The sequence below is a fragment of the Dendrobium catenatum genome, unplaced genomic scaffold, assembly GCF_001605985.2.
Source record: "Dendrobium catenatum unplaced genomic scaffold, ASM160598v2 fragScaff_scaffold_1148, whole genome shotgun sequence".
Classification (NCBI taxonomy): domain Eukaryota; kingdom Viridiplantae; phylum Streptophyta; class Magnoliopsida; order Asparagales; family Orchidaceae; genus Dendrobium; species Dendrobium catenatum.
In genome coordinates, this window is record NW_021319610.1 from 1,015,153 (window position 1) to 1,087,241 (window position 72,089).

The 72,089-nt window shown below is 36.1% G+C and overlaps 1 protein-coding gene across 3 annotated transcripts; it reads left to right on the plus strand.

Moving 5' to 3' along the window:
- Positions 1-7,668: 7,668 nt before the first annotated feature.
- On the plus strand, positions 7,669-53,012 carry LOC110102007 (isocitrate dehydrogenase [NAD] regulatory subunit 1, mitochondrial-like). 3 transcript variants are annotated; one of them, XR_002303765.2, is made up of 5 exons: positions 7,669-8,280; positions 10,501-10,740; positions 13,124-13,202; positions 13,830-14,049; positions 52,491-52,615. XR_002303765.2 is itself a non-coding variant. In XM_020830140.2 (4 exons), exons 1-4 carry the CDS (start codon positions 7,747-7,749, stop codon positions 52,763-52,765), a joined length of 1,128 nt encoding a protein of 375 aa, XP_020685799.1. In that variant the 5' UTR covers positions 7,670-7,746; the 3' UTR covers positions 52,766-53,012. The 3 variants fall into 3 exon arrangements, 1 of the variants encoding a protein (XP_020685799.1); XR_002303766.2 differs by having other exon boundaries at positions 13,830-14,018; positions 52,491-52,610; XM_020830140.2 differs by lacking the exon at positions 13,830-14,049 and having other exon boundaries at positions 7,670-8,280; positions 52,491-53,012.
- Positions 53,013-72,089: the final 19,077 nt, after the last annotated feature.

Genomic DNA, 72,089 nt, shown 5'->3' on the forward strand with positions numbered 1-72,089 from the left:
GCCAATGCACTCTAATTGGAACTTCTCCCTTATGTGCCACTATTCTTGTTGATACCTTTGATAATAGGTTCCTATGGCAAATCCCTAAACCATCCCTCCCTAACTAATCTCTTAAATGTTTCTTCTAATTCATATGTTTTGACCTTGTTGATACCTTTCCCACTCCTATTATGCATTATCCTTTACTCAAATTTGGGATCATTTATGACTTGAGCTTGCCTTTCCCTAAGCTTAACTTTTCATCTCAATTAAACCTTGCTCGGGAGGGGATTTACATACATAGCACAAAAAAACTCTATAATTTATAAATTTAAAACCTAAACTTTACTATTTGCTCACCGAATAGATAAAACTTTAAGAAAATGTTAAAAATAAAACATACACTCACCCTTTCTATTACTTTTATATTATCAGTCCCATCATTCTTAGTTAGGAAGATATTGTCATCATTCATATGTTGTCGATTTCTTCATTCTCCTTCACATGTTGGTGTTCTTTTCATGACGAGATCCCATTGTGATTCCGTCGACACCTCACTAACAAGCTTCAACGATGACTCCTTTATACAAAACTAATCTTAGGATACCTTTGATAGAAATATCCTGATGCTAGTCCTCCACCAACATGTCTAACAAAGTTTTTTTCTCCTTCAGGCATCATGATCACATCAATACCTTAGAAATGAGCTTTTATCATGACTTCTCCTTTGCATGCCACTAGTCTCATAATACATATGACACAAGCTCTTATGGTGAGATTCTGATGAGGTTCTATCACAGCTTCCTTATGTTTGACAAGATAATATTGATTTTGATTAACTACATTAAGAGAGCTATGTAAAATTTATAAAATTTTATATAAATAATTTAACTCTAAGAGCTAGTAGATTAAGTCATATATAGCTAAATGTTGAGCTCATTCATGACTTGTGCTTGGCTTTCCATAACCTTAACTCATTAGCTCAATTAAATTGAGTTCACCAACCTATTGAGCTTAGTTCGACTCTGCTCAGATTGTGCATGGACAACAAATAAAAAACTTAAATTAGATAAAACATTCATTTCATATGCCTTTTTTTCTATTTAAGATGGAGGGAAATTTACATACATAGTACTACAACCCTACAATGTCTATATTTGAAGCATAAACTTAATTATTTACTTACATAACTATTATAACTATATAATAATAATAATAATAATAATAATAATAATAATAACACAAAAAATTACTCTCCTTTTGTCTTTCAAACCACACAACATGTCACCCTTCGCTAGTAAGATCCTAACACTCTTTACATGTTAGCTCTTCACCCTCCTTCACATGCTGTAAATACTTAACTAGTGAAATCACATTATATTCTTGTTGATGCCTTCACCAATGAGCTCCTATTGCATCTTCTTTTCTACAAGCCATCGATTTTATTGTTGTCTTTAACAACAAGCTCCTATAGCTGAAATTTCATTAGGGATGTTAAGCCCTATAGAACTGGCCCAAGCTAACCAAGAGGGGGGGGGGGTGAATTGGTATTTTAAAAATTTTCTTTTCACAAAAAACAAAAATCACATAAACCAAAATCACAACATGAGAAAAATAAATGTATAAATTAAAGTGCGGAAGCAAGAAATAAGAACACATAAATTTATAGTGGTTCGGTCAACTTAACCTACATCCACTCCCCGGAGGCGCCCTCCGAGTATTGCACTACACTCGTGACTCTCCTTTAGCCCCCATAGCTAGGCAGAGAAGCTTTTACAAAGAACCTCCTTTTTGCCACCCTAGCAAGGCAGAGAACCTATCTCCTTTTGCTTCCTTCTGAAGCTGGCAGAGAACCACAACCAGATGCTGACTCCTTACCTCTACCGACCCTTCCACGGATGAGAAACTCTAGACGAAGAAGAAGCAGAGCGATCCTTGAAGCAACCCTTGTGAGTCCTCTCACAAGCTCCCCCTCACAAGATCCTCTCTCTCTCCCTCTCTCTCTTTCTCTCCTCAAGGTCTTCTCAGGTCAAGGCAACAGCAAAATATTGTTCAAAACATTGAACAAGAGCTCTTAAATAGAAGAGCTTCAAAGGAGCCAATAATTGCAAGTTGCCGATAATATTATCCAGGCCGATATGGACATCGGCCTGGCCAATCAGTACAAATCTCAGAAGATCGGCCAGAGCATCGCCCGGAATGTAATATGGATGATTGAAAATTGGCTTGATCGTCCAGGCCGATCTCTCAATAGTCCCGGCCGATCAGTTCAAATCAGAGAAAAATCATCCAGAACATCGCTCTGAATTCGAGCTAGCTGATATTTATCGTCCAGAAGTAACTAAGGTTTTTGAATAGATCGTCCTAGCCGATCCTGCGATCGTCCAGGACGATATGATCATATCAATCATCCTTAATTACTTCCTTGATTTCCTGATCAATTAAGGCATAATTTGTGAATATCGTCCAGGTCGATAAAATATCGTCCTGGTCGATCATTAAAAATATAGAATACCTTAATTGTCTATGGCGACAATTTTTTTCTGTTTTGAGCTTATCAACCTGGCCGATACACGTATCGTCCAGGAAGATCTGTTAATGACGGATGCCTTAATTACGAATCCTTATTTAGATTTTCTATTTTAAGCCTGATCGTCCAGGACGATGTAAATATCGTCCTGGCCGATATGAGTAAAAACAGAAATTCTAAGTCTCTCAAGTGTGTGTGTGTAAGGTTACTTAGCATCAGTCTCTTTGAACATTACAAATAGACTCAATAAGAGAAAAAAAACAAAAGTACAGACTAACTCAATCCCTAAACCTACGCAATCTTGAACTGGCTTTGTTTGTTCGTCCGATCTTCAATTCCTGAAAAGTTAGAGGTAACAGGCAGTCCAAGAGAATCAATAGTATTTGTCAATCATCAAAACATAAGTCATGAAAATAGATTTGCAACAATCTCCCCCTTTTTGATGATGGAAAAACACTACGAAAAGTACGGAATCGACAAGTGTAAAAAAAAATATCATAAGCTTCTCCCCCTTTTGACATATCAAAACTAAATTTTAAAAGTTTTGAAAAGAGGGGATAGCTTGCTTTTTAGTGGGCTCGTTTTATGCCTCTTGAATCTTTGATTGGCTCTTTGAGCATCATTTAATTTTTGATACATATTTGTGTATTTTTTTTTTCTTTTTCAATTTGACGTCATTGGCCTCTTTCCTTTTTAATTCTTGTAAGCTAAAAGCTCTTTAACAAAAACCTTTAAAAAGAACCTTAGTTGTGAGTATATCCTCCAAATATTAGAGAATATGAGCTCTCTCTCTAACATAGGGAAGAATAACCCACAAAACAAAACTAAAAATCATATGATCAGTGCAAAGGCAAGATCTCAAATAACTTGAGAGATATATAAGAACTTTGGATATTATGCACAAGATAGATTTTTTGTAGCAAGATAAAAAGAATCTTAGTTTCAAAAACCATTGGCTAAAATGAGTTAGACTTTTATTTAGAGAAGAAAAATTATACCACTAAACAAGGTCAGAAGGAGGGAAACCATTAACGGTATTCCTTCCTTTAACCATTTAGAAAGGCTAAACATAATCTCTAAAACTCCAAAATTTAAAAAACTTAAAAAATAATCATATAGGAAACCAAACATAAAAAACAAAATGAAAACAAAGCAAACTAGAACAACACAAAGCAAGCACACAATAAAAAATAACACAAGACTAATTTAAAAAAAATTATTTCAAAAAGTTATGAAGCAGCGAGTTTAAGCAATTTTGAGCTGCGAGCCTCCTTATATCTCGTTATCCTATACTCCCACGAGGTCTTTGGTGAGAGCACACCTGCGAAACTCAACAACAGTCAGATTTAGAAACCCAACCTAGTTTGGGTCCCTTCTTAGGAAAGGTAGAATACAATGCAGGTGTGGTATGCTGTGAATCATGTATCTTAGGTCTCCACACCCAATGTGTACTATGGTGAACAGTGCAAGTGTGTGAGTTGTGTCCTAGCATGCCACAAGAAAAATATTTAACTCCAAGAAAAGGATTTCTTAAATGATTTGAGTTATAATGCCTCTTCCTAGGTTTTGGCTTTGGATTCAAAGTGGGAGTCTTCCAATTTTCCTTAAGTGTATCCAATTCATTTCTAATCCTCAAGTTTGTACTTTTTAGAACATTATTCTCAATCATCAAGGTTTTTTTCTTTCTCTTTTGATTTCTTGAAATTAGATTCAAGTGATGTGTGTGAAGCTTTTAATGCATCATGCTCATTAATTAATTCTAAATAATTTTTGTTCAAATCATCAAATTCATCAAAAAGAGCCATGTGATTAGAATCAATTGTTGAATGATCCTTAAGAATGACTTCATACTCTTTTTGCAAATTTACAAGTTCCAACTTTAAGTTATCATGAGTATTCTTAAGTTTTTTGTATGATGCATGGATTTTCTCACAAATTTCAAACAATTCATCATAGGTTGGTTTACATACCTCTTCCTCATCACTTTGCTCAAGATGATCTTCCCCCATTAAGCATAGGTTTGTAGTCTCTTCCTCTGGTTTAGTCTCAGAGGAATCAGTATTAGATTCTGCCTAGAACGCCTTTTGGACTCTCTTCTTGTCCTTCCTAAACTTAGGTTTCTCCTTACCTTTTTTTCCTTTTCTTTGCTCGAGTGATCTTGAAGTGTTGGACAATCAGCTCTCACATGTCCAGGCTTCCTACATTCATAACAAACAACATCAGAAGATCCTTTAGAATATTTATTATCCCTACCTTTTCTCCAATGATGCTTTTGTTTCTTCCTTAAAAAACTTTTGAATTGCCTTGTGATGAAGACAACTTCATCGCTTTCAGACCCGCAAGATTCAAAATCTGAATTGTGCGCCTTCAATGTAACTGTTTTCTCCTTCTTCTTCTCACCTGCATCAAGATTTCTTTGATTCACCCCTTACTCGTAAGCAATGAGTGAGCCAAGTAAGTTATCAATAGAATAAGTGTTCAAATCCTTAGATTCAGTGATTGCAGTGATTTTAGCATCATATGACGAAGGCAAGCATCTCAAAATCTTGTTTACTTTTTTATAGTTTGAAAGTTCTTTTTCTAATGCATGCAGTGAAGTAACTATTTGAGTAAACCTAGTGTACATGTTAGAAACAGATTCATGAGATTTCATACGAAAAAGTTCGTAATCATGCAAGAGAATATTCAAACGGGATTGTTTAACCTCATTATGCCTTCATAGGTGATACACAATTTATCCCAAATTTCTTTACCAGTTTTGCAAGTGGAGACACGCATGTAATCCTTAGATTTTAAAGCATAGAAAAAATAGTTCAAATATTTTGCATTCAATTGAGCTAAATCTCGTTCATCGAAAGTCCATTCAGTAAAAGCAATTTTAGTTTTAACACCATTAATTTTACGAGAAGGTGGAGAATAACCTTCTTTTATAAGCATCTACATGCGGTAATTAGTAGATTGTAAAAACGTTGACATGCGGGTTTTCTAGAAATCAAAAGGTAAGTTGTCAAACAAGGGAGGTCGTGTAATTGAATAACCTTCTGTACTGTTACGATTCCATGGATCAAAATTCAAAAAGTTTTCAAACTCAATTTTTATGAATCCCGCTCTAAAACCACTTGAAAGTACTCAGATGACAATAGAAAGTGCTCTAATATCACTTGAAAGTTCATTAGGGATGTTAAGCCCTATAGAACTGGCCCAAGCTAACCAAGAGGGGGGGGGTGAATTGGAATTTTAAAATTTTTCTTTTCATAAAGAACAAAAAATAACATAAACCAAAATCACACCACGAGAAAAATAAATGCGGAAATTAAAGTGGGGAAGCAAGAACCAAGAATACAGAAATTTATAGTAGTTCGGTCAACTCGACCTACGTCCATTCCCTGGAGGCGCCCTCCGAGTATTGCACTACACTCGTGACTCTCCTTTAGCCCCCACAGCTAGGCTGAGAAGCCTTTACAAAGAACCTCCTTTTCTCCACCCCAGCAAGGCAGAGAACCTATCTCCTTTTGCTTCCTCCTGAAGCTGGCAGAGAACCACAACCAGATGCTGACTCCTTACCTGTACCGACCCTTCCACGGATGAGAAACTCTAGACAAAGAAGAAGCAGAGCGATTCTTGAAGCAACCATTGTGAATCCCCTCACAAGATCCTCTCTCTCTCCCTCTCTCTCTTTCTCTCCTCAAGGTCTTCTCAGGTCAAGGCAGCAGCAAAAGATTGTTCAAAACATTGAACAAGAGCTCTTAAATAGAAGAGCTTCAAAGGAGCTCATTAATTGCAAGTTGCCGACAATATCGTCCAGACCGATCAGTACAAATCTCAAAAGATCGGCCAGAGCATCACCCTGAATGCAATCTAGACGATTGAAAATTGGCTTGATCGTCCAGGCCGATCTCACGATCGTCTCGGCCGATCAGTTCAAATCAGAGGAAAATAGTCTAGAGCATCGCCCTGAATTCGAGCTGGCTGATATTTGTCGTCTAGAAGTAACTAAGGTTTTTGAATAGATCGTCCGTGCTTGAAAAAAAAAAGGATTTTTACATACATACCACTTTATAACATATGTATTACATATTTAACACCTAATTCATAAATATTACATTAATACCACATATTCTCTATTTTTATAACAAAATCACCACTCCTTTAACAGCGGCTTAACTCCGTTTTTTTTTTCATTCCCAACTCTCTCTCCATTTCCTCATCGCCACCACAGGAACAATCGCAAAACCCCAATCCATGGCCGCCACCGTCGTCGCCGTCGCCGCCGCCGCCGCCGTCTCCCTCACCGCACCGCTCCTCCCCTTCTCCTCTTCTTCAACGCTTCAAATACTAGCTAGAAAGATTCCTTCCCCCCTCTCCGCTGCATCTCTGCTTCTCTTTATACACCGTACCAATTCCCTCGGCGCTCGAGCGGAAGCCGATGATGGAAGTGACAACGGAGCTGTAGTCGAACGTCATAACTTCGACTTCGACCTGTTCACGATCGGCGCAGGGAGTGGAGGGGTTCGTGCTTCGCGCTTCGCGGCGAACTATGGTGCCTCTGTTACGATTTGCGAGCTTCCGTTTGTTGCTATATCGTCTGACCCGGCTGGTGGAGTTGGTGGAACGTAAGTTGCTTTGCATTTATTGTTTTTTTTTTCTTCTTTTGGTGGATTGAGAGACGGGTTTGGTTGAAAATTACTTTGTTGGTTTAGTTTGATCTTGCCTGGGATAATGAATTGGTTAATTTTCTTGTATGGAAAAGATTTTGTGTGTGAGATTAAACAAAATTGCTTAAGGGAACCATGAAGACAGAAGAAGAAGACCTTTATTGTGTTTATTGAGATCTAATATAGTCCAGAAAGTAGATGTAGAATTGAAAGGGCTCGCATAGAACCCAGCACAGGCGGAAATGATGTTTGCTCGCATGGAACAGCAGCAAAGCTGGAGAAGCAGCTCAGAGAAGAGAAGGGTATCGCTGAAAGAAAAACGGAGTGAAGCCGCTGTTAACGGAGTGATGATTTTGTTATAAAAATAGAGAATAGGTGGTATTAATGTAATATTTAAGAATTAGATGTTAAATATGTAATACATATGTTATAAAGTGGTATGTATGTAAAAAAAAAAAAACACATTCTATGAGTAATTCAAATATTTTATAAGCTCTTTCTTAAAATTGCCCCTCTTTTTCCGTCGTTGCTCTTATTTCTCAGCAAAAATCAAACTCCAACAAAAACCCTAATCCTTCGTCCATGGCGTGGAGATGTGTTCCCCACCTAGGGCACATTCTCCGAGGTACGTATGTTTCTTCCTCTCGCCTAGGTTCAACCTCCATCGACATCCCGCGATGGGTGACCTACATGCCCCGCCCTGGAGATGGCTCGCCTCGGCCGGTGACTTTGATTCCCGGCGACGGCATCGGTCCACTTGTCACCGGCGCCGTGAAGCAGGTCATGGAGGCGATGCACGCGCCGGTCTATTTCGATACCTACGAAGTACACGGCTACATGACGACGGTACCGGCTGAGGTGATAGAGTCTATTCGGAGGAACAAGGTTTGCATCAAAGGAGGATTGGAGACGCCGGTTGGCGGAGGTGTGAGCTCGCTCAACGTGCAGTTGAGAAAGGAACTCGACCTCTATGCTTCGCTGGTTAACTGCTTTAATCTTCCTGGGTTACCTACGAGACACGAAAACGTTGATATCGTCGTGATCAGGGAGAATACCGAGGGAGAATATTCTGGGCTAGAGCATGAGGTCGTTCCTGGCGTTGTGGAGAGTCTTAAGGTACCCGTTTTATTCAGGCGTATCCTTTTGATTTTTGGGAATCGGCAGTCTGTTAAATATTGAAACTTGTCATTAACTTTTTCAAGAAATTTCTTCTTATTAAGGCCACATAGGCTTCAGAGGATTCCGTGGTTTAGCAATTGTTCGACTAAATTTTGTTTAAACTTCTGGCTTCATAAAGTCTTTCAGATCATAGAAAGGCTTCCCTTAATTAAAAGTCGAAAACATTCAAGCATTGGTCTTTTCTGGTTTTTCTTAGCATGCTTTATCAGAACTACGGAAATAATCGGTGAAGATATTGAATTTTACCAACGGTTAAATAAAAGATGAGAAGTTCTTTGACATTTGAGGACTAGAATAATTTTTGAGAAGTGACTGTTAGCATGATTTATTATTGCTTGTTTTCAGTTTTTGTATATCTGAGTAATAAAGAACATGAAATTGTAGAAATATTGCAGATAATGATATTTAGCCAATTACTAAATATGTTTGGCACAATTTTCTCTACTTTTATTTTGTTTGAGAAATACCCCATTATATGCTCTTTTTTTGGTTGTTCTAGAATGCGGTCTAAAATAAAAATTGTTTGCATTTTGATTTTTCAATGATTAACTGACAAGCTGTTCTTCTAATTACATTTTGTTTGTAGTTACTTTCCTGGAAAATTCTGAGAAATTATTTTAGTTTAAAGTTTACTACTTTCTTGAGAGTCTAATGATATGCTATTTAAGTCTAGTTTTATTTTCTGGGAAATGTATTGATGCATATCTATATAGCTTGTGTGATATCATGTTATTTTTTAAGAAATGCAACTTAAAGAAGGGGAACCATTCATTTTATGGGCAATTTGTTTTGCTGGCATCTTAGACGGAACAATATATTCATAGTATTTGCCAATTTTAAGGATAAATCCATTGATTTGTCGATTATCTAGATCTCAACCCATTATTTTGCCGTTGAAGAGATGTTATGTTGATGGATAAAAGGAGTTGGAAAAAAGAAATAAAGACTACAATGCATGAAACATCCACTAAGCTCCAAAATTCTATATTTGATTGGTTTTGCATCTATGAATTTCTTAGGATTATGCTTTACTAAGATATCTTATTTTCATTTATTAGCATGATTTTACCAAATATCTCTTCAATAAATTTGTGACACTATTCCTCTCATTCATTCTAGACTTCTAGTGTCTAAGTTGAATTTCAAAAGATGCTATTTTTTATTAAAATTGGCTTAGTTGCTTAGTTTAGCATATGGATAAGAAGTCAGCATTTATGACATTAGTAAAGTGGGGATTATCTAATGGAAATATTAATTAGTAAAAATCTTAAAATTTCTCATCCTGCAATAGAGTTTTTACCCAAAAAACAGCATAAACTTAAAACATTAGAATAGTTTACAGCAGTCATTAACGTTGTTTGCTTTCTTAAGGTCTTTAACGTATATGCCAAACATCACCATTATTAGTGTGGTTATATTTTTTCCTTAACGTTCTATATTTTCACTATATTTATTTATTAAACCTATCTCTGGTTGGTTGTATGCACCCTCTAAACTTTGTGTTTTTCTTTTATGTCTTTCTGTTTGGCTAGTTATAAATGCACCACTCTAGTCGAGTTGGGCTTACGTTAAATTTAAAACTTAAACATTCTGAAACATGAAACAGCTTCAACCCTCCAAAAACAATAAAATCCACAATTCTTAATGCATACCTAACAAACTAATGACCATTCAAGAGAAAATTGTTCATGCTGGAACAGATTTAGAACTGCCCATGAGGTTCTCAACTAAGGTTATGAGCAATTTATAGTTTAGATGTGCTGAACCTCCTGATTCAATTTTAAAATATTGAATGCTTTTCATCAATTTTCCTTGTTAATTTTTCAAGAACTTGTTATCACTCCATATTTTATGAATAATAGATTTTAATTATACTTGGTTATTGCTTATAACTTAGTTTTAAAGCTAAGATCTATCCACATAATCACTTCTAAGCTTATGGCCCGATCAAACCAAGAGTCTAAACTGACTCAACAACGTGATTCCAGTTGTTAGGTGAATCAGCTGAAATGTTTTGGGTCATAATGAATAGCTGCATTTCATTATTTTAGATTTTTTTTTTTCAGGAATGCTTAACTTTCTTGAAGTACATTATTTTTTTATTGTTTAGTAATCTGGTCTCTACATGTTCTTATTTCCGTATTAATGGCTTGCCAGGTAATCACAAAGTTTTGTTCGGAGCGCATTGCAAAGTATGCTTTTGAGTATGCATACCTCAACAACAGAAAGAAAGTTACAGCTGTGCACAAAGCTAACATCATGAAGCTTGCAGATGGTCTTTTTCTAGAATCCTGCCGTGAGGTTGCTACAAAGTATCCTGGGATAAAATATAATGAGATTATTGTTGACAATTGCTGCATGCAACTTGTTTCAAAGCCTGAGCAGTTCGATGTAATGGTAATCCATTTTTTGCTTCATCTTATCTCTAACAATTTATTATCACGAACAGATGCATTTGATTATCTTGTGGTCCATCCTTTACGGAAGTGGCTACTTATTTCACAGTGTTGTGACGTGTTTCAGCTGAAGTTCAATTTTATATCAATTTTCATCAAATTTTTTGTCGTTGAGCATGTTGATGCTGAAGTTCTTATACTTAAGTTCTTATTATGTTTTGCTTGTATAAATGATTCTTCAGGTTTATCTAGGAAATGTTTTTAGTTGTTATTGTAAGTACCATCTTAGTTGAAGTAAGTTTGATGTATAAGATATCTTAGGGTTTAGGATTTCTAATGCATATTTTATTTGCGTAGAAAAAAATGTAAAAACATGCAATATTCACATGATGCAAGATATTAATCCAAATTAATTATTCATTACCTTCTATGTGAAATAAAAATATATGCTGAAAACCAATTAAATGAAAGAAATTAAGAATCAAGAAGACTGCAACTGAAATTCATGTAGTTGACCAAAGTCCAGTTTTTAACAAATCCAATTCATCACAATCACATTTTCGGCTCAATAATAAAACTGTAGAAGAGGATACAAAAGAGTAAGAAAGTAAGATTTATAAAAAAAAGCAAGCTTTACAGTTGTACAAGTCGGTAAAATCTTACAGAAAATTTCTATTATCGATTGACCAGGGAATTTAATTCTTAATGTAAAAGTAATTGCACATCCAACTTAGAAATTTTATTCAACCACTGATTCACCTTTTGCACATGCCTCAAATCTTTAATTATAATCACAAGCTATTAGAATTCCTCTTAATTACTCATAAATTATATAAAGGAGTTGCGCCAACAGAAAATCCACTGGAATAGAATTCACAACCCATTCGTAGGACCTTGAACTATGATGCACCGACACTTCTCCTCAAAGAGCCGTGTAGTGTCTGACACGTCTCATACACGACACACATCCGACATGCCTTCGACATGTATCGGACACGTCGAAAACGTGTTTGATTAAAAAAATATTTAATACAAATTGGACACTCGTGTCTTAAATATTTTATAATTTTTTTAAATATAATTTATTGTATTTAAAATTTTTGTTTATTTAAAATGTAGAATTAAATTTCTTATTTCCTATCCACAATACCAAATCAATCACTCGCACTCAATACCGCATTCATTGAATATTCTCATTTTCATTTCTCTTTAGCGTGCTGAAACTTTGGTTTCGCAACAATGTCGATGTCATCTCAACATCGACATCTGACGTCATTAGAACATCAACATTTCAAAACAACATCAAAGATTGACACTATCTTGGCATTGATGTTTGACGCTAGCAATTTCTACACCCACAACTTGACAACTCATCTTTATCCAACGTTGTCTTAACATCGACAACCAACGCCCTCTTAACATTGACGGCATACGCTCTTGACATCGGCGTCCGATACTTACTGAATAACATCGATGCCCGACTCTCGACAACATTGTCCTCTCCTCTCTCGATGCTTAATACATGACATCGACGCTCGACTCATAACATCATAGTATTAATCTTTTTAAGCACAAATTCTAGTTAAATGACTTATAATTTTTAAATTATTTTTGATATTATACTTATTCAATTTTTATACACATTTTAAATATAAAAAATTATAATTTCATGTCCAACCGTGTTAGTGTCATATATTTTCAATAATTGATGTGTCTGTGTCGTGTCATTTCCATGTCTGGGCATCACAGACCGTGGAACAGACTAGTTTTTGGACCTCAATCCAGGAGGAAACTGCATAAAAAATAAGCCGCCCAAACAAAACTATCAAACCTGAGAGAGAAGTCATTGAATAGATGCTACCACAGGACTCTAGCACACTGAGTCGCACAATTTGGGGGAAAAAACATTGGAATGAAGAAATCTGCCAGCTATTTTCAGAGATTTTTTTTTGTGTGAAAATATAATTGAAATCCAAGTTCGGATTCAATTACAATTCAAACTTTTTATGGTAGATAACATTCTATGAATGCGCATGTTTAGACTCCTAAAATTGAAATTATAAATTAAATCAAAACCATGTAAGTCTTAAATAAAACTAAAATTCATATAAAAGTTCCAAGTTTCTCATCGCCTTAACTCAGATATTTTCTGCTTTAAATGATTGCATATTTTGAGATTCACATCTAATTCTCAATAATGGTCTTGATTTGATCCACATTCTATACTTCCCTTCAAAGTCACCTTTGAAGGAGAACTACTGTACAGTTGCACACCTGCATAATAAATTGCCCAGTATATGTTTTCAGCTTCTATGTATATTTGCTTAACTTCGTTCAATAATGCACTGGAATATGTCATTATTTTGATGTTCTCGTTTCTACAGGTGACACCAAATTTATATGGCAATCTTGTGGCAAACACTGCTGCAGGTATTGCTGGTGGAACTGGTGTAATGCCTGGAGGTATCGGCCTAGTGCAATCACTGAATTCTTTCTATTCTTTTTTAATTTCCCGGAAACATTCATTATTACTTCTGTAGATAAATATCAGAGATTTAATATTTTTCATGATTTACTAACTTCTTTAAAAAAAATTATTTTTAATGCTTTGATTAATATGAAGTTATGTAAGTTAAATTATTAAATTTGTGAATTCTGTCTTTTAGTGATATCTGTTCAAAACTGTACTGCTGTGCATACCTGTATGTATGGACTTAATATTTTTGTACTCAAATCAAATACAATTCCTGACATTATTATTTTTTTTTCTAGAGTATACTTTTGGAAGATCTGCAAATTCCCCATTAAAAGCATTTTATGTGCATTGTATTGTTTTCTTACTATTAGTGATGTGGTACATGGTAGAAGTCCTATCACTAGGGCATGGGCAAAAGCACATGAAGCTCAAGCTAGGAAGGATCCATGACAATTAATCATGAGAATCTACATATTTTTTATGTTTTATGAGTTTGTCTTATGTGTTTATGTAATATCATGTATTTTGTATTGTGAGTGTTATGTGGACATCATATTAATTTATTTTGTTTTGTTAGTAATCATTGTATTATTTCTAAGTCATGCTCAATGTAGCAAGGGCCGGTGATGCTAGAGTATGAGTATGCATGGAAGTGATTTAAGTAGTTTTCAAGTGGGCTCCATGCATGGAGCAAGGGTATAATAATTCCTTTGGACTGACATGAAGTGGTTATTAATGTGCTAAACATTTTTGAGTAAATTCCAAAAGGTCTAGAAGGCTTGGTGGCTGGCCATTACAATCAGGTTGGATGATATTCTTGGATTTCCTACTTTTGTGAGTATGTTTTAATTTTATGCACGTTATTTTTACTATAACTTTATGTCATTTTATCTAGTGTACATAATCTTTCATAAAAATTTAAGAATTTCAATTATCTCCCTCTAATTCTATGTCTAATCCTGCCAACTAGACTCAACCAAAAAATTTGTCTTTGTTAGACTAGTCTTGCTCATTTTATTATGACCAAGCAGAACTTCATAATTTTTCACCAAATTCTTTAGATCATTAACCCACATCTCATACTTCAATAACCTTTATATTAATCGGGGTTGTTCTAGTCAAATTTTTGGAGAATAAATCAGCCATACTTTTCAAGTCTTTTTACTATTTTATCTTATATGTATTTTTAGTCACGTATTAAAAAAAAAAACATCACAAAAAATTTCAAAAATTTCAAATTATATCTAGGGAGTTTCATTGACCATTTTCAATTGAAATTATTAAATTTCACCTATTCTACAGAAAACCATGAGTAATTCTCTAATATTGGTCTATTTTGGACAGAATTAACCCGTATCCCTTCCAGAGCACATTTAGACCTCTTAAAACTATCCAATCCTTAGAAAATTTTTCGGAAATAAACTATACAATATTCCCTTCAAATCAAGTCCAAGTTTGCTGGATTTAGATATATGTAGGGGAATAATTAATTGGTAGACATTGAATTTGCATTCTCTAGACATATTATAGAGCTTCTGACATATCTTTAAATTCACCCACCTTGAAGTAACTCCTCTATAAAAATTGATTTTAACTATTCCAATTATATGAGAAGAGTTCCCCCACATCCACAATTGATCATATTAGTGATCTACGACACCATCTAATTCTCTCATCATCATTTTGGTATCAAAGCCTGAGAATGCCTGAAAATGGCTCCTTCTTTAGCAATTGGTGGACATTGTTTGCATTAAAAGATGGACACCAAGGAAGTGAGAAGTTTGGAGAGGCTTTTGCAAATTGTGGATTAAAAATCATCAAGAGGTAATCTCTCGACTCCGCGAAACAGTACTATAAGAATTAGTACTGAACATCCCTCCTGTAATAGTACAGGCTCCCATAGCAATGACATATTTTGGTTCAGGCATGTGCTCATATAATTTGTATAATCTTACTAAAGAAGGAGCCATTTTCATTGTTACTGTTCCGACTGTTAAAATGAGGTCTGCTTGCCTTGGGCTCGATCTTGGCACCAACCCATAACGATCAAAGTTGAAGTACTTTGGGCTTGATAAAATTCATTTTATGATATTCTCTTTTCCATTGATAATTCTTGTAGTAGATTACATGTTTGATGCAATTCTATGAACTAATGCAAGAATATCAGTTAGTTGCCTCCACATATTGGCCTATCCATTAGACAATAAACGTATCAAACTCAATTGACTAGAGTGGATCCAAATCAGTGAGGGAGTGCTCCACTAAATTATCTAAAATCTCATTTTGATTCCTACTAAGATAAGAAAATTATCTTGAACAATTTAGGGTTTTATCATAATTCTAGTTTATTTTTTGTACTAGTTTACTTCTAATTTTTGTTTACAAGTTTGTGAAGGCATTAAAATAATTTTCTAAAATTATTTGCATGAATTTTATTTAAATCAACTAGCTTCTCTTATTTAAAAGAATAAATAAAAAATATATTATAGAAGTCATATTTAACTTTCATTATTGCAGTATGCCACCAAAGTCAACTAGTCAGGATCAAATAGACAATGCCAATAAGAGGATTAATGAGTTCTTCAAATTGATGCAAAATTAAGTAAACTTCAAGAGCTCATTTTGAACTTAAACACAAATTCAAAACTTTCTTTGTTAGGATACAAATTTCTTTATTAGCACCAAACACAATAGAAACTGAAACAATAGGAGAAGACTACATAGAAGATGCTAGGGTGTTACCTACAAACTAGAAGGCAACCTTTTAGGAATCATGAAAACTTGGTTGAACTCTAAAAGAAGGTTAAGGTAGATGCCCTTATCTATGATAGAGTCCATGACCACAACAAATTCCTTGACTGGCTTACCTGGATAGATGAGTTATTTTATCGTTATCAAATGGTTAACTATCGAAGAACCACCTTTTCTAAGATGACGTTTATAGGCTATGTCAAAATTTATTGGACCAATGTCTTAGTGAAGGAGGTAAGGTTATTATTTGGGTTGAGATGAAAGAGATGCTAAGGGTTAAGAACTTGACCTAAAAACCATTACAATAAGTTAAAAGAACAGTTGATGACTCTTAGGCAAAGCAATATGCAAGTGGTGAGCAGATGAACTTATTTGAGGATTTGATTCCTAGGACTAATTGTATAGATTAAGAGTGACAATTAACCAACAAGTTCACTATTGGTTTAAGAAGTGAGTCATATATGAGGTTGAGTTACCGGACCCTTAAATTTTAAAAGATGCTTTTTGCTATGCTTTACTTTAAGAGAAACATAAGAAGATAGCTTCTTCATCTAGAATTAGAGGTCCAAATCATCCCTTCAATCATCCTCTTATTTTATCAAGAGGTCTATTATTAGAACTACACACTCATCTGGTGCCCAACCTAATGGGAGTGCACTTGAATTATAACTAAAGATATAAGGGATTTTTACATACATAACACTTAAAATAATTCAAATTATATATCTAACACCCAAACTATTATATTTACTAATATACCACATAAAATCCTATTTTACATATTTTCTAACACTCCGTTAATGCGAGGGTTTCCTGTCGTGTCTTTCGTCTCCGTTCGTTTGTGTGAGGATCGTCTTCCCCATCCGAAGGAAAAGCCTTCTTCATCAAAGGTGTCATATTCGACCGCTTCACATGCCTGACATCTTCTTAGCTCGGCAAGTATTCAACTCGATGCATGCCCCCATCTCAACGTCTTCCCCGTCCAATTCCTTGATGGGGGTTAGAGGTTTTTTTTGCCGGTTGATCTTGTCTTCATTTTCATTGTCGTTGTTCGCCTTCTCCATGTCATGTCGGATAGTGGGCTTTTGTTTGTTGATCGTGTTCTCATGTCTTCGTTTACTATGATGTGTTTGGAAATTTAGAGATGGACGTAAGCTGTTTGATTGAATACCAAGGCAGCCGTTTTAGGCTGAATCTGAATTGCTTTTGAGTACTAGGCACCATTCGAAAGCTAGATTAACTAATGAGCTCCTTTTCTTTCTTTATTTTGAAGGTGTATTGCTATTGCATCCCAAGTCATAAATCAATTCTATAATGAGTTCGAGTTCCTCAGCAACGCTAATCAGAAAACCCAAGTAATCAAATATATTGTCATTGCAATTTACAATGTACAATATATACTTCACACAAATAGTGTAGTAATGGAAGAAAGTTCTACAGATGCTCCCGAAATAGATCATAAGACGATTTTCATTTTTTTTCGGTGGTGCGATGAACTTGATGAATCGGCGTATGATATGAATTACGAAAGAAGTTCAAATGTTGTCGAAACCAGCATTACTCATGTTGTTTCTGTTAGAGCCGAGCTTTTACAAATAAAAATTACATTGTTGATAGTGCTTATCCTAAATTTGATTGTAGCAATCGTTGTGAACAATGTTTAAAATTGCGTAATCGGGTATTGAGGTGTTTTTTGTTCGTGAGGCGAGGCGTAAGCCTCAAAATTAAAAAATTGCGTACACATAAAATGATAAATTTTGTATTTACTAATGAGTAAATAATATATAAAACATAAAAATGTACAAGACATGAAGTGAAATCAAAATATCCCAATAATAAGACAACATAAAATATAGTCCAACTCAAACTCCATCTTTCCCAAATCACAGTATTCTTTTCATTAACATATAATTCCAAAAACAAATAGCAATGACATATCACTTAAAAACTCATAAGTCATCAGCACTGTCATCACCATGTTTAAAAATGTGCAATTAGGTATTGAGGCATTTTTTTTTTGTAAGGCAAGGTGTAAGCCTCAAGGCATTTTGAGGCGTGAGCCTTACAATAAAAAAATTGTGTCAAGTGCAAAATAAATGTTGAAAGTAAAATTTTATATAATACTCAAATAATATATTAAAAAATGGCGACGGGTTAGAGGTTAAGGAAGTTGAGAGGAAGTTGCTGCGACTAGGGCATACACAAAGTGTGATTTGTTTGCGGCTTTACTTCAGGATTTATGTTAAGTTTTAATATATATCAGGTGAGGCGTAACCCTCACGCCAGTGAGGCGAGGCGCGCCTTAAGGCGAGCCTCAACCAAGTTGAGGCGCAAGCCTCATAAAAAAATTTGAGGCGTAAGCCTCAAGGTGCTTTTCACTGGAATTGCGGAAAGGCGGGCCTCAAGGCGAGCCTCATATTGCGCAATTTTAAACCATGGTTGTGAGTAAATGTAACTGTAAATGCTACTTTGAGTCAATGTAACTTTGAGTCAATCAATGCAACTTTGAGTCAAATGTTACTTTGGTGATAGTGCTTATCATAAATATTATTGTTTTGTTGATGGCTATGTTTGAATAGCAATAGTTATGTGTGTTCTATCTCTTGAAAAATTAGTTTGATTGTAAGCAAGAAACCTAGGAAAATTTGTTTGAATATAAATGTGATTGCTTTGTCATATTTTAGTACTTTGTACTGAATTTTATATTGTCAACATTATATGTACTTCCTATCTTCTGCATTACGACAAAGATTATGCAAGAGCTGTGGTGACATAATGTGGGCTCCAAAAATTCGGCCCCAGCCTCCCCGCCGCGCTTCTTTTTGATTGTGCTTTTATTTGAGTTAGGGGAGTTTTAACGGAATAAGTTCCAGGGTAAATTTTGGAAGGCAGATGGGTTTGTAGATAAGACACTACCTAGAGATTTCGCCCTCATTTTGCCAGGACTTTATGATCTGAGTTCTGGTTTCCTATAGGCGCAAGCCCCTATAGTTAATTACCCCTCCCGATAACGAGAGAGAACTTTCGATTAAGGCTAGTCGTCGATCGGATACGTTGTATCCATAGATGCGTAGTATCAGGCATATAGTAGCAACAATAGACATTGGTATTGGAGAGTTGGGTTTGGAATTGGGAATTTGGGAAGAGTTTGAATGTTTGAAAATTTTGATATTTAGAATAGAAATTTCACCCATCTTTCACTTAAAGCTGATGGTGGGGAGAATGGATGATGGACCCGATCAAGATCCCATGGTTCCGTAGTCCCGGGTCATCGTGGTCCCTGGTCTACTTAGTTAGAGGAAGTAGTCGACCCAACCTGACAGAAGGATCCTTGTCGGCAGCCATGGGTTGCTTCGTCCAAGGGGACCTTGTAGACCTGGGCTGGATTTTTGTCTAGGGGGACAATTTTAAATCCACCTTAGCTTGCAGAGAGCTTTGTGCACTATCAGTCATATCCTATTGATTCATATCTCAGGGATTTGATGCCAATAAGGAACGTATTGGCGCTGGCCATAATCGGTATATGTGGTGCCATTTGGCGGCAAAACCACTCGGTTCAGAGGGTCCCGGGTCGTCATAATCGTTTATCCTGCGGTGTCATTTGGCGGCAAAACCGCCGGTTAGAGGACACGTACCACGTCCTTACTGACAGGAGATTGCTTGAGAATGGATCATAGTGATATATTTTCGACTAGACATTTCGCTCTTTGTGAGCTGAAGTAATTTTCAGATTTGTCCACCTCGACAAATTGTTGCGGAGGGTGGATGGATTTTTGCTTTAAGTGTTAATGAATTAATTTCAGAATTTAAATATCCGGACATTTGGGATGGAATTTGAAAATTTTGGATTTTGGACTTTTGGGAGGCATTTAAAAATGCATGAAATTGACCCCTCCGGTTGAGATCTTCATTCAACACGGCCATCATCCGGGTGTACTTGAGGTCATTTTCATTTGATTGAACCTTGTCGACCCTATCAACTTAACGATAGGGGATCGAGTTTCTCGTAGGCTTTATGCCTTTGTTCATGAATTTTCTTTGTTGAAGGCCTTGAAGGTCAAATATGAATGTACAAAATAAATATTCTGGTCAACTTTCATGACCGTATATTTATCCGATATCTCGAACCCTGTCTACTCCTATTTATCTACTTAGGAGGATCGAGTTTCATAGGATTTATGCATTTGTTTGTGATTTTTCTTGATTGTAGACCTTGAAGGCCTAATATGAATGTATTGAAACAAATACACTGGTTGCCACAACCGTGTATTCGTTTAAAGGTTCGAACCCTGTCGACTTCTCTTGGTCCGTATAGAAGGATCATGTTCGAACTAGAATTCACTTATCGACCCGCGCAGCATCCCTAGGCATCACGTGTGTACCAATAACACGCTCGCCGGGGCCCATGCGGGTGATTTTTATATTGATTTAGACGTACCTCATTATGTACCTATGTGTATTCAAACTATAGTGCATGTGCAGGGGTACTTTGAAATATTTGTAATTGTGTAGATAACTATCGTTTGGATGCACACAACTTTTCATTTGAGAGCTTATACACACCTTCTGTCCGCTAATATGAGTGTTGCGGATCCGGTGGCGTGCATCTTGGTTTTGACTCCCCTTTTCTCATTCACCGGGGAGGGTTTTTCTGAACTTTGGAGTCAATGACTGCTGATTTGAGGAGAACTTTTAGGATCTTCAGTGTAGTAGACTTGTTATTTCCGGTGTTTGTGGGTACCAGAGCTATTTTCTTCTTAAGTGTAGAACTAAAAAGAGACTTTGGAGCATCAGGAAGTTTGGTTCTAATTTGTTCAAACATTTCCTCCCTTCTGTCAGGGGGTGTCCTTTTTCGTACATCGGGTTGTCTTTGTACCCGGTATACTGACAGCACTTTGATCACCACTGTCATAGGTGATGCTTGTACTTGTGCCCACAGTTGTTCGTTGTGCCTAAGACATATCCACTGTTGTTATCCACAAGTGTTCATTTGCAGGGCATCGTTGAATCCACTATAACCTCCTGAAGGTATTTGTAGAAGACCCATTTACATCAGTATCATATCCACCTTTCACCAATCTTAGGTGGGTTTGATGTCTATACTTGTGCCCATAGTGGTCCGTTGTACCTACGACATATCCACTGTTGTTATCCACAAGTATTCGTTTGCAGGGAATCGTTGTATCCACTACGACCTCCTGAAATTATTCGTAGGAGACCCATTGTTGCCTACATTATGCCCATCTGTCACCAATCTCAGGTGGTTTTTGTGTATCTGCCCTTGTTTGTAGGTCCTAGGTTGAATGCATAGGAGCCTTCTACTGTAGATTGCGGGCATTTGTATTTGTTATACATCGTCTTCCTCTACTTGTGAACATTTCATGTTGCATATTCGATTGATGTGACTTGCAAAGGTTCCTTATATTTGTTTGAATCTTCGGTGCGAGCTCAAGTGCTTGTTCAAGTCTGATTCATACTTGGATTTCTCGTTGTCCTCTTGAGTTTGGACTCTATTAAAGTTCAAGTCTTTGGTTTAATTCAGCATTATTTGATTGAGCTTGATTTAATCTTGATGTTGTATTTGAGCTTAGGTTCAAATCAAGTTCATTCGTTCAACTTCATTCGAGTTCAAATAGTCCCCTTCTGGCTTATTGAATTGATGTATGGTTCAGGCTCCTGATGAACCTCTTCTATTTGAGTCCCCTGCAGTTATTTGAGTTCAATTGCATGTTCACTTTTTATTCAAAGTCTTCTGGGGTTTTTGTAAGTTCAACTACATCTGAAAGTTCTCCACCACGAGTCCCCTGTTTGTTCTTGCAAGTTCAAGTTCATATATGTATTGTTTGAATTTGACTCCAGTTTGATTTTATTTCATTTGATTTTGACCCTTAGAAATTATTTAGAATTTTGTTCAGATTTAGGTCCACAAGTTCACTGTTCTTCGTACAAGTCCCCTGCTCATTTAGTTCAATTTCTGTGTATTTTTGTTCGAGTGCAGGTCTTCTATGTTGTTGCCCAAGAAGGTCTTCAAATTGTTCAAGTCTTTGTATATTTCAGTGAAAATTTAGGCAGCACCCTGGCATATCCCTCGTTTGGGGGGAATGTAGGGGAGCTGGGCCTTCCCACCACGCTATTAGAGCGTGTATGGTAGGTGTCCTTAGACACCTCGGCCGTACAAATTTTCATCCAACCACGCTACAAGAGCGTGTATGGGGCCTTCAGCAGTACCCGTACGAGAACACCAATAGCTTTCCCCACCACGCTACTAGAGCGTGTATAGGGCTCACCCACATCGCCATATGCTTCGCACCGGGCTCCCTCCTACCGTGCTACAAGAGCGCATATAGGTGGTTCCCCGGTCCGCTACAAACGTCGAGAATGGGATTTTGGAACATCATACCTTTGCGTAGCAGTGTTGGCGCCGATGTCGAGGTCGAGGACCGTCCCCACCACGCTACAAGAGCGTGTATAGGGCTTATCTGCCTCGTCGTACCTGTCGCACCGGCTTCTCCCCCACCGTGCTACAAGAGCGCGTATAGGGGATCCACCGGCGCGTCAAACGTGTCGAGGACGGGGTTTAAGTTAAAAATGTATACCTTGAAGTTCGGCGGAGGTGGCTCGTGGATCGAGGCAAAGGGTCATTTTCTTCTTCTTTCTTCTTTTTTTTAAATAAATTATAATTAATACTAATTATAATAATAATAATTAAACAGTTATAATTAATAATTAATTAATTGTAATTACAGTTAAATAAAAAAAATCCCCCCTCCCTATTCCTCTGCTCATGGGAACAACCGCAGAAGCGCGCGATACGGGAGAAAGTTACCTTCACAGCGGCGAGCTTCTCCCTATTCTGATCAAATAGGAAGGGAAAGTCATCGGATGAACGGAGTCAAACAACAACCAGGGGGCCGAAGAAGTGCTCGATCGGGAGAAAGTGACCTTCACAACCGGCGAGATCTCGCTTTTGCTTCCGATCGAACAGGAAGGGAAAGCCGTCGGAGGGGCGAGGTCGGACACCAACGAAGGAGCTGGAGAAGCCTCCCAAAGGGAGAAAGTTACTTCACTGCAAGCGAGCTTCGCATTTCCGCTCATGATCAAAATGGCGTAGCTTCCGATTCAGACAGGAGGGAACATCGTTGATCAAGCGAAGTCGCACAATCACGAAGATGTCGGAGAAGCGACGAGCTTCCGTCGTTTCGTCCGATCAAACTATTGTAGCTTCCGAACCAAAGGGAAGGGAAAGTCGTCGAATGCACGAGAGATCGAGAGAGAGCGAGAGTAAAAGAGCCGCAGCTCTCTCGTTTCTCCAATATTTAATCGCGGTAGAGGGATCGTGCGAGGACGTGGGAGAAGGGACGTCGACGTGCCAGCGATGTGCGAGGTATGTCGCTGAAGAGGTACTGCTTTTTTTTTCTTTTTGTTTTAACATTACGGGTCAACACATAACTATGCAAGCTGTAATAGTGATTTAGTTTTAAAAGCCTTGTATTTCAAATCTAAAAGAAATCAAATGCGCAAAGTTGATTGTTACACTAAGTTGCGTTAGGTGACTGTCAAGAAAATTAGTCATTCCAACTTTTAAATGTCTGTCAAGCATTTCTGTCCGAATGCTCATGTAACGTGCAATGCTGAGGCAGTTTTCTAGCAAGTGGCCTACTTCGTCCATATCAACAGGTTATGAAGAGATGTTTTTCTTTCTTCTTGGGTCTACCACGCGTAATGTCTATCTTCTTGTGTGAATGCTCATATAACATGGTAATTTTAATATGCTTTGTGAAAGTCGCCTTAGACCACTTACACAACAACGAGCTCAAGTATGGTAAATTTGGGAAATGATTTTGTTGATCTCCTCAACTTTCATATGCAAATCATTCAGCTTGTAAATGTTTGTGGCTATCCAAACCAAATTCCGTAGCATGTTGCCATCTTTACAACGATTTTTTTTTTTTATAATAATTCTAATGCATACCTTAGCCTTCCCTTAGTCTCCCCTACGTTTTTCCCCAAGCTTGGCTGCCGGAATCCGCCGCCCGAGCCACCCGTTCTCCTCTCCCGCCCGCCTTCTCCTTGATTCGTTCAGTTCGGGCGGAAGAAAAGAAATGGGGACCGAATATAATTCGGTCCCCTTAAGAGAAAGGGATTTCATATCATAATGTCAATTTTACGCTTACTTAAATCATTCATGCTTAAATAAACACTTGGGGTACTTTGGGTATTATGAGACTTCTCTAATTTTTATTTCCTAAATTATGCAAAATTAAATATAAGTTTTATATATCAAATTTCTTATAATTTTGTGTAGAATTTTATAAATTTATTTTCGTCGAAATTCGACAACTTTGAAAAATCCACTTAAATCTCGTTGCGACGCATTGAAAAGTGTGCGAGGTGTAAAACGACATTTCTTGGATTTTACAATTCTTCCCTCCTAAGAAAAAAATTCGTCCTCGATTACACATCTTCTAATTACAATTCCATCAACATCTTCCATTTCATTAACATAAACTTCAACATTAGAACAAAATAAATTAAACATCTGAAATATCTTAGCAAAATAATCTGATCAATCCCAAAACATCTGACATGACATAATAAGATAAACTACTAAATCCAAAACACCAAAACATCAAATTTATCATTACAAGTCACTAAAAATAAACTATAAAGCCATCTCAATTCTCCTTGTCAGCATCTTTAGATTCATTGGGCTCTTGCTGAGTCAAAGTGTGAACTCGCGGTCTGACATTCTGTCTGGATTGACTTTGCACTGTACCTGCAACTGATGGTTCTATCATCTTGGTTTTTCCATAATTCCTCTGTGAAGGTGCTTCAACTGATCTCATTTCTCCTGAAGTTTTTTGAGCCAAAGAAGGACAATATTTTGCTGTGTCTAGACTGATGACACTAATAGCAAGTGTTGGAACCAATCAGACATTCACCTTTATGTAGTTTGCCACACTTAGCACAAGGTTTAGTGACTTTACTTACAGTTGCACTACCGCCTCCACTAGAACTAAACTTGGACTTCTTCCCATTTGATCCCTCAGTCTGATTGCTTTGAATATCGTCTTCAGAACTCTTCCTTTTATGTTGGTCCCTTCTCCTCTGAGTACTTTGCAAGTCACTCTCAATTCTTCTTACCATCTCAACCATGGTAGCATAATCCTCAATGCCAAAAGGGATTAATAGCTGTCTAATGGCATCCTTCAAACCAGATAATAAACGATGGCATTTCTCTTATGCATTGGGTATCATATGTGAGGCATATCTGGAAAGTCTAGTGAACTCGGCCTCATACTGAGTAATTGTTCTATCACCTTGCACCAATCTATTGAATTTATCTTGCATATGTCTTCTAGTAGATATTGGTATATATCAAATTCTAAATACCTTGACAAACTCATCCCAGGTCACTTGGCTATTAGGTCTTCCTCCAAAAGTCTCTTCTAATTTACTTCTCCACCATCTCTCTGCTTTCCCATTAAAAGCATATGCAGCTAAGGTAACACTTCTATCTTGAGGGCATAGCATTCCTTTCAATATTTCCTCAATCCTCATTAACCAGTCCTCCGCCTCTATGGGTCCACCTCCTTTGAATGGAAGCGGCAAAATAATTTCAGGTTTTTTGTCCATTGGAGTACTTCCACTGCCTCCAGCCTGAGTCTGAGTACTCTTTATCATTTGGGTCATAGCTGTCATTATCTGTGCAAAAGATTCCATAGTAGCATTGATGCTACTATTCAAAGGTTCTGTTACAACTGGAATCTCACTCCTAACCTCTCTAGTAGTGCCATTAGCGGCATCGTTCTCAGAATCCATGGCTCTGAGATATAACCGATGAAATAAAATTAGCAGTTTATAACACATACTTTATACCTTAACTAACCTAGAGAATCATCCTATTGATTCTTTCATATTGATAAATATTCCTAAACTTTTGCTCTGATACCATTTTTGTCACGACCCGGCCCGGTGAGCTCGCATAGGCGAGGTGGAAACGGATGGTCGGACGGTAGGTCAAATATCTAATTCCTAAAACTATCACTTTAACATTTGAAAGAGCCTCTAAAACATAAAATTGAAAACACAAATATAAAATCATTGATATTCATAAAATTATCTTTCCTTATGCGCTCCTCTTCTACAATATATATTGCCACCCCTTCTACTCATTTGATTTACAGTAACTACATCTGAAAAATGTTAACAACTAACATTAAACCAGAGCTCAGTAAGTAAAACACAATTCTAAACTACAGTAATCAAGACAAAATGAACAATATGCTAAATGCCAAATTCATTTAAAACATAACATATATTCATTTCTTACAAACATATTATTAAACATATAATATCATAATTCATATCTTTCATTTCCATTTTCATATTCATATTCATATTCATATACTTAACTTTCTCATTTTGTATATATTACAACCGTCACAGGAGCCACCGTCTAGTACCATAAAGATACTCCTTTACCATTTTCTTTTTCAGATCCTTTACAATTTTAACCTGCATAAGTACAACATCCCCAGTTAGTACCATCAGGGGGTGAGCTCCATCATTTCAGCATGCACATACAAGCATTCAATATAACATTCATATCATATCATTTCATTTCATCTTATTTCATATAACATATAAACTCTATCATATAAGACCATAAAATATAACTTGTAATTTGCATGATCAACTGTTTAATAAGAGTAAAGAAGCATGATTGGTCTTTCAAATCATATAACTTGTGAGAAACAATAGACATTACTGTAATTAAAGAATCATGTATACTTACAGAAAATTAGGAATTTGATTTCTCTTTGCTAATCCTCCTTCCTTCGAGGTCACCACGATTATTACCTATAAGAATCAATTTCTCAATTTAAAATCTACAAAAAAATTTGAAACAAAATTTTCTCTTTCTAAACTATTCTAGGTTCTCTCTTTCCCCCGCTCTCTCTCTCTCTCATTTAAAACTTAAAGCATACATATATTCTAAAAATTCATTATTTTGTTTAATTATATATTTTAATCAAAATAATTCTTTACCCTAAACCTAAATTAATTTAAAATAAGTTCTATTTTCGGATTTAAATTAAACTAAAATTATAAAAATTAGTATTTTGAGAAAAATCTCAAAATTTCATCATTAGAATACTCCTTCAACCATTAGAAATAAACATTGTTAAAAGATTTCATAAAAATCAATATTTGGGAAAAACCCTAATTTTCCAAATCTTAAAAGTTTTAAAGAAAATCTCATTTCCTTGCATAAAACATCTCCTAAACCTATCATATCATTTTCTTAAAGAAAATTAATGTTTTCCCTCAAATCCTAGATTCTTCTCATCCAAAAATCTTTGAGAAAAGTGGAGAAATAATAATTCTAATGCATACCTTAGCCTTCCCTTAGTTTCCCCTACGTTTTTCCCCAAGCTTGGCCGCCGGAATCCGCAGCCGGAGCCACCCGTTCTCCTCCCGTCCGCCTACCTGTCCGCCTTCTCCTTGTTTCGTTCGGTTCGGGCGAAATAAAAGAAATGGGGATAAAATAGAATTCGGTCCCCTTAAGAGAAAGGGATTTCATATCATAATGTCAATTTTGCCCGCACTTAAATCATTCATGCTTAAATAAACACTAGGGGTACTTTGGGTATTATGAGACTTCTCTAATTTTTATTTCCTAAATAATCTAAAATTAAATATAAGTTTTATATATAAAATTTCTTAGAATTTTGCGTAGAATTTTATAAAATTATTTTCGTCGAAATCCGAAAACTTTGAAAAATTCACTTAAATCTCATCGCGACGCATCGAAAAGCGTGCGAGCTTTAAAATGACATTTCTTGGGTTTTACAACATACACAACAACGAGCTCAAGTAATGGTAAATTTGGGAAATGATTTTGTTGATCTTCTCAACTTTCATTTGCAAATCATTCAGCTTGTATGTGTTTGCGGCTGTCCAAACCAAATTCCATAGCATGTTTCCATCTTTACAATGATTTTTTTTTATATTATTCCACAGGTGTCTCATACAAACTCTATGCTTGACATCTGGGAAAATAAACTTGATAACTTCACCAAGGCCCTTCTTCATGTCAGAAATGAAGGGTAAATGTTGCGTTTCACAACCTAAGCTTTATGACTAGTTCCTCATGAACAACTCCCACGATTTCTTAGATTCAGCTTCAGCAATAGCATAAACTATTGTGTAGAGACCATTATTGCCATCCAAACAATTTGCAGATAGCAGTACGCCAAGGTACTTAGGCTTACGGTGCCAAGCGTCAACTGCAGTCAAATATCTACATCCAACAATGAATCCTTCAATATAGATTTTGATGCTAACAAAGATTCGCTTAAGAGCATTGTTTTTTCTTTCACACATGTACATAATATGAGAGCCAGGATTCCTGTTTACTAACTCTGACCTAAGAGTAGGCACCCACATATAGTTCTCGCTGATAAAGCCAAACATTATATCTCTTTCTAACTCTCTTGAACCCCAAATTTTGATATAAGACTGACAATCCGTAAGTTATCTCCAAGTTATTACTAATATTCTTTGGTGTGATATCAGGATTTTTCTTCACAATGTCCTTGATTTCATTTGTTACCCAACTAATAGTAGCTCGCTTTTCTCCGACTCTATTAACCCCAGAGCATGAATGAGTTGGATATATTTTTCTAACCTCGAAGGAGTGGACATCAGAACACAATGAGGTATGTTCTCTCCATGGATAACCTCTAGATGCGCAAGTAGCAATTACTCTAGATTTTTCACTAGCCTTTATTTTTATAGCAAAATTTTGTAAAATTGCATCAGACCTAACTGCTTGTTTAAAATTTTGAGAATCCTCAAATCGAGAACCAACACAGAGAGTATTTGCATCATCAGTTTGGGGTATAAAGAAATCGTCGCATAGATCATTAACCTATAATATCAGTTTGACGCATTCAGTTAACTGCTTCTCTATTCCAGATTGATTGTTTTGTGATTGAGACATATCTTCCTCATAATATTTCATTGCAACCACCATCTGAATTATATTCCTTTCATAAGTACTACTAAGCATGTCAACTAAATCTGAATTGGTTGAAACCAACATGTAATGCTTAGGTCATGTTCCATTGACGTGATAGTGTAAGTCGAAAGCTTGACCTCTTAGCCAATGACAAAGTGCTTCAATTCATTCTTTTAGCAACAACAAAGTGATTTTATCTCTCTGAATCTTTAAGGTTTTCTGACTTCCACCCACATACTTCATTTGATTATGAGTCTGCACCTCACTCCAATATCCACCAAATTTGGGGACTATGAAGTAAAATTAACCGATTCCATTTCTGTGTAGGTAAATAATACATGAGTTAGCGAAAAATAGGTAGTAAAAACAGTAAATCAAATTGAGACAACACGGTTTGCGGAGTTCTTTCGAAATGAGGCCGGGATCTTACAAGAGAAAGCGAACGGAAGACAGTCGTGTGAACGGAAGAGAGTTACACCAACGGAAGACACTCATGAATGGAACACAAGAAATCAAAGGAGAATGCCACAGGTTTGGATGGGGAAGATCCTTGCGCGCGAACGACTTGGATAATCCCACCATTGTCGCACATGAACAGGAGACAGAAGATGTGGATTTCTAACGAGGCATTAACGGAGTGTTAAAAAAGATGTAAAAGAGGGTTTTATGTGGTATATTAGTAAATATAATAGTTTGGGTATTAGATTTGTAATTTGAATTGTTTTAAGTCTCATGCATGTAAAAATCCCATGATATAATCAATTGTCATAAGAAAGACCATATGGAGTGGTAGTGCAAGGCCAAGATCATGTTCTTAATGAAGTTGAAGAAGAATTAGAGGAAGAGGGTGGATGATGAGGTGGAGTAATTTCATGATGATAGTCCTCTATCTAATGAGGAACTTAAGCATGTTGGAGACCCTGTAGGTATGATGAGATGTTTATTTGTATCTAGAGATAAAAAATTGTTAAAGGAGAAGTATTCTTACAATAATTTTTAATTGCAGAAGAAAATTTTATAAATTGTTTATTGATGGAGGTAGTGCCATAAATGCGGTATCCACACACATACTTTCAAGAGTTAAGCTAGAACCCCATCCAAAGCCATATATAGAGAGTTGGTTAAATGATACTATTTTATCCATCACAACTAGATGTTTGATAGTTATTATGATAGATGGTTATATAGATAATATTTGGCGTGATGCATTTTAAATAGAGGTAGCCCATGTCATTTTAGGAAGATCCTAATTATTTGATAAAGATGTCATACATTTTTGTTGAGAGAGCACTTATATATTTCAATTTAAGGACAAATTTAAAGCTCTGGCCATTTAACCCATTTTAAAGTGTAAGACAAACTCCACAAATTATTTTTTCCACCCCCTTTTACACCTATATTAGCCATATAAACTGCGCATCAACAAGATAAAATTCTCATGCTTCATTTGAATATGACTAGAGTAACCCTAGGGGTGTCAATATTTGACACGATCCAAAAACACGACATGAACCCGACACGAAAATTTCGGGTTCGGGTCTTGATTTTCGACCCATTTCGAATTTCGAGTTGGGTTCGGGTTAACCTGAAAATGACCCGGAGCCCTGTTAGGTATCTTCACAGCGAGCGAACTCCTGTCGTTTCTCGATTTCTTCCAATCAAAATGTTGTAACTTCTGATCCGACCGGAAGTGAACGTCGTCCAAGGAGCGAAGTTGAGCAGCAACGAAGGAGCCGGCAACTCCTTCACAGCGAACTCATGTGGTTGCTTCCAATCGAAATGTTATAACTTCCGATCCTACCGGAAGTGAACGTTGTCCAAGGAGCGAGGTTGAGCAGCAATGAAGGAGCCGACGACTCCTTCACAGCGAACTCCCGTCGTTGCTTTCGATCAAAATGTTGTAACTTCCGATCCGTATGGAAGTGAATGTCGACCAAGGAGTGATGTCGAATAGGAACGAAGGAGCCAGGCCAGCCAGCGGGCGGTGAGGCTGTGACTCCTTCAAAACGAGTGAACTCCCATCATGCAGTCGTTGCTTCCGATCAAAATGTTCTAACTTTCGATTCGACAGAAAGTGAACGTCGTCCCCAAGGAGTGAAGTCGAACATGAACAAAGGAGTTGGACTGGGCCAGCCGAAGATTCCTTCACTGTGAGCGAACTCCTGTCGTTGCGATCAAAATGTGGTAACTTCTGATCCATGGATCTAGCGAGTTGAACTTCTGTCACAGAGACTAGCGATCAAAGTCGAACAATAACTCAATTTTCAGTTCGGGTCGGGTTCGGGTCCGAAAAAACTATCCGTTTGCAAAAACGGGTTAGGTTCGGGTTGACCCTAATAGTGTCAGGTCAGTTCCGGGTTCGACTCGAACCCGACCCGTGATCCGAAATTGACACCCCTAAGTAACACCATTTATGAAAATAATTTATAGTTGTAATTCAAAGAAACCAATTCTTCTTTTAGTAGCACTGTTTCTAAGACCACTTTAAAATAATCCTTTGAAAAAGTTTATAGATACAATTCTACTAAACAGTTGATCTTGCTAACATCTCCACGCATGCATTTTCTAATTCTGTATTTACATTTGCAGAAGATTTTCAAAGCAATCATGATAATGTAAAGAAACAATTAAAAATTATAAATACAAAATATATTGAATCTAGAAATAAAAATTAAACTTTTAAAGTGTTTAACATTGGAGATTGTGTTAATAGGAATCCTCTCTAAAAGATATACTTTCACTCAATTTTGGAAATTACAAGCTAGGATATATGGGCCATTTAAGATTATTAGAAAAATTGGCACAAATGCATATGTTATTTAATCGCCAAAAGCATGTTTATCAACCCAATTTTTAATATGGAAGATCTTATATCATATAAATGAGTTTGTTAAACTCTAAATGCATATGAAACTTTTGCAATAACACCATACCATTGTTTGCATGAGCTAAATTGACACTCAATTTTTGAAGTGGACTACATCATGACATATGAGGAGGATTAGTTTTGCGATCGTAGTTCCCAAGTGAGGTGTGAGGTGGAGAAACAAATTACCTATTGAGGACACTTGGTTCACTAGAGAGGATTTGTAAAAGCTAGCACTAGACCTGGCTGTTGACTACTTTGACTTAGGAAATGATGAAGCACATGGAAGAAGGTTCTATCACTAGGGCAAGAGAAAAAACACATGAAGATTCAACTATGAAGGATCAATGAGAATTATTCATGAGAATCTATATATTTTTTATATTTTATGAGTTGATCTTATATGTTTATATAATTTCATGTATTTTGTATTGTAAGTGCTATATTGACTTCATCTTATTCTATTTTGCTTTGTTAGTAATCATTGTATTATATCTAAGTCATTCTCAAGGTAGGAAGGGCCGACCATGCTAGAGTATGAGCATGCATGGAGGTGATTTAGGCAGTTTTCAAGTGTGGTTCATGCATAGAGCAAGGGGCCCGACCCGTCCTTTCTCTCCCCTTTTCCTCTTGTTTTAAGTTTGAATGAAGATGTGCGTCTCTTCATTATAATTCAATTGTAGTAGAACTTCTTTTGACTGAAATGAAGTGATTATTATTGTGCTACACATTTTGGAGTGAATTCCAAAAGCCAAAAGGTTTAGTTGCTGGCCATTCTAAGGAGGTTGGATAATCTTTTTGAATTCCCTACTTTGGTGAGTATCTTTTAATTTTATGCATTTGTTTTTAATTCATAAAATTTCACTAAATTCTCCTGATCATTAAGCTAAATCTCATACTTCAATAAACCTAAAATTAATTGGGGTTGTTCTAGTCAAATTTTTGGAGAAGAAATCAGCCTTAGTTCTCAAGTTTATTGACTGTTTTTATCATATGTGTATTTAGTCACGTATAAAATAAATAAAAATAAAAAATAAAACTGCAAAAAATAATCTCAAAAATTTCAGATCACATTTAGAGAGTTTTATTGACCATTTTCAATTGGAATTATTGAATTCTATCTGTTAATCTGTTCTATAGGAAACTACAACTAATTCCTAAACATTGGTCTGTTCTAGACATAACTAACCTATATCTATTATAAAGCACACTTAGAACTCTTAAACCTATCCAATCCTTATCAAACATAACAGAAAAGAACTAGACAAATTATCAAATTAAGCTCAAGTTTCTTGGATTTAGATATCTGTAGAGGGATGATCAATTGGTAGAAGTTGGATTTATATTCTTTTTATAGAATATAGAGTTTGTGACCTACCTCCAAATTTCACCTACCTTCAAAGTAACTCTATAAAAATTAATCTTAACTCTTTCAATCATATGAGAAGAGTTCCTCCCATCCATCAATTGATCACATTAGAAATCTAGGCCCCACCATCCAACATCTCATCAGCAATTAGCATAACTACTTTTTTACTGAGCATGGCTAATTTGATTTTTATATTATTTTGCTAAAGTTGGTTATCTTTATTTGTCTCTCTAAACTCCAATGCATGCTGAGCAATGTTTAAAATTGTGTATTCGGGTATTGAGGCGTTTTTCATTCGTGAGGCGAGGCGTAAGACTCAAGGCGTTTTGAGGCGTAAGGCTCAAAATCAAAAGATTGCGTAAATATAAAATGATAAATTTTTTAAATACTAATGAGTGAATAATATAAAACATAAAAAAGCATAAGATATGAAGTGAAATCAAAATATCTCAATAATAAGACAACATGAAATATAGTTCAACTCAAAGTTCTATCTTTCCCAAATCCTAGTATTCTTTTCATTAACATATAATCCCAATTTCTAAAAATAAATAGCAATGACATATCACATAAGAACTCATAAATCATCAGCACTGTCATCACTAAGGGATTCTTCATTTGAATCATCATTATGATGAACTACTCTCTCCCCTTCCTCGTCTCCTATAGTCCAATGTCGGGCATTTACTTCAAGATTTATATAAGTTTTAATATATATAGCGTGAGGCGTAAGCCTCATGCTAGTGAGGCGAGGTGGGCCTTAAGGCAGGCCTCAACCAAGTTGAGGCGCAAGCCTCATAACAAAAACTCAAGGCGTAAACATCGAGGCGTTTTTTACTGGAATTGCGCAAAGGTGGGCCTCATATTGCGCAATTTTAAACCATGATGCTGAGGACATCCTTAGCAAGTTTTTATGCCATAACATTGACCATTATGTTGTATCTTCATGTTTGTAAGCATCTTTGATACGAATAAAAACTTGGATAGAAATTCTTTTTGATAGCATGCATCCTATGAATAATACAGGGCAAAAATTGGGGAATAGTTGGAGGTTCATTCCATTATTTTTGTAGAATTTAAATAATTCTAGGAAAGCTTTTTATATGAAATATAAAAAAAGAATAAAAGTTCAAAATAGTCCGACTATTAATAAATGTCTATTAATAAATGTCTAATTTTTTGTAGAACTTAAATAATATGAAAAAAGAGTAAAAGCTCAAAATAGTCCGATTATTAATAAATGTCTAATTTTTGTATGATTTGGGGAATAGTTGGAGGTTCATTCCATTATTTTTGTAGAATTTAAATAATTCTGGAAAAGCTTTTTATATGTTATATGAAAAAAGAGTAAAAGCTCAAAATAGTCCTCCGACTATAATGCAATAAAAAATGTGGGAGAGGGCCCCAAAATTTTTATCACAAAAAGACAATAACTTTCCTAAAACTGCTTGCCAAATGTTGAGAAGAAAGATACAGATGGAATGGCACTTGCGGAGAGACGAAAGAGGTTAGAAGCCGAGAAGAAGGGTGGAAAGAACTCGCAAGTCTTCCCAAGAGATAGAAGAAGAAGTGGACAAAACTCGCAAGCTTTTCCAAAAACCCTCAGGTTTCTTTCCAAAAATCACATTTTTTTTCACTTTTTTAAAACAGCTCAATACATCAACTATTTATAAACATGAGAGGGGAATACAAACATCCATAAAACATTAATTAAAAAGCTAAATAGATTTAGGGAAATGAAAAGCCAACAGCCACTTCAACATTTCCCAAAACTGCACAGGAAACAAAGCATCACAAGCCACGGAAAAGCCCCCCCATCAGCCACAGGAAAACAGCCCAGGCGGAACCCGAAGAGGCAGCCGCAAGAACCCAGGAGGCCCGCACGGAATCGAAGCACCAAGGCACGGGAAACGCCACCAAGGCACGGGAAAGGCCACCCAACACGAAAAACCAGTAGCCAACCAGGGAAAAAAAGGAGCCCAAGCACGGAAAACCAAGAGCCATCCACGAGAAACAAATAGACAAGGGGAAGGAGAAGAGACAAAAATTAATGAGCTACTAATAAATTAATAAGTGAACTAAAAACATAGCTCATAATGAGCTAACTCTTAGTTCAAAAATTAATGAGCTAGCAAGCTCAAGGAAATTCAAAATCAAATTTTTTTGGGTTTGATTTGACCCCCCCTTTGTCTACATCAGACTCCCCTTCTTGAGAACTCGTCTCCCAATGAGTTAGCTTTGTTCTGAAGGTGTTGCATCAAGAGACACCAAGGCGTGAGATTGCTCACTTGACACCAAGACTCAAATGACAATATGACTCAAAACAAAACTTACATGATAACTAATATGACATCAAGACACACGACTTATAAACCTAGGACTTCCTAACTTGCTCTGATACCAAATTAATGCAATCAAAAATTTGGGAGAGGGCTCCAAATTTTTGATCACAAAATGACAAGAAAGACAATAACTTTCCTAAAACTGCTTGCCAAATGTTGAGAAGAAAGATATAGACAGAATGGCACTTGCGGAGAGACGAAAGAGGTTAGAAGCCAAGAAGAAGGGTGGAAAGAACTCGCAAGTCTCCCCAAGAGATAAAAGAAGAATAAGTGGACAAAACTCGCAAGCTTTTCCAAAAATTCTCATGTTTCTTTCCAAAAATCACATTTTTTTCACTTTTTTAAAACAACCCAATACATCTACTGTTTATAGGCATGAGAGGGGAATACAAATAGCCATAAAACATTAATTAAAAAGCTAAATAGATTTAGGGAAATGAAAAGCCAACAACCACTTCAACATTTCCCAAAACTGCACAGGAATCAAAGCACCACAAGCCGCAGAAAAGCCCCCCCATCAGCCATGGGAAAACAGCCCAGGCGGAACCTGAAGAGGCAGCCGCAAGAACCCAGGAGGCCCGCACGTAATCAAAGCACCAAGGCACGGGAAACGCCACCAAGGAACGGGAAAGGCCACCCAGCACGAAAAACCAGCAGCCAACCAGGGAAACCAAGGAGCCCAAGCACGGAAAACCAAGAGCCGTCCATGGGAAACAAATAGACAAGGGGAAGTAGAAGAGACAAAAATTAATGAGCTTCTAATAAATTAATAAGTGAACTAAAAACATAGCTCATAATGAGCTAAGTCTTAGCTCAAAAATTAATGAGCTAGCAAGCTCAAGGAAAGTCAAAATCAAATTTTTTTGGGTTTGATTTGACCCCCCCCCCCCTCCTTGTCTACATCAGACTCCCCTTCTTGAGAACTCGTCTCCCGATGAGTTAGCTTTGTGCTGAAGGCGTTGCATCAAGAGACACCAAGGCTTGAGATTGCTCACTTGACACCAAGACTCAAATGACAACATGACTCAAAACCAAACTTACATGATAACTAACATGACATCAAGACACACGACTTATAAACCTAGGACTTCCTAACTTGCTCTGATACCAAATTAATGCAATAAAAAATTTCGGAGAGGGCCCCAAATTTTTTATCACAAAATGACAATAAAGACAATAACTTTCCTAAAACTGCTTGCCAAATGTTGAGAAGAAAGATACAGATGGAATGAAACTTGCGTAGAGACGAAAGAGGTTAGAAGCCGAGAAGAAGGGTGGAAAGAACTCGCAAGTCTCCCCAAGAGATAGAAGAAGAAGTGGACAAAACTCGCAAGCTTTTCCAAAAACCCTCAGGTTTCTTTCAAAAAATCACATTTTTTCACTTTTTTAAAACAACCCAATACATCTACTATTTATAGGCATGAGAGGGGAATACAAACAGCCATAAAACATTAATTAAAAAGCTAAATAGATTTAGGGAAATGAAAAGCCAACAACCACTTCAACATTTCCCAAAACTGCACAGGAAACAAAGCACCACAAGCCGCGGAAAAGCCCCACCATCAGCCACGGGAAAACAGCCCAGGCGGAACCCGAAGAGGCAGCCGCAAGAACCTAGTAGGCCTGCAGGAACCGAAGCACCAAGGCATGGGGAAGGCCACCCAGCAGGGAAAACCAGCAGCCAACCGGGAAAACCAAGGAGCCCAAGCACGGAAAACCAAGAGCCATCCACGGGAAAAGAATAGACAAGGGGAAGGAGATGAGACAAAAATTAATGAGCTACTAATAAATTAATAAGTGAACTAAAAACATAGCTCATAATATGCTAACTCTTTGTTTAAAAATTAATGAGCTAGCAAACTCAAGGGAAGTCAAAACCAATTTTTTTTGGGTTTGATTTGACCCACCCTTTGTCTACATCAGACTATTAATAAATGTCTAATTTGGTCACAAAGTTTTGCATTGCCCCATTTGAGTATCTCGACTATTATAAATTGAGTCAATTTAGTTCCAAACTCTAAAACAAGAGTTAAAGTTAACTCTAAAGTTAAATATGAAGGGTATTTTAGAATTTTTCTCCAAAGTTAACTTTAACTCTTATTTCAAGCTCTGGGATTAAATTAGTTTAATTCTAATAGTCAAGGGACTAAAATGTGGCTATGCAAAATTCTCGGATTAAATTGGACATTTATCAATTATTAAGGGTCTATTTTGAGCTTTTATTCTATGAAAAAATATGGAACAGAAAAATAACCACATAATTAATTACAATAAGACAACCTATAGATGTTTCTTATATGAATTGATGAGGTGGCAACAAGGTTCCCACAAATCCATGAGGTGGTAGTAAGGTAGAGGCCGCTGTGGGTCCAGGAATGCTAGAAGTATGGGACATATTTCACTCTTCTTTAGTTTAATGAATGAATGTTATCTATTTCAAACTGGGCTGATAATTTTGGAAAGACTACTCTGATAATTCTTTGCTACGAATGTTCGTATGTTATTCACATTTGGTTGCGAATGTACTATATATAATACCACTTCCTAACTTCTCCTTTATAAAATATCAATTAACTTTCAATATGCTTTGTGCTATAATTTGGAAGGTATTATGAGTAATATCAATCGTTGACTTGCTATGACATGTCCATTCAGCCTTCAAATATTCCATGATAACTTTTATCCCTAGCGATTCATAGATCTATAGTGCCATAGATATAAATTTAGCTTGTATGCTAACCCTTTAGATATTGTAGAATTCTATATACTATTCTATGACGTGATTCTTTATGATTATATATGAATTGTCTCACAACATTGACAATATAAATTTGTTTGTTTTCATTATCATTATAGTTGGCTATCTTTTATATTATAAATGTTCATACATATTTAATTTTATATTTATTCATAATTTTTTAATATTTTACACTATGCTTAAAATAGTATGATCTATATTGTGTTCTAGTTACTATGTCTTAACAAGACCTTTGTGCTATAGCATGTTATTTGTCATTTACAAGAATGATTTATACCGTTGTAGTGATTTATTTGATTTGTTTGTTATAGTAAAGATTTATCTACATACCACTAATTTTTTTTCCTTTACGTAATTACCCAAATCTCATATCTTGTTTTCTTAAAGTGTTTTCATTTCTCCTTCTGATAGCTTGTTTCTGATTCTTGTTATTTAATTTCATAAAGACTATCTTAGGGATAGAAATAATATGAATGTTTATAAGGAAGGTTTGATGATTATGACAAATAGTTTTGCATGATAGAACAAATATTGAGGATGTTTAATGAAAGTTCTTGTATCTTTGTTGCTAAGACTTTTCAATTGCATGTTCAATTGTTTCCTCGGTGAATTCAGTTACAGGGAGTAATTTGGTTGATTGAACTTTCATGGATCAAGGGATTGTTGCCTCTCTTCTTGCGTAAATCTCTAGTGGCTTAGTAGAAGTTGTTTCAGGTATAGATTTGGTTTGGGTATAAGTATCTGATTCTAGAACATTGTTGTTTGTTGGATGAGTGGCAAGGAAGGGCAATCTTGGAGGAAGAAATCTGTCTTTATTATGTTAGAATGATTTATTTTGGGGAAGGCAACTAGTAATAAAGTAATATTCTTTATTGAAAGTGCATCAACAAATACATAAATGTTTCTAATGGAGGGATACTAGCATTTATATCCTTTTTATTTGGGAGAATATAGTCAATGAAGATGCATTTAATTGCATATAGATCAAGTTTTCCTTTGTTTTGGGGATATTTTATGGAATAATATTTTTTGAGATGTTGAAGTCAGGAAAAACTTTGGTTAGGACTTGTGCAAGTCTCCTGTACCCAATAATCCTTACAGATAATCAATTTATATGTTTGAGTAGCTCTAGAAACAACTTCCCTTTAGAATTTTTTTTTGAAAAAGGAGAGTCCTTATGGTAGCAAATAGGTAGTTATTATTTTAACCACTTGTTTCGTTAGGTTGTGTACATACAACATGGCAAATGTATTTTTTATTTTTTTGGGTAAAGTATGAGGAGAGATAATGATTAAAGTAGTTTTTGAGATTTTCAAATCTAAAATTTTAAATTAAATTTCAAATTCATTTTTGATCAGATTATGAAAGATGAGAAAGATGTTGTTCAAAAACCTTTTGGCTTTTGGTAGAAATATTCCCAACAATTGAGTACAACCATCTATAAAAGTTATCAATCACCGAGTTTCAAAAATGTTAGAGGTAGATGATTGTCCCCATATGTTACTATAAATGAGAGAAAGAAATAAGAGTTATTGTCTTATTTAACAGAAAATTGATATGTTTGTGTTTTTTCAGCTCACAAGCATCACCATTTCTTTAATATTGATTTCTTTCAATAATGAAGGAAAGAAAGTTTTTTAACAAGAAATAATGGGTGATCATGGCATAGGTGTTTAGCTAAATCTTACCTTTATCAGATCTTAGGGTTTTTGAAAGAATTGAAACTTAAAGTTCTTGGATCATTTTTAATCGTTGGATTCCTCAAGGTGGTAAATATAATATTTTTCTTTAGCAAGTCTAATTGTCCTCCTCTTGCCATGTATTTGAAATACACAATATCATAGGCACAACCTAACACTTTACTTAGAATCTTTAGTAAGCTTTTAAATGGATAAAAAATGGTCAATAGTTTTTGCATACGGAGGATATTTTGGAGTGTTAAGAATTTGTTAATAAGAATATCTCATTGGTAGGCCATATTTGTCAATGATCCATTGATGATATTTTTTTTAATTGTTGCTTGGATAATGTGAAATAACTTTTTAAGAGTTGGTCATATGGTTTTATGCTTTTGAGTCAATGATCCATGAACTAGTATCAAGTATCTTTGAGAGCTTACAGGTATGAAAATAGAATGTTATATGAGAAAACTGCGGTAGATGTACCTGTTGTAGGTATTTTTTCTTATAATGCCTAGAAGTTTTTCAGAACTCAAGAGGAGATTCTTTGATGTTACTTCTTGTATGTGTTCTATATGCATGTCTTTTTTTTCTTGTCCTTATTGTGCTGCCTAGTCTTTATTTTTTGTGGTTTGCAACAAAGTTTCCAACATCATTTCTTTATATGCAGTGGCTTTTTGCAATATGCACACCATATAATATTTGTATTGTTCATCTTTGATCAAAGTTGTGAAAACCTGATCATGCAATGAATTGGATGAATGTGAGGATTAAGGCTTAGGGGCTATTTAGTTTGAAGTAAAAAGGTGTAAAGTATTCCAAATGTAGTGTAAAATTTTAGTGTATTTGAAATTTATCATCTAGTTCATTTTGTATGTATTTGGAATTCCTAAAATCTGACGATTTCCAAATACACTGAAGCTTCATTGCCCCCCGCCCCCCGCCTCCCACCCCCCGTTGTTGGCCTGTCACTATCAAAATCAGCCACCGTCAACCACCACCAGGGCTGACATCCGTCTTTGATCGCCGCCACAGCCGGTTGCAGTTGCCCATCACCCACCGCCACCCACCATTATCATTAACAGAAGACAATTGGCCGCTTGCAACCATCGCCGCCCGTCATATAGCCGGCCACCTCTCCCCGTCACCGACAGCCACCACAACTTCTTACTACCTCTACTGGTCATACTTCACACTATATTTATTTTACTTCAATCCAAACCAAAGAAAAAAGTAATTAATTGTATTTCTTTTACATTTATCCAAACAACTCTCAAGTATTTCACATGGATTAAAAAGGCGTTCGAGGCGGACGCCTCGAGGCGCGCCTCGAATCGAGGCAGAGGTTGGGCGAACTGAGACTTAAGTAGGCTTACGCCTTTTTCCACAGAGGCGCACGCCTCAAGGCATGAGGCGTCGAGGCGCATCGAGGCAACGCCTCAAAAGGGAGAAAGTTACCTTCACAGCTAGCAAGCTCCTGTTGTTTCTTTCGATCAAAATGTCGTAACTTACGTTCCGACAGGAAGGGAAAGTCGTCGAAGGAGCGAAGTCGAACAACCACGAAGGAGCCAAAGAAGCGATGCGTGCAATCTCTACACATCCTGTGAAGCAATGAAGCCGAACAACAAGGACGAAAAGAGAAGATGAAAGGCAAACCCTAGATGCGGCTAAGTTATTATTGATTAACTTAGTTAATATGATTTAAAATATTAATAATTAATCAAATTAATTAAATAATTAATAGTATAATTAGTGCATAAATTAATTATCTAATTTAACTTAATTGGCTAATTAGTAATACAATTATTAATTAAATATTAATATAATTATCCTAATTAATATAAATTACATATTATGAAAAGATTTTCCTTTTCAAATATAAACATTAATGATATTCATTCAAGTTCATAATTGACTTAATATTTTGTCATTTTTATCATTATTTATACTTCTACATTAGCTTTTTTTTTTTACCATTTTGAGGCTTAAGCCTCGCCTCACTTAGAGTAAACCGTAAGAAAAGCTATCAAATATCCAATGAAGAGAGGGAGAGAGATCCTCCAATGATGAGGGGGAGGTGCAAGGGCTGGCATGTGAGGGAGGAGTGAGGCACTAGATTTTTGGATCAGTTTTTTTTTTTAGGGTTAATACTTAGTAGGGTTTACTTATTTAGGGGATTTGAAGAATTTTCTACTTACTAAATTTAAAGTTTAAGAAAAAATTAGCTTTGGATCAATGATCAACAATTCTTAATAGGATAGGATCTCCTTGCTTAGGTATGGTGCCAAGTAATTGACCCTATGTTTCTCTTCCCTTAAAAGGCATGCGAACCAACTTTGACCATTTTTTATTGTTATTTTCATTTAATCGATATATTGAATGGTGCTAGGTCTTAAGTCCTGGATGAGAAAAGTGGAAGGTTGCGTTAGGTAGTCGACAACCAGCGTAAAACTTGTTGAATAATCATGACATGAATCCTTTAAAAAATTGTGTTAATACTATGACGTCCCCTAGAAGCGACACATTTCATGGCCTGAATACAACGACAAGTGTGCAAGGACCATTGCATCGGGGCGCCTAGATTCAGTGTTAAGTAGGTAAGGGATCCCACATCAAGGGCAGATGTAGGCAAAGCATGGTTTAAAATTGTGCAATATGAGGCTTGCCTTGAGGCCCGCCTTTGCGCAATTCTAGTAAAAAACGCCTCGATGCTTACGCCTTGAGTTTTTTTTATGAGGCTTGCGCCTCAACTTGGTTGAGGCTCGCCTCGCCTCACTGGCATGAGGCTTACGCCTCACGCTATATATATTAAAACTTATATAAATTTTGAAGTAAATGCCCAACATTGGACTCTATAAGAGAGGAGGTAGGGCAGAGAGCAGTTCATCATAATAATGATTCAAATGAAGAACCCCTTAGTGATGACAGTGCTGATGACTTATGAGTTCTTATGTGATATGTCATTGCTATTTATTTTTGGAAATTTGAATTATATGTTAATGAAAAGAATAATGGGGTTTGGGAAAGATAGAATTTTGAGTTGAATTATATTTCATGTTGTCTTATTAATGGGATATTTTGATTTCACTTCATATCTTATGCTTTTTTTATGTTTTATATTATTCACTCATTAGTATATAAAAAATTTATCATTTTATGTTTACGCAATCTTTTCATTTTGAGGCTTACGCCTCACCTCACGAATGAAAAACGCCTTAATACCCGAATACGCAATTTTAAACATTGAGGCAAAGAAGGTAGTCCATGAAACTAAAATTAGGATATGAACTTCGAATATAGGCTCCCTTATAGGAAAACTAATGGAATTAATATAATTATGATTCTTAGAAAGATAAATATTCTGTGCATTCATGAAACTAAATGAGTTGGAGAGCAGGTTAAGGAGATTGATAGTTTAGGATATAAACTATGGTATTCGGGTAGGAGTCATACTAAAAATGATGTAGGTGTGATTATAGAAAAACGTTTGAATGATAATGTTATAAAAATTAATAGAATTGGAGATAAAATTATAGTTTTAAAGATTGTTGTTGATGCTAAGATTATTAATATTATAAGTGCTTATGTTCCTCAAGTAGGTTTCGATATGAGTTCAAAATTAAAATTTTAAAACGACTTAGAAGAATTAATACAAAAGATATATCTGGAGGGAAGAGTTTTTTATTGGAGGAGATTTAAATGGACATGTTGGTAGAGAGGTAGATGATTTTAAAGGCATTTATGGTGGCAATGGATTTGAAACAAAAAATGATGGTGGTTAGAACATATTAGATTTTTTTTTTAGCTTATGATTTTTTAATAACTAATACCTTATTTAAGAAAAGAGATGAGCATCTTATCACTTATAAAACTGAATATAGTAATACACAGATTGATTATTCTCTTATAAGAAAATTAATTGCAACAATTGTAAAGTTATTCGAGTGAAAATTTATGTACACAATATCGATTATTAGTTTTGGACTTTAAGATAAAAGGGCATGTTGACCTCTGTGTAAGGAACAAAGATAGATAGATAGATAGAGAGAGAGAGAGAGAGAGAGAGAGAGAGGGAGGGAGGGAGGGAGGGAGCTGAATCGACGCCGAAACAATCGCTTCTCCGCAAAATCCTCCGTAAAACTCGTATACAGCCTCGATCGCATCCCAGATCGTGTCTTTAAAACGAAATGGAAATCCCCTCTTTCTCTTTCTCCACGCACAAGCTCCGACCGAGACCCTTCTTTTCGCTGCTCACACGTAGTGTTCCCTAAGCCAAAAGCCGAACTCCACGAGATCATTCACCTGCTTCTACTCAAACCACGACTAAAGCCCCAATCCTACCCAAATCCTTCAGGCGAACTTGCCTTCCCTTTTGCTGATCCGATACTAGGTCACTCTTGTCCGATTCCTCTTGATTTGCCTTATTCAAAGTCGAACCAAACGCACTCCTCTTCCTCCGGCCGATTAGCCTCAAAGCCACCGAACCTGTAGATTGCCAGACCGACCCCTTTCTACAAGCCGCATACCTTACACTAGCAGCTCTTCCCTCTATCCACCCTTAGACATATTGCTGCAAGACCCAACAGAAGCCGACGTCGATTTCCCCTCTTTCGAAGCCTTCCCTCTCTATGCAGATTGACCGACGCCCCATTCATTGAACCCGTCGCCTCTGCCTAGCTGACCGACCCTTTGAGGCTGAATTCCACCTCCTACCCTAGCCGAAGCCAAACCACTCAATTCCCTCTTGTAAGTCACAGACCTCCTTCACTATTCTGAACTTCTCCAACCCAACACCCTCACCTTACCTCTAGGAATACCTTTTTATTTTGTTTTAATTAGTTATTAGTTAGTATTATCATAACTATTGTAATAATAGCTATTATTAGTGTATGTGTATGTGTGTATATATATATATATATATATATAATGCAAAAAATTCAAAAAAATGCAAAAAAAGAGAGGAGAAAGAAAGTTAAAAAAAAAAGATAGTAAAAAAAGCTCGATCCACATGCCAACACGTCATCGTCATATCTGATCCCTACGATGGTATATAAGTTCCAAAATCAAAACCTCGAGAGCCCGTTTTCGGAGTTCGCGACACATCGAAAAATCGCCCATGCACGTCTTTATTTTGCGTGGTGGGATGGGACACCGGTGCCACGCCTACGAGGAGGCGAGTAATCACCTTAAGCTCCATTTTGATGTTCGCGGCGTACCGGAAAACCGCCTATACATGCCTTTATTGCACGTGGTGGGATGCGAACTCAGTGCGACACCTACGGCGAGATGGGGTTACTTATAAGTATCCTCTCGTGGGGGGGGGGAGCCAACTGTGTTTTAAAACAGGTACATTCAAAGATCCCATACAAGCATTTATTGCGCGTGGTGGGAATGAAGACCATGGCCGCGGTGTCTATGGACACCTACCATACACGCCTTCATTGCGTGTGGTGAGAAGGCACATACTCCTGTAGTTTCCTTTAAACGGGGGAGACGTTGGGAGGCTGTTGAAATTTTGTTTGAAACGCATAAGGACTTAGAGAAATTATAGGGGACTTTTGAGCTCAGACTTGAATTAAATGGATCTAAATGAACACAAACTTAAATGAATTTGAATCTAAACAAGTGACAATGAATAACAGAGAATTTTGGACTTGAACTCTAATTTGAGCAAAAACAAAGGACTTTCATTCAAATTGAAAATCAGTCAAACTTCCAAACATTAAAGTTAAGCTTGAATGAACACTTATAGGAGACTTGGACAATTATAAAGGACTTTTATTGAACTTGATTTGAATAGCTTGAACTCAACAAGACTACATGAACTTGAACTCAATCGAACTTGCAAAATTTGGACTTGCACATTGAATTTGAGTTGAACAACATTGAGTGGAACTTAAACATTTGAATTCATGCAAAGACTTGAACCGCAGGGGACCTGAACGAATGGAAGAGGTTCATCAAGAGCCTGAATTATACTCGAACTCAAACAATTTGGACTTGGACTTAATTTGAACTTGAATGATCAATAAAAATTTGAATCAAATAATAAGGACTTTAAATCAAATGACAATGGCTTAAATTTATAAATTGGATAAGAAGTTTAGAGCATGAACTCTGCTTGAACTGGATGAACAATCAATGAAGGAATGGATTTGAATAATCTCTAATGAAGGCTAAGAAGTGACTACTTCAATTGGAGTGAAAATGAAGGATGATATCAAACTTATCATATGCATTGAACCTACTTTGAAGGCAAGTTATTTGCAAGTAGAATTCAACTAGCAAGCCACAAGAAAATGGTGAAAGACTTGATTTTATTATAAAACCATTACTTGGGGATTTTGAGTCATGATGATTGACCTATGATATTGAAGTTAACTCATCCATAAAATGCAAATATCTTATTGACGATAATACTAATGTTTTCAACAAACCCTATACGAACCTCATTTAATGAATGCTATAAATTCCATCCAAGCCATTATGATTAGAAGACAGTGTCTGTAAGGATACTCTCGCAATCAACGTAGAGAAAGAGAGTGATGATGAATACAAATCCCTACTAACAAGAGTAAATAATATGTAGCGAAGTGCAATTATCTACAGGGTTGTAGGCGACTTGTCATACACATTACATGTTATATGCAAGCAACCATCGGTTAATGTGCAGCAGGTATAAGCTCCCACGAGCTTCTTCTGGAGCCCTACCATTAATATTACATACTATCTACGAACAAATGCCAAAGGACTACAACAAATGCCAAAGGACTACAACAAATGCAAGCTCCTACGAGTCATTGTAGAAGATATGTCATGCACTCGACATGTTGTCTATAAGGCAGAAATAGAAGAGAACTACAGCAAATGCAAATCCCTACGAGCTACCATAAGAAACTCGTTATACATCTAATGCATTGCCTGCAACTAGATGCAAGAAGAATTATTGTAGATACGAACACCTGTTGGCGGTGACAGAAGGTTTGACAAAACCACAACTAGCCTACGAGCCATTGAAGGAGGCCCGTTACATATTTGACATGTTATATGTGGGTAAATATGGAAGAATTGTAGTAGATGGCAGTATTTACCAATAAGAGCAGGAGATTCGTTAGTGCATTACAAGCCATCTGTAGAAGGCGACAAGTGGTGCACAACCATCTACTTGCAGAAAATTACAAGCAATGCATGATAGTCTATCTGTACAAAACATGTAGATGACCAATATGATGCCACTCCACCGTATCTGCAACATCAATGCAAGCGGACAGAAGACGTTTACAAATATTTCAAAGTACCCCAACGCATATACCATAATTTGTACACACAAGTACACAAAAGGGGTAAACATAATCAAACACCCGCATGGGTCCCGGCGAGCGTGTTGTAAGAACACGCGTGACGTCTAGGGATGCTGCACGGGTCAATAAATTTGAATATGATCCTCCTAAACAGGCAAATAGGAGTTGACAAGGTTCATCAAATAATTATAAAGTGCTCCGAAAAGCCCGTATGGGCCCTGACGAGCGTGTTATTGGTTCACACGTGACGCCTAGGGATGCTACGCAGGTCAAATGGTTAGTCCAAGTTTGAGCCCGATCCTTCTATGCGGGTAGATGGGAGTTGACACTGCTTGAACCATTAAATAAATATGCGGTCGTGAGGTCGGCCGGGATATTTATTTTATATATTCATATTTGGCCATCAATAATGAAAACTCACCAATAAAGCCATGAAGTCTACGAAACCTGATCCTTTGTCGGCAAACTGAGAGAGTCGACAGGGTTCAATCAACAAAGGAAAGTAAACCCTTTCACCCTGATGATGGCTGTGTTGAATGTAGATCTCAACTGGATGGGTTAATTTCAAATATCTTCAAAATGCCACCCAAATACCTATGAAATTCAAAGCTCCAAAGAATCCAAAAATCATTTCAAAGTCTAGATATTTAAAATTGAAATCCAATCATTAATCACTTAAAACAAAATCCATTCACCCTTTGCAACAGTTTGTCGAGGTTGACAAAATTAAAATTTACTTCAGCCCATATAGAGTTATTGCCTGGTCAAAAATATTACTAGGATTCATTCTCAAATAATCTCCTGCCAGTAAGGACGTCGTACATATTCTCTGACCGGCAGTTTTGCTGCCAAATGGCACCGCAGGATAAATGATTATGACCCGGGGCCCTCTGAACCGATTGATTTTGCCGCCAAATGACACCACAGATACCGATTATGTCCAGAGTCAATATGTTCCTTAGTGGCATCAAATCCTTGAGATATGAATCAATAAGATATAATCGATAAGACATAAAGCCCTCTGTTAGCTAAGGTGGATTCAAATTTGTCTCCTTAGACAAACACCTACCCCCAGGTCTACAAGGTACCTTTGGATGAAGCAACCCATGACTGCTGATAAGGATCCTTTTGTTAGGTTGGGTCAACTACCTCTTATGACTAAGTAGACCAGGGACCACGATGGTCCGGGATGACAGAATCATGGGATCTTGATCGGGTCTGTCATCCATTCCCCTACCATCCGCTTTAAGTGCAAGATGGTGAAATTTTCAATTTTAAATATAAAACCTTCAAATTTCTAAATACCCATGCTGCTACTATATACTAGATAGCACATATTTTCTACTTATCTGATTGACGACTAGCCTTAATCGAAAGTTCTCTCTCATGACCGAGAGGAGTAGTTAACTATAGGGGCTTGTGCCTATCGGAAACCAGAACTCAGATCATAAAGTACTTGCAAAATGAGGGCGAAATCTCTGGGTAGTGTCTTATCTACAAACCCATTTGCCTTCCAAAATTTACCCCAGAACTTAATCCGTTAAAACTCCCCCGAAGAAAAAGTACAGCGGGTGGAGGCCAAGGTCGAATTTTGGAGCCCACAGGATAGAAAATAAAAAATAAAGTAAAACAATTTTTAGGATTAGATATGGGGCATTTAAAGAATATTAACAAAAGTATTTTTGAGAGTAAGATTTTAGATATTAAGATTTTGTTTGTGCATGAAGGTGCTATTGTTATATGGGAAAAAGTGACTAGTGATATTAAGACTATTGCAAAAATGTGCTTAGAGTTTCAAAGGGAAAAACTCCTAATAGTAAAAATAGTTGGTGGTTGAATTCAAATGTGCAAAAAAAGATAAAAAATAAGAAGATTTGTTATAAAAATTGGTTTAGATGTAAAAATTTTGATAATTGGAAAATTTATAAAGATGCTCGTAAGAAATCTAAGATAGTGATTTGCAATGCAAAAGGCTTAGCTTTTAATGATTTCTATAATAGGTTAGATACTAAGGAGGGAGAAAGATGTATGTATAAGTTAGCCAAACAAAGTTATAGGAGTAGTAAGGATTTAATTGAAGTGAAGTGTATTAGGGAAGAAGATCAAAAAGTACTTTTTTAAAAGATGATATTCAACAAAGGTGGATGAGATATTTTGCTAAACGTTTTAATGAAGAATGTGATAATACGATTAACTTTAGTGACTTTAGCATTCTAAATGAAAATAAAGAATTTTGTTTTTATCGGCGTATTAGTAAAAACAAAGTTAGAGAGGCTTTAAAGAAAATGAAGTGTGGAAAAGTTGTTGGACCTGATGATATTCCAATAGAGATGTGGAAATGCTGGGCTTACTAAACTTTTTAATACTGTTTTGAAGACTAAAAATATTTCAGATCAGTGGAGAATGAGTGTGTTAATTCTTATTTTTAAGAATAAAGGTGATGCGCAGGCGTGCGAATTATATAGGAATTAAGTTAATGTGTCATTTAAAACTATAGGAGCGAGTTATGGAGCATAAGTTGTGGCGTCATACTAATGTTTCTCAAAATCAATTTGGATTCATGCTGGGTAGGTCTACTATGGAAGCCATATATTTATTGAGAGCTTTGATGGAGAAATATAGAGATAATAAGGAGGATCTACCTGTGATATTTATTGATTTAGAGAAAGCATATGATAAAGTTCTAAGAGAAGTGTTATGGGGAGTTCTTGAAAAGAAAGGAGTCAATAACGCTTATATTCAAATCATTAAAGATTTGAATGTAGGAGCTATTACTTGTGTTCAAACACAAGGTGATTTGACCAAGTAATTTCCTATTTTGATTGGATTACATCAAGGATCAGCCTAAAGTCCATATCTTTTTGCTTTAGTCATGGATGCTCTCACTATACATTTGCAAGAGGATGTATCTTGGTGTATGTTTTTTGCTGATGATATTCTTCTTGTTGATAAGACTAGAGAGGGAGTTGAAGGTAAACTTGAATTATGGAGGTCAACCTTAGAGTCTAAAGGTTTTCACTTAAGTAGATCTAAAACTGAATATATGGAGTGTAATTTTAGTAGCAATAGACTTAGTGAGGGGATTGCGACTTCGATCAAGTCATTATTAAGAGTACACATTTTAGATATCTTGGATCTATTGTTCATAGTGATGGTGAAATAGATGGGCATATCATCAGCAGAATTAAAGTTGGATGGTTGAAGTGGAGGAATGCATCGGGCTTGTTGTCCGATAGAAAAGTCACTCTCAAACTTAAGGGAAATTCTATAAGATGGTGGTGAGACTTGTAATGTTCTATGGCGGTGAATGTTGGTCATTAAAAGAGAAGCATAATACTAAGTTAAGTGTTGCAAAGAACAGGATGCTTAGGTGAATGACTGGCTTTACCCTTAGAGATAGGATCCGAAATGAGCATATACATTATAAGGTTGGAGTAGCTCCAGTGGAAGATAAGATTAGAGAGAGTCGCCTTAGATGGTTTGGTCACATTAAACGGAGGCCTTCCGGTGACCCGGTTAGGAAAGTTGAGGTATTATATTTGACTTATGTTAAGAAAGGTAGAGGTAGACCTAAAAAGATATGGTTAGAAATATTAGAAATGATCTTTCTTTATTAGATTTAAATGAAAATTTGACTTTTAACAGGACACAATGGCCAAAAAAAGATTCATGTAGCCAACCCCACGTAGTGGGACAAAGGCTTGATTTTGTTGTTATTGTATTTAATGGATATTTTGCAACTCTGTCATTAAATATAGATTGCATCCCTCAGTCCCAAGGTAGCATTAGAGCAATGGAATTGTGTGCAATAGTGCTATTGTATATGGTGAGAAAACTTGTGACATCGATGTATTCATGGGAGTATGAAAAAATAAGAAATTGGAAGTCAAAGGAGCATGAAAAGAATAGAATTTGGAAATACTTCTGTTTAAAAAATTAGGAAGTAAAGAAAGAGAACACCAAGAAAAAAAAATCCTGAAGCTTTGATACATGACGAGAATTGAAGAATAGTTCAGCACAATATTTGTAAGAGAATTGAAGAAAAAAGCTTCAGGACAGGCGAAGTCTGTGACTTTTTAACAATGCTAAATGTAACTTAGCAAGCATGCGTTTTGTTGTGGTTGATATACGTCATAATCGTACTGGAACAAATAAAACTATTATTCTTCTGTATGAAAGTTTCAAGAATTATCCTTAAGCCAATTCTCCGTGTGGGTTTGCCATTTCTTTCTATTTTTCTTAACAATTATGTTTTTCAGTTCAAAAACACTGGAACAAATGATTGCAAGCCAATTGATTGTTGGCATGTCCAGTGTTTTTATCAAAATTTTGATTTGGATATTGAACTTATTTTATTGTCCTTTTCTTTGTGTCATGTTCAGGAATTTTTATTTTATCCAGTGAACGTACGCTCCTCTACGTTCGGTTCTAGGCAAAAAAAGCGCAATACCGAGTACCGAGTACCGAGTTGTACCGAGTTTTTTGAAAAAACTCGGTATTGCGCTGTTTTGGTCTAAAACCGAACGTAGAGGAGCGTACGTTCACTGGATGTAATAAAAGTTCAATAACTAGATGATTAGAATTCTTTTTGAAACAAAAAAAATGCCTTAATGTTCAGAGGTAATTTTTGTGTCATGTCCTTTTCTTTGTGTCATGTCCTTTTCTTTGTGTCATGACACAAAACTTTTATTACATCCAGTAAACGCCTTAATGTTATCATCAAAAAATTACCTCTGAACATGATACAAAGAAAAGGACATGACAAAAAAAACGCCTTAATGTTCAGAGGTAATTTTTTGATGATTAGAATTCCTTTTGAAACAACTAATAACATAATTTTTTTATTCATTTTTTTCACTCAGGCAGGTCTTGTTATCTACTCAATACGAGAAACTATATATATATATATATATCTTAAAGTCTCAATATATATATATATATATATATATATATATCTTAAAGTCACTTCACATGTCATCAAATTGATCTCATCCACGTGATAAAAAGAACTTCCAGCACCTATATATGGCAATATTAGCTTACAAAGCCAATATGTCATACGTCAGTAAAATGTCTCTTCCACTTCAGTCTGTATTACATGTTATTTGGTCATCCAATGTTCTCTTTCCATAAAACAGCAAATGTGACGCTCTTTTGACATGATACCATCATTTTGTTTCAGGTAATGTTGGTCAAGATCATGCAGTTTTCGAGCAAGGCGCATCGGCTGGCAATGTTGGTAATGCGAAATTGGTGGAACAGAAGAAGGCAAATCCTGTTGCTCTTCTTCTCTCATCTGCGATGATGCTGAGACATCTCCAGTTCCCTTCGTTTGCGGATCGACTTGAAACTGCTGTTAAACGAGTGATCGAAGAAGGTAAATACAGAACTAAAGATCTCGGTGGTACTAGCACCACCCAGGAAGTTGTTGATGCAGTAATATCACGACTGGATTGATCCATTACAATCCTATTTGTACATGTTTTTTAATTTTTTTTTAAGACTTAATATTCTCACTTTTTATGTTACTCCATTTAAATTAGTCTAATGTATGCCAATGAAAGGATCCACTTCCTGAACATAAACGTTTTTTTTTTCTGGTCCATTTTTTAACAATAATTGAATTGTGGATCTCAATGTATTTGGGTTGTAATTTCTCAGGATAAATGAGCATGATTTATTTAGTTTGGGAAATCAACCGATAGATTTTCACCTGCTATTCAGCTGGGGAATATGAGTTGCGTTTGCTAGTTAACTTGCTGTTGATTGCCATTTCCTCCTGTAACGCTAAGTTTTATAAAAGTAATTATGTGTTTTATCTATGTAAATGCTACGTATCTTTTTAATAATTCATGATGATTTTAGTTGAAATTAAAAAAAGAAAAATTTCACTGTAGATTTCCTATATAATGTGCGAAATATTCTTTTTTTTTTGTTTGAAAACAATGCAAATAGCAATTTTATTAATAAAGAAAAAAAGACAAACTCAATGATAGTTATTCTATCAAAATCTTCCTTTATTAAAGAGATAAAAGAGGAAGGAATATATTTATAAAAAAAAGTCCCAAAAGAAACTCTCTCTCAAAGGATAGTTGCATAAAATTCTGTAATGTTATTTTCCTCTCTAGAAATATAATGAAATATAATATGCTTAAAATCATATAAAAAGGAAAAATCTAATGAGGTAGAATTAACTAAGCTGGAAATGAGCATTCAACAATTTGTGCAAGAATTTGATAACATTAATGTTATTTCCTTCGATCTAAATGGTGTCAAATTTTGTCATACGTCTTCTAAAACTTTTTCTAGAGAAAGAATCACTATGAATTTTAGTTGAGCAACATCCAAATGATATAATTGTTTTCCAAAACAAATAAAAATCTTCCATTGTCATAACGAATAACTCCAATTCCATCATAATTTGAGCTTAGCAATGAAGCATCTACATTTACTTTAATCCATTTTGAAGGAGATGGATGCCAAAAATTGCAATTCAGCTCATTGAACTAATTAACACCCCAATAATCCAAAATAGGATTTAAATATGACTTGATTGATGTAGATAAAACTTCAACTGATAAAAATGTGGATGATTATGATGGTTTACCATGATTGATAGCTTTTCTATCCTTCCAACAATAATAAACCAAAGAACAATAAATTCTGGCCAAAACCTTATTTTTGATGGAAAAATAATTAAGTTGCTTACACAAACCTAAAACAGATTGAAAGATTGGGATTGGAACTACCCAATTATTTAAAACAAAGAAGTTTTCTTTTAATTTTTTACAAGAAACCGAACTGTGATGAATATTTTCTTCCAAAAGACATCCTCTTGGACATAGATATGAATCTAGTAATCTCCTATGCTTGAGCCAAGTATTCGTTGGAAGAGCAACTTTTTTAAGCCTCCACCAAAAGAAGAAAATTATGAGATGCATATTTAACTTCTTCAGCCATTTGATATCATTTGTAGCAAACAACTTGTATATTTCCTCAAAAGGCTAATGCAGAAATTGATTTTACTAAAAATTGGTGAATTAACTAAATTTCATCTTCAAATTGGTTAGAACAGAACTGAATTTTGTTGATAATATCAATCAAATATTCTCCAAACGATTCATATAAAGTAGTTGAATTCCAATTTCTATTTTCTGATAATAACTTGCAATAGAAATTCTTCAAAGACGTTAATATTAACAAATGTTGGCCATTTACAAATCGGTTTATCTCCAATCCAAATATCATTTAAAATGCTGAAGCAATTTCCTTTTCCAATTCTCCATCTTACTATGAGCTTCAAATGATTTGCTCCATCTAAAAGTATCTTACAAGTAGCCGAATTACCCTTTCGAAATGAAGTCCAAATATTGCTCCCATATTTGGATTTAATTGTTCTGCTTAGAAGGGAATCAAGTTTTTGAATAAACTTCAAAGCAAGCTTTGCTCTTAGAGGTCCTTCCCAAATAGAAGCTGGATGAAAACCAAGGCCACCATTTCTGCTCGGAAGACATAGTTCATTCCAATTAATGTAATGCATTCTTTGTTTTCCATTATCTTTATGCCACAAGAAGTTTTTGCAAATCTTATCAAGATTATGAAGTATTTCTTTAGGAACTAAGGAATGAGTAATAACATATGATGGCAGATAAAGAAGAGAAGAATTGATTAAAGTAACTCTTCCAGTTAGAGATAAAAATTTGCTTCCCCTTGAATTGAGTTTATCAACTCAATGCTTAATTAGATTCTGGAAATCTGAAATAGTTTTTCTTTCTTAACACAAAATGAAGTCCAAGATAATTTAATTCTTGAATACATCTGAAACCACTTTGATTTGAAATATTTCTTTTCTTTCTACTATACATCTTCTTGGAACAAAATGTCATGGATTTGCTAAAGTTAACTTTTTGACCAGTCCATGAATAATACTTTGATAAAATGCTTTTAATAAACTCCAAATAATGAAAGTTAGCTTCGACAAATATTAAGACATCATCTGAAAAGAGTAGATGAGAAATCCTTTCTGCATTGTGAGATATTTTAATACCAAGATTCATGGAATTTTGTTGAAATGCTATGGATAGAAGTTCTGAACAAAGAATGAAAAGAAAAGGAGAGAAGTACAATCTTGCCTAAAAGCACATTCAGCTGAAATCCAGTCAGTAAGATGTCCATTACTCAAAACAGTGAATCTAGGTAAACATACATATTGCATTACACAGTTTATGAATTTGTTTGGAAAATTCATAGTAAGCATAAGATGCTTCAAAGTTTGCCAATTCATACTATCAGATGTTTGCTCCATGTCTACTTTTAAAGTAATAAAACCATTCTTGAAAGTATAGAAATGAAATTTATGAAAAAAATTTTGGGCTAAAAGAAAATGGTTTGAAATTGATCTATCTGGAACATAAGCAACTTGCTCTTCAGAAATTAGAGATTGAATCTATTTAGAATCATATTTGCAACAATCTTATATTTGGCTTGGAAAAGACTAATGGGTCTAAATTTTGATGGCTAATAAGCATTATCAACTTTGGGATTGAGAATAACAAGTTTATCTTTCCAATTAGTAGGCATGTAAAACTGTTCGAGGTAGAATTCCAGTTGAAGAAAGTATTTCTTTATCTTGAGGAGTGGAGCGGAGCGAGCAGAGCAGAGCGGTTTTGACGGAACGTAGGCGATCAGTGGTTCTCCATCGGCCTTGTATGGCCGACGGAGGTCCTTGGTGCATCTCTGTCGTTCTTGATAGAGAGAAGAACTGGTTGAGCGGAGAAGAGTGGAGATAGATCTCGACGCTCTTGGAGATTTTGTCAGATCATTATGATCTTGGAGTATTGGCAATGCTTTGGAGTCCAAAAGATCTCCATCTGCCTGAGGTTCATATAATGTCAGAAAGAAGAGCGGTTCTGACGGAACTTATGCGAACGGTGAAGCTCCGTTGTCCTTGTATGGCCATTGAATTTCATTGGTGCGTCTATGTCGTTCTTGAAGGAAAGAAGAACAGAATGAGAGGTGAAGAGTGGTGAAAGATGTTGGCGCTCTTGGTGATTTTGTCTGATCATTAAAATTTTGGTGTTTTTGTGATGCTTTGGATTTAAGTTGATTTATATTGGCCTAAAGATCTCCTTCCGCTTGTTTTTGTGAAGGTGATCAATTTGAATTTGATTTTGGCGGAACAATTTCTGAGGCGAGATGATTTTGGCTTTTTGTCGATTTTGGCAAAATGATCTTGGAAATACTTAGTAGTTTGAATCGCGAAGGTTTTTTGATGAGGATATTGATCAAGTCCAATTCGGCACCTGTTTTCTTAAAAGTTTTTGGTGAAAGTTCTGAGGCAATCCTAGATGTGATTACTTGTTCTATTTTTGTTTTGGATTGTCCTAGTGGCATTGCTGGGGAAAATTTCTTGTTTATGAATGTTAACTGGAGTTCGGGATTGCTTGGATTTATGGATTTTCTTGATTCCATAAATGGGCCTAATGAATTTGGAGCAGTTGTTTTTTGCTTTGTCAACTTTAGCTGGAACGTCAAAATGGTTTGCCCATGGATCAATCAGGTTGAGGAAGTTGTTGGTTTATATTTTTAATGACAAATTGGTTGTTTGGTCACTTTTTTTTCAGTTGCTCCTTGAAGATCAAATCTTCTTGGTTAAAGATTTGAAGGATTTGAAGTTTTTTGGTTTTGCTCTCGTTAATGTGAAGAGAGTGGTCATGATTATCAGTTCGGTTGTCTTTGGCATTGATGAGGTCGGATATTGGCTTCTTGAGATGGTTGTCGGTATTATGGCTTTAAATTGGAAGATTAATGGTATTGTTCTTTCCAGTATGATGGATATGGGGGTGATTTTTAGTCTGCATGACTTTGCTTATGTAGAGGCTGACTCTGGGACTATTGAGGAGACAGTTGGTGTTTTTGCTTTGTCGTTGCTGATTGGTTCGTTCTTGGTGGATGTTGTTGGTTGTGTTAATGAAACATCAGAGATTTCTACTCTTGATTGGAGATTGTAGAACCCTAAGATTGATGGGGTTTTGGTTGATGATTGGATAGCTGGTTTAGTAGTTGTGTTTGTTTTTCTTAAAACTTGTTATTTTTTGCATGTTTTGCTGATAGGTTTCTTATACATTTTTAAAATCATTATGATGAAATATGTGATTTTTACTAGGTTTCATTTTCCATCTTTTGGGAAAGCTGGGATACTAACCAACCTTATAGGTTGTTTTATTATTTGGTATCTCCATCACTCCAATGGATCTAAAATGGAACTTAGTGAATCACATATCCATTATGATAGTTTTAAAGGGTTGCTTTTGCTTTCTAGTTTGTATTAGGTTTTTCTTCTTTTAATGCAATTAGCATTTCTACAACAAAAAAAAAAGTAGGCATGCCACTTGATTGAAAAAAGTTGTTGAAAATATTCCAAACATCTACTTTGATAAGTTCCCAATAGAATGTAAATAATGCAGGAGAAATACCATCTAAACTAGGAGATTTGTTTATACCCATTTGGAAGATTGCAGTTTTAAGCTCCTATATAGAAAAATTAGCTTCTAGTAATTGATGATAAAGAGTTTAATTTATCCTCATCACAAAGAAATGGCCAATCATTAGGTGAGCATTGCCTATTTCTTAATTTATCACTGAAAAACTGAGAAAATGTATTAGAAATAAAAATTAGATCTTAATATATCAATCCATTAGGCATCTTTGCTTGCATTATCTTGTTTGCATTCCTTCTATTTGAAGCAAAAGTGTGGAAAAAATGAGAGTTGGAATCTCCATGCTCTAACCAATTGGCTTTTGCTCCTTGCTGCCTCTTCTTCTCCTCTAGCATTGGGCGCTACTCCTCATGTACCTCAGGGAAGTTCCTTCTTCTAAATTTCTTATCATTTTCACTATCGTTTGCGTTCTTTTGGTTTTATGGAGCTTCCCAATTTTAGGGATCCTGGATTTTTGAATGGATCATCTTCTCTTTCATTTAAAGATGCTCTTTCTGGTGTGTCGCCTTCTTCCATTTCCTTTCTCGAACTTAAGGCATAGGGGTATGTCTGCTCTGTGGATCTTAAAGGCGGAGATCCAGTCTCTTGCCACTCCTTTTGAATTTGCTATGGTTAGAAAATTTCTTGGCCGAAGGCCATCTCTTGATGCCATTTGGAATTTCTTTTTAAATATAAAACTAAATGGCAATGTTTCTATCACTGCTCTCAATCAGCGGAATGTGTTGATTAAACTCTTTAGCGATTTGGATTATTGTAGGTTTTTTGCTCATAGGTCTTATTTTGTGAGTAATTGCTATATGAAATTGATAAAATTGACTCCTACTTTAGATATTGAGGTTGAATCTCCTATCTAGTATCCCAATCTAGATTTCCTTCTCTAATCTTCAGCCTCATTTTTTTGCCCCACGTATTCTTCACGGATTATGCTCTATTTTTGGTTAAAAATTGATAATGCGACCTCCTCTGGTTCACGTCCATCTGTTGCTCGCATTTTGGTTTGTATATGATATTGCATTGCATAGATTTCCCGATCTGTATTGATTTATTATTGCCGATTGATTTATTATTGAACAGCTTTATTGATAGCATCGCCTTGCTTTGATTTCAGTTGTAGGCTTTGGTGACCTGCTGGGCTTTGTAAGCTCATTATATGTGGTTGAACTTTTCAGGTCCGAGCAAGGCAACTGGAATGGAGTTCGATGAGAATGTCAGACGAATCCTTTCACTATTTGATTCTGGGGCATCACAAAACATTACCCTGATAAAATTTGGATTAGCTTGGATAACATTGGTTATGTTCATTCTATGGTTCTAGAAGATTTCCCTGAGTATTATGTGCATTGTTTCTCTTTGGGGTATTCGAAGGCTGGTTGCAAGATTCTACACCCTCTCCTTGACTCCTCTGCCTTGCCTCCGTATACTCTTATTGTTAATAATTTGATGGGGAAGGTGGGGATGTTGCTCTTGTGCTCCCTGGCCCTATGATGGTTCTGTCTGTTCCTGTGGTTGTGGCACCTAATGGAATTGTTGATCTTGATTCTACTGTGCACGGTTTACCTGTACCTTCTAATTGTATTTTTTCGCCTGTTGTTGTTTCTCCTATTTTGCCTTCTTTGGGAGGGTCTCTTGTTGTTCTGGTTGAATCGGTTGCTGTGTTGGATTACCTTATTAATGTTAGGTTGGTTTGTTATTCTCCTATTCTCTCCCTTGTTGCTAATGGCCATGCTAATGCTTTTTGTTATTTTATTTTTCCTGATGTTGATGCTGCTTTGGTGGTGTATGGTGGAGTGGATGGGGTTATTTCCCCTAATGTGGTTGTGGGATCTAAAAATTTGGCCCTAGCCTCCGCCTGCTACTTTTATTTTGGGGAGGAGTTTCAATGGAATTAAGTTCCAGGATAAATTTTGGAAGGCAGATGGATTTGTAGATAAGACACTACCTAAAGATTTTACCCTCATTTTACTAGGACTTTATAATCTGAGTTCTGTTTTCCTATAAGATCAAGCCCCTATAATTAATTACCCCTCCCGATAACGAGAGAGAACTTTCAATTAAGGCTAGTTGTCAATCAAATACGTAGGATCCGTAGATATATAGTATCAGGTGTATAGTAGCAGCATGGACATTAATGATTTCGAAATTTGAAGGTTCGAAGATTTGATATTTAAAATTAGAAATTTCATTATCTTTTACTTAAAGCGGATGGTAGGGGATGGATGATGGATTCGATCAAGATCTCATGGTTCTGTCATCCTGGATCATCGTGGTCCCTGGTCTACTTAGTCAGAGGAGGTAGTTGATTCAACCTGACAGAAGGATCATTATCGGTAGCCATGAGTTGCTTCATTTAAGGAGACCTTGAAGACCTGGGGTGAATGTTTATATAAGGGGATAAATTTGAATCTACTTTAGATAATAGAGGGATTTGTGCTTTATCAATCATATCATATCATATTGATTCATATCTCAAGGATTTAATTCCACTAAGGAACTTTTTGGTTCTAGCCATAATTGATATTTTGTGATGCCATTTGGTGGAAAAACTGTTGACCTCATTGTTCGAGGTCAATTTCCCTGGAATCGACTCTAGTACCTAAGTCTTCCTAGCCTAGTATAGATGTCGCTCCCATAAGATTTCCCTTAGGTGGTCGCCCACTGACATAGCATCGACTCGAGCCTATCACTCAATTCAAATCAAAATAAGTTCAATCCAATTTTAATTCAACTCCAAATGAACTCAAATGAAGCTTGATTTATAATTCGTCGAGGTCAATCAACTCAATCTAATTCATTTTCATTCAAATTGATACATTATTAAGCTTAAATCAACTCACCAATCAAAGCGAAACCAAATCAAATTAACTCAAGTCGAGTTCAATTTCAATGGCCCTGATTAGCGCGGTTTGACTCATCGTGAGCTAATGACATTAGTTGATTAAATAAATGAATGCAAATTAATTTAATTTAAAATGTTCACTAACTTCATTTAGTACAAATATATCAATTTTATTAAAATAAATTACCTATATTTTAAAGATAAAATGTCATTTTTTTAATTAAGATATGTCATAACAATCAACTCAAATTTTGTTTTTAATCAATCCTTAAAATCCTAGCCGTTGTTTTGAATTAAAATGAAAAAGAGAATGTGTAGTTAGAGCTGGTTCTAACTATCCCCCACACCCTCTCTCAATCTCAGCATTTTGGAAACCACCCAAACCCCCAAGCACAACTGCTCCCCCACACCCGAAGAAAGGTACGTCTTTATTTTCAGAAAAATTTCGATCATTTTTATTATCAATTATTAAATGTGCTTTCTAATCCCTATTTTTCATGTTTATTTGCATGAACTATGAGGAATGGTATGGCTCGAGGGAACAAAAGTACAAGGAGTTAAAGGCGTCAGTCGCCTCTATCCAACTGGGTAGAGGTGCTACGGGCGGAACCACCGGGTCGTAGCCCCCGGTGACTGTGAGTATTCTAAACTTAGAAAACCTTTAGGGGCCCCTTGATGTCGTTTGTACGAAACCTTCCCTTTTAGGTTCTTATAGTAACTTCAATTTTATTAGGTTTACTTTTATTTACTTTTAGATCCTTAAACCGCTTTATACGCACGCAATGTCCTAAGGGTTAGTGATAATAAAGATTTTCACCTATATAACAGTAGTGATATTTAAGGACAAAAATTAAGGACTGGGTCTTAGAAAACTTAGACTTAGGATGCATGTACACTTTAGGATAGAGACATATAACATATAAAACTTAGTGACATTCATTTATTATTATTATTATTATTTTATTTTAAATAAACCTTGTTTTATTCATATAAAATAAGGGAAGAATCTTTGGGAACGCAGATATCTTTAAAAACTTTATTTCTAATCTTAAATATGCTTGCAGGATGTTATTATTGTCTTTTCAGACAATATAATTTCTTGCTTGTTATATTTAATTTTAGAAATAATGAATTTTATAAAACTCATTCTTGCTTTTGGATATCTTAAAGAATGTCATATTCGTCTTTTAAGATGATATAATATTCTTTTTGTCATATCTAAATAAAAGAATGAATAAATTTTTTAAAAGGCTTATTTTCTATTTTTAAACATATTCTTAAGAATTTCATGTTTATTTTTCGAAATAATATGTTATTCTTTGAACTGTGTTTGATTATAGAAATATTAATTTTGAAAATTCTATTTTTATATTGAATCCATTATAGAATATTGTGTCAGTCTCCCGAGACTGTACTTTATTCTCAATGCAGTATTCGATTACAAAATAGGAGAAATCAAAATCTTCGTGGTGATACACAATTTTTCCCACCAAGGTTTTTCTGGCGACTCCGCTGGGGATCAATTCTGTCTCCATCTTTAGCAGTGTTTTATACCCTTTTTGTCGGAAGTATACTTGTGCTTGGCATAGGTTGTAACTACCTTTCTTCCACCGGTTCTTTTATTCATTTTATTCTTGAATAATTTGGCCGGTATCTAAAAAATTTTAGAGGTCTTATTTTGGACCCCGTTAGAAAACTAATGAGGAGCTCCTTTGTAATGACCTTTTTGTAAAATAAATCCCTATGCTTATTCGAATGCTGTAGTTACATTTTTCTTGTAGTTTGATGTTTGAGTTAGCACTGGGTCCAAAATCTCAAAGTTATAATTAAATCACTAAATAAAATTTACTCTTATCCTAATATTATATATTGCAGTTATATTTTTTTTATAACTTAATATGTGTGAAATGAGATAGGAATTGATTTACTTAGCTGGATTAATTAAACTTTTACAATTTAAATCAATTATTCAAAATCTAATTAAAATTCTCTTTTAAATTTCAGGAAAAATGACGGGTAAATTAATCTTTTCCATGTCTAACAACATGAACCTGTCCTATAATCCGTTTGCTGAGGGTAGTATAATCAAGTTTGGAAAAAGATTTGAGGATTTGCAATTGTTTGTTAGTGGACCTGAGTTCAATATTATTCCACCCAGTGAGGTTGCTAATCAAAAACCTGTCTTAGAATTCACTTTGGGATGCGGGTCTCAAACTACTCCTGTAGCCCCTAAGCCTTTAGTGTTTGATAAGATTGAGCAATCTAGTCAAGATCAAAAAGTCAAGTCAGTTGTGGTAGCAAACAGTTTAGTCCCTTTCAGTGCACCCAGTCAGTTTGAGATTGGATCATCTTCTAATTTATCGACGATTATGACTAAGACTTAGAGAAGGAATAAAAATCATCGTATAAAAAGGAGAATGGAAAAACTTGGAATGTCAAAGAAAAATGAGCTTATCCCTCCAACCTCTCCACATCTTAGTGGTAGTAGGTTCCATCTTCTCTCCGCTGCTGATGGAGAAGAAGATGCGAGGTTGATTGCTCGATCAGCCCCTACTGCTGTTAGAAAGTCTATCACTGAGCCAACAAAAAGTAAGGAAACACATGTTCAGAATTTGGTAAAGGCTATAGTACAAGATTATGCTGATGGTCCTCCACAACTAGAGAAGAATTTTTAAGAAAAATGAGAAGATTGATCAGTGATAGGATTGAAGAAGAAACCTTAATGCAAAAACTTATTAAAACTAGGGTAGGAGGTCAGTCGAGAGCGAGAGATTATAAAAGAAAATTTAAACCAACTTCAATCTCTGCTCTCACTGATGGATGCCCTAGGGAGCCAAGGAAATACAGTAGAAAGACAGACAGTATTGTGTTGACTGCTGCTTCAGTGGGATTTAAAAGTAATAAGCATGTTCCACAGAAAGTCAGTCATCAGTTGTCCCTTTCTTCTACACCACCACAGAGTCCTAGTAAGATTCAACGTAGTTCTCATACCCATTCTTCTCCCCGGATAGATAGGCACCACTCTACGGATCCTACTCCGTCTTCTTATCCTGATGTAGAGCGGTTGGAATCCTCAAACCAACCCTCTTCGACATCTGATGAAAAGAAGGTTTGGAGACCCAAAGAAAAGTCTACTTCTCCTGTAGTAGCTTCACCTGAGAAGCCTATAGAAAGTGAATTTGAAGTGAAGGAGAGGGTTGAGAATACTACTCCAGACCACATGGACTGTGAAAAGTATGTTCCTGTTGATCCAAACTATGTTTCTGGAAAATCTATAGAGGAGATGATAGGTGAACTGAAAGACAGTATTAGAAATCTGGATGAGGAAGAGGCTTTGAACTTTGACTTAGATGGAGATGATATGTTAGATGATACAGTGGCTGATGACTTTATGGTTGAAACAAGAACAACATCTTATAATGAGCAGATTGAGGACGCTGTATTACAAGATGTTCCAGTTGAGGAAGGCATAATGCCAGACTTAACTCAACATCTTGTACAGCAATTAAAAGAAAAAGATGAGCAGATTTCAAGTATGGAGAGGAAGATAGAAGAAATGATGGCCACTATGGTTTCTTTTCAAAGTCAGGGTCCTTTACCACCACGAGCACAGGTTGAGTCTTCTCAACCCGAGCCTGTTCAGGTGGTAGGAAAGAAACAAGTAATTGAAACTATAGAAGAGCACCAGCAAGATCCAGAAATAAAGGCTTCTTAATCCAAAGAGTTAAAGCAAATGGTAGAAAAGTAAGTGAGGGAGGCATTAGCAGAGTCACAGAGCTCGTCATATACTCCAAAGGGTAGACCCTACCTAGAGGAGTTTGATGCAGTTCCATACCCAAAGGGTTTTGTGCCTCCCTCCTTCAAGATCTTTGATGGTACTGAAAACCCAAGACAACACAGCCTATTTTAGAGCCAGTTGTTACAATGCTGGAGGAAGCGATGCTTTGATTTTCAGACAGTTTGTCAGTAGTCTGTCAGGGGTAGCATTTGACTGGTATGCAGATCTGCCAAATGGTTAAGTACACAGTTTCACAGAGTTAGAAAACATGTTTGTTAAAAGATTTGCAGGCAGTCAGCACCATGTTACAGTTGGGGATCTTGTAATAGAAAAACAGAAACCTGGAGAAAAGTTAGTTGACTACATACTTAGATGGAGGAACTTGAGCATGAAGTGTGAACCTCAATCGCAAGAGCAACATGCAATTGAGATCTACTTAAAAATATTCATGGACCGGTAGTATTTCTTTTAAAGGGTTTTACCATTAAGATATTTGAAAAATTGCTCAATAAGGCCTCTAGTCTCCAAGAAGAAGCTTCACAGTTCACCTTCCTTGTTGATCAGTCCTCTTCAGACCCTAAGAAGCTGAAACCCCAGAAGGTCTTTAAAAAGAAATCTTGGACAGTTTCAGCTGTGGATAAGGGAAATCAGCCAATGAAAGTGCAGGCAGAAAGGTCCCCTTTTCAATTTTATAATCAACAATATCAAAGGCTGCAGTATCCGCCACCACAACACCCGCCACTTCGAATTCAGCCAGAATTCAACCAACAGCGACCTTACCTTACTCCAGAAGAAAGAAGGGAAAATTGGGAGAAATTTAATGCATTAATTGGAAAAACTTACCCCTTTAAAAAGGAGGCTTTAAAAAAGATCTTAAAAAATCTTCTTAAAAACCCAGACTTCAAGTTGCCTGTACCTAGATGGCTAGAAGAAGTGGGTAAGTCAGATCACCCCAATTATTGCCCTTACCACCAGATGTTGGGTCATCAGCTTGAAGAATGTGTCACTTTTAAAGAATGGCTCGACAGAAACATAAAATTAGGAGCTGTAGTGATTCCCAAGGAATACTTAGTGGATCCGGGGAAGGGATCAACTAAGTGTGTGACTTGTGAGCCTATTGTTCCTACTTCTTTTTAAATTCCGATTCTACTTGGGATATAGTTTTATCCCGTTCTTCAAAGAAATTTCTAAACAAACTTTACTTTTCTTCTCTTCAGGAGTCTTTGGGAGCTCAGAAGCCTCTCCAGGTTGATCTGATAGTTCCAGAAGATGATGTAGAGATGACTCCACCTTCAGAGCTTAAGGAATCCCAAGTCAGCCAAGGTCCTATAGTTCAGAAGAAGGAGGACACTAGAGATCATTTTGTTGCTTTTAGTAGTGTTGATTGTGATGTATCTAGTAGAGTTATGTTTTCTTCGGATGGGGAGACTGTTATCCTCAATCCTCTTATCTTATATGATTTTTGTTTTGTTAAGTATGATAATGTCAAATCAATGAAAAAGGATTCTACTTATATCTTGTCTATTTCTGATAATGATGTTACGGATGACTTAAAAATTACACCTGAAAATGATTCTATGCATGATCAATTTAATTTTGAAGAATTAAAACATTCTCTTGGTTATTATTCAGATAGTGATGTCCCTGCTCTTGATTTGCAGGGTATGCCTATCTGTATTGAAGCCGAAATGTCTGATTCTAAAAATTTAACACAAGTAAAATCAGAATTAGCTGAGGTCGAAGAAGATAACCTGCCTGTCACTTCTTCTGAAGAGATAATGGAAATCAAGCTTCGTAGTGGCAAAATGTTACCACCTCACTCTTCTTCTGAAAATAAAGGAAAGCAAGTTATTGATGAGCCAGAGTCTTCTCTTCCACCTCAACCCGTTCCTTTTCAAAGTCCAATTGAGAGTGGAATGCCCAAGGTTGATTACAATGTCCTAGCTCATCTCAGGAAGCTACCTGCCAAACTGAGCATTTATGACGCCTTGATCCTTTCCAAAGAAATGAGGGAAGCGTTAATCAAAGCATTGTTAGATCCAGATATTTGCATGGCCCAGTTAACAACTGCACAGCCTGATGAAGCTCTTTGTTCCAGAAGAGTTCCTGAAATTTCTTTTTCTGATGAAGATCTGTATTTAGGGACATCTGATCACAACCGTCCACTATATATAACAGTGAACATAGATAACTTCAGATTATCACGTATCCTTGTAGATCCTGGTGCATCAGTTAATATTATGACTCTAAGAACTCTTGCCTATTTAAGAATAGACGTCCGTAAGCTCAGCTCAGATAAGATGATCTTACGGGGTTTTAACGAAAATGGCGAGAGGGCTTTGGGTTCAGTTACTTTGTTGTTAGAGATTGAGGATTTTAAAACTGAAGCTAAGTTTCATATTATAGACGCTCCAACATCCTTTAATGCTCTCTTAGGTAGACCCTGGCTTCACGAATATAGGATGGTTCCTTCATCCCTACATCAGTGCATCAAGTACATCCGAGATGGTATTGAGCACTGTATTAAGGGAGATTTGCAACCATTCTCAATTCATGAAGTAGGAATTTATGAAGATGCTGCCTATTATTTGTCTAAAAAACAAACAGTTGTTTCCAAAGATCTTAAATTGGCCAAAAATGAAATTGCACTTGAAAAGAAAAAAGAAAAAGAAAAAGAAGAAAAAATAGATGACGAATACCCCTGCCTCGAAGATAGCATTCGTTGGCATCCTGCTCCTCCCTCACAAAGAGGTGGTAGGATGACCCAACGAGGGCGAGGTAGAGGCAGAGGATGGCAAAATCATGAAAGTGCAATGTATGAAAGTATACAAAAGCAAAACCCTACGATACACATCGATTTAGAATCTGGTTCAGAGGATGAATCATGTGTACTGAAGGATGAAAATAGTAACAAAAGGCCAAAATTTGAGATCTCTTTGGAAAATGACAGTGATGAAGATAAAATTCAGGCAAATATAGAGGATGATTCAGATTTGTCTACCTATGAAAGACTTAAAGGATATGTGAAAACTTTAGCTCTAACCCCACTATCTCAAGATAGTATAGCCGGGTTGGCAGTTAAAGTTTCACCTGCTTTGAGCGATGATTGTAAAACTGCTAAGTTTATTCCTTCTTCTAGCAAAAATGATGAAACTGATGTACACATTGATGATCCTTTTATGAATGAAATAGTGGAACTCCCTTTTGATTGGTATCCTTATTGTGTTAAAAATTTAATTGAGCAAGGTCTTGCCCCATCTACTTGGACTAAACGTCAAGCTCAGTCCTTTGAAAGTCTTTGGAATACGGAATTTCATAAACCAAAGTCAAAAGCAGGACTAGGCTTTAATACTGTTTGTCCATTTGATGATGATGATTATTGCTTAGTAATTACTAACAATATAGGATATGATCGTCTTTTTATAAAGGACATTGAAAATCTTAATGAATTTTGTTTAGAAACTTTAGATGATTCGGATGATTTTCAAGTTAAGGAGGCACCTCCTGAACTTGAGGAGGAAATCCAATCAACTATTGACGAACTAAAAGAAATTAACCTTGGTAACGAAGAAAATCCATGTCTGATGTTCATAAGTGCCTTATTGAACGAGGATGAGTCAAATAACTTAGCCAAGTTACTTTCAGAGTTAAAGGATTGCTTCGCTTGGAGTTATGACAAAATGCCCGGATTGTCTCCAGAAATAGCAGTTCACAAACTTGAAATTCAACCTGACATAATTCCTGTCAAGCAAGCCCCGCGACCCATGCGCTTAGAAATTGAACAACAAGTGATAACTGAAGTTAAGAAACCGATCGATGCAGGCTTTATTCGAGAGGAGAAATATCCCTCTTGGTTGGCTAGTGTCGTCCCAGTAAAAAAGAAAAGTGGTCAAATTCGCGTATGCATCGATTATAGGGATCTGAATAAGGCATGTCCAAAAGATGAGTTCCCGTTACCCATACCAGAACTCATGGTAGACATAGCCTCTAAGCATGCAATTTTCTCTTTTATGGACAGTTCATCTGGATATAATCAAATCAAGATGGCTCCTGAAGATGAAAAATTTACTGCATTCAGAACACCTATAGGGGTCTTCTGTTACAAAGTCATGCTTTTTGGACTTAAAAATGCTGGTGCAACTTACTAGCGAGCTATGACCCGAATCTTCGATGATTTAATCCACCAACAACTGGAATGTTACATCGATGATTTGGTTGTCAAAAGTCGTCAAAGGGAAGACCACCTTCATGATCTGATAATCATTTTTGAAAGGTTGCGCCGCTATGACCTAAAGATGAACCCCTTGAAATGTGCTTTCGGAGTTACTTCAGGGAAATTCTTAGGGTTCATAGTGAGACACCGAGGTATAGAAATTGATCCTTCCAAAATAAAATCCATCTTAGATATGCCACCTCCTAAAAGTCTAACCCAATTAAGATCTCTTCAAGGTAGGTTGGCATATCTACGGAGATTCATTTCTAACTTGTCTGGTAGGTGTCAACCATTTGCTGCTTTATGTAAGAAAGATGCCCGATTTCATTGGGATGAAAAGTGTCAAAATGCCTTTGAAAGCATAAAACAGTATTTGTTAGCACCTCCAATCTTAGCGGCTCCTATTCCGGGAAAACCTCTGATACTTTACATCGCAGTTTTAGACAACTCTCTTGGCGCCTTGTTAGCCCAAACTAACGAGGAAGGAAAAGAGAACTCACTTTACTACTTGACTAGGAGACTCCTACCAACTGAAGCTAATTGCCCACCTATTGAGAAACATTGTTTAGCCTTGATTTTTGCTACCCAGAAATTAAGGCATTATATGTTAGCTCATAAAATCAATCTTATTTCTAGAGTCAATCCACTCCAATACCTGTTGAATCGTCCAACATTGTCAGGACGTTTGGCAAAATGGTCAATATTCTTACTCCAGTTTGATATCATGTTTATACCCTTACGTGCTATCAAAGGATAAGCCGTGGCTGACTTCTTAGCAGCACACCCGATCCCTGCTGAGTCCCCTCTAAATGATGATCTCCCTGATGAACAAATTATGAGTTTAGAGGAGCAGGAAGGAAATACCTGGGAGTTATATTTTGATGGTGCCGCATCTTCACAAAAGATTGGGGAACCTCAGGAAGTAATCCCAGGGAAGGCCGGTATCGGGTTAGTTTTCATAACCCCTGAAAAAGGATTGTTGCGTTATTCTTATCATTTATTAGAGCATTGCACTAATAACGAAGCTGAATATGAAGCTCTAATAACTGGTTTAGAATTAGCAATATCAATGGAAATCGGGCAAATCAAGATCTTTAGAGATTCTCAACTTATTATCAATCAAGTTGCTTGTATTTACAAAGTCTTGAAACCTAAACTTCTTCCATACTATCAATACACTATGAAGCTTCTCAAACAAATTCTAACTGTAACTTTGTATAGGGTACCCCGTGAAAGAAATTCTATGGCGGATGCCCTTGCAAAACTTGCAAAAGCGTTAACTTGTATAGAAGAAGAGTAAATCTCTATAGAAGTTCAAGGTCGCAAAATCTTATCTCCTATAGACTTGGAATTCATCAATAAAATTTTTCCTTCTGAGGGTGAGATTGTTCTTGCTATTGATAATGAAACGGTTGACTGGAGAAAACCTTTCATTGATTACTTGCAAGAAAACCAACTCCCTCAAGAGAAATCTGCTGCAGATCAAATTAAGAGAAGGGCTCTCTCCTATACGCTGATAAACGACACTTTGTACCGCCAGTCTTTTGATCAATTATGGTTACGTTGTTTTAACAAACAGGAATCCCAAAAGATCGTGACCGAGGTACATGCCGGATTGTGTGGTGCTCACCAATCTGGTCCTAAAATGAAGATGAAAATTAAAAGACTAGGATATTATTGGCCCTCAATGATTGACGACTGTATGTCTTTTGCACGTCGTTGTCACTAGTGCCAAGTACATGGTGTAGTCCTACACCAACCTCCTAATGTCCTACATCCAACAATCGCTTCATGGCCTTTTGAAAGTTGGGGCACAAATATCATTGGCCCTATCGATCCTCCCTCTTCTAAAGGTCACCGGTTCATTCTAGCGGCAACAGATTACTTTTCAAAATGGGCAGAAGCTGTTCCACTACGAGAAGTTAAAACTCACAATGTTCTCCAATTCTTTAGAGACCATATTGTATATCGATTCGGCATTCCTCGTCGAATTATATCCGATAATGGTCCCTCTTTTAAAAGTACCAAACTGAATAGTTTTGCTAAACGTCATAATATCAATTGGAGATACTCCACAAGCTATTATCCACAGGCGAATGGATTAGCGGAGGCCTTCAATAAGACGTTGGTAGGAATTTTAAAGAGAAGCTTAGAGGACAATAAGTGACAGTGGCATGAAAGTTGGGTGAAGCTTTGTGGGCTTATCGAACCACATATAGAACCCCAACTCAGTCTACACTGTTTGCTTTAGTCTTTGGGGCAGAGGATGTTCTCCCTTTAGAGGTACAGCTTCCCTCTCTAAGAGTTGCAATTAATAATAGTATCACATTTGAACAGAACGCCCGACTTCGACTAGAAGAACTTGAAGGTTTAGAAGAGAAGCAACTGTAGGCTCAACAGAACCTCGAGTTATATAAATCCCATATGGCTCAAGCACATGATAAATTAGTCTGCCCTAGAACCTTTCGAGTAGGAGAGCTTGTGTTGGTCTTACGTAGACCTATCTTGACTCATCGAAGGTTTGGGGGTAAATTTGAGCCTACCTGGGAAGGTCCTTTTGTGGTGGAGAAAGTCTACCAAGGAGGATCTTACCAATTGGTGGATTGTAAGGGTGATCATCCTATGTTGCCCATAAATGGGCATTTTCTTAAAAAATACTATGTGTAATAACGCTGTTATGAAGATTTTGCAATAAAAATACAAATTTCTCAGAATATACTTTTTTCTCAAGTTTTTGAATGTGACATGTTGTACTGGGTCCAAGTTATTTATATACTTTTGAAAATCAAAATTGAAAAATTGTAAGATTTGAAATAATTGAGATGTTCTATAATACTACTGTAGAATTGTCTTTTTATTACTTTTTCTTTTTCACATATGATGAGCCAATATAAAAATAAAATTCTCAGTGGAATATTTGTAAGTTATGAGGATCATCTATATTAAAAAAAGGAGAAAAAATTTTCAATTCAATGAATTTTCAAAATTTATATTCTTCCAAAAATTTCCCCTTCCCTTCTAGAAAATGACATATACATGATCTCTAGTAGAATATTTGCAATTTGTCAATGTCATTTGTGACGAAGGGAAATGATTCAAAACTTAAAAAAAAAAATTAATTATATTTCTAAATTCCATCCAGTTTAAATTAGTCTTTAGGTCTAAGTCCGCTTTTACGGCATCCTATCGACTTTTTGGCTTAAGTCCGCTCTTACGGCAGCCAAACCTGATTAAATCCGTCTTTAGGTCTAAGTCCGCTTTTACGGCATCCTATTGACTTCCTGGCTTAAGTCCGCTCTTACGGCTGCCAAACCTAATTAAACCTGTCTTTAGGTCTAAGACCGCTTTTACGGCATCCTACTGACTTCTAATATAAGTCCGCTCTTACGGCAATCAACCTTCAAATCTGTCTTTAGGTATAAGTCCGCTCTTACGGCATACTATTGATTTCTAAC

Bases quoted from the DNA above. Each gene is read 5' to 3' on its own strand.
- LOC110102007 (XM_020830140.2), top strand. From the start codon at position 7,747: ATGGCGTGGAGATGTGTTCCCCACCTAGGGCACATTCTCCGAGGTACG. The intron at 10,741-13,123 runs GTAATCCATTTT...TCGTTTCTACAG, and splicing joins CTGAGCAGTTCGATGTAATG to GTGACACCAAATTTATATGG. The intron at 13,203-52,490 runs GTATCGGCCTAG...ATTTTGTTTCAG, and splicing joins AACTGGTGTAATGCCTGGAG to GTAATGTTGGTCAAGATCAT.